General features: G+C 37.4%; 1 protein-coding gene across 1 annotated transcript; it reads left to right on the plus strand.

The window, feature by feature from the left end:
• The first annotated feature begins 22887 nt into the window (after positions 1–22887).
• Positions 22888–26219, plus strand: LOC149233683 (G-type lectin S-receptor-like serine/threonine-protein kinase At2g19130). Its single transcript, XM_089379829.1, has 2 exons — positions 22888–23119; positions 23313–26219. Exons 1-2 carry the CDS (start codon positions 22999–23001, stop codon positions 25670–25672), a joined length of 2481 nt encoding a protein of 826 aa, XP_089235955.1. The 5' UTR covers positions 22888–22998; the 3' UTR covers positions 25673–26219.
• The last annotated feature ends 45870 nt before the right edge of the window (positions 26220–72089 follow it).

The following is a 72089-nucleotide window of genomic DNA, read 5'->3' on the forward strand; positions in this document are numbered from 1 at the left end:
TTTGGCAGGCTTCGTAAGCCTCCTTAAAATCCTCATCTGTCTGATACAAGTCCGTCAGGTGCTCGACACCCAACACTTGTATCGTACTCTCTTGTAAGAGTAAATCTCTTCTGCTCAATGCATCTGCTACCTTGTTGGCCTGTCCACTGATATGCTTCAAGACAAACGTGAAACTCTGCAAGTACTCAACCCACTTTGCATGCTTGTGGTTCAGCTTATGCTACTGCATAACGTACTGTAATGCAGAATTATTAGAAAACAGAACAAATTCTTTACCCAGCAAATAGTGTCTCCAATGCTTCAATGCTTAGACGACATCATAGAACTCCTTGTCGTAAGATGAGTACTTCTGCCTGCTTTCATTCAATTTTTTTCTGAAATAAGCAACAGTTTTGTCTTCCTAGCTGAGTACGGCCCCAATGGATATACCACTGGCATCACAACGAACCTAGAAAACCTTGTTAAATTTTGGCAATCTCAGGATTGGTCTTTCAGTGATCTTCTTCTTCAGCATTTGAAAGCTTTTCTCTGCTACCTCAATCCAGCGGAAAGGCTAACTTGCCTTTTTTATAGTATCCAACATAGGTGCACAGATCTCACTAAAATTTCTTATAAACTTACGATAAAAACTTTCCCACCCATGGAAACTACGTACCTCAACTTTTTGGGAATGGCACTCTAATGGTAGCTGCAATTTTCTCTGGGTCCATCTTCAGCTTATTTTCTACAATCACAAAACCCAAATAAACTAATTCCTTCAGAAGAAAAGAACATTTTTTCAGATTTATCAGCAACTTGTTTTCCTGTAACTTCTCCGACACACTTTGAACGTGTCGAAAATGTTCTCTTCTAGTATTACTAAAAATCAGTATATCATCAAGATATACGATCACGAAATTTCCAATGAATTATTTTAACATCTCATTCATTAAGAGCATAAAGGTACTAGGGGCATTGCTTAAACCGAATGGCATCACCATCCACTCATATAAACATTCATTAGTTTTAAAGGTTGTCTTCCATTCGTCTCCTTCCTTGATTCGAATCTGGTGGTATCCACTCTTTAGATCAATTTTCGAGAAATATGCTGCCCCGCTCAAACAGTCCATCACGTCATCAATCCATGGTAATGGGAACCTGTACCTGATGGTAATCTTATTGATGCCTCTCGAATCGGTGCACATTCTCGACTCCCCTCCGTTTTTTGGAGCTAAAACTGTTGGAACTGCACAGGGACTTAAACTCTCCCTTATCAACACTTTATCCTGCAATTCTTGTAACTATTTCCTAATCTCCTCATTGTCATTAGGACTCATTCGGTATGTTGCCTTGTTTGGTAGACTAGCTCCAGGTATAAAGTCTATGTGATGACTGATACTTCTCTTAGGAGGCAATTTATCCGGAAAATCGTCCACTACAATGTCACTGAACTCTTGCAACATGTTTTGAATTTCTTCAGGCAAATCTACAATTTCAGTGTGCAACAGCACTATTTTTGGCCTCCTCACAACAACATATTTTATCTCATTGTCCTCGACCTGTTTCAAAAATTCCCTTCCTCCCACCAGCAACACTTTGGTTCCACTAGTTTTTGCTGCTTCCTCCTCCTTGATGGGTACAAGCATGTGCTTAATCCCATCCTTGACAAACTTGTAACAGTTTGTCTCTCCATCATGAACTATCTCTCCATCATGAACTATCTTCCTGTCATACTGCCATGGCCTTCCTAGCAGTATATGGCATACGTCCATAGGAATAATATCACAAATAACCTTGTCCTTATACCTGCCAATATGGAACTCAACTTCACACTATTCATCAACCAACAGCTGATGGCCTTTCTGCAACCACGACACCTTATAGGGACTCGGGTGCTTCGGCCACTTCAAACCCAACTTCTCCACCATCTCTGTGGCAACCAGATTATCCGTACTCCCATTGTGGATAATCAGCTTGCAGCATTTTCCGTGTGACTTACAAACTATCCGAAATAATGCCTTCCTTTGAGTTTGTTCAACTGTCTCCTCAGCTAGCTTCAGTATTACTTTATTCAAAATTAAGGCTTCTCCTGTTTCCGACACATTCTCCAGGACCTGGGGTGGTGGCTCTGCTTCCTCAAGCTAGGAAACATACGCTCGTCTTGGACCAGCTTGTTCTCCTTCAGGACACTCAAAAGACCTGTGCCCCCACTTGTGGCACTTGTAGCATTGGTAGGAAACTCCTCTGCCTCTGCCATTTCCCCTTCCTCTCTGATATGGCCTTCCTCCTCTAGTGTTGTCTCCTTTTTCTATTGTCCCTGAAGTCTTGGAACTGCTACCCTCTTCACTATTGCTGGCAGTTCGTCCTCTGCCATAGGATTGTCCTTTTCCCCTGCCAGTTCCTCATCCTCTCCTGGTATTTTATTTTTTTGTGATATTCTCTTCTGCCTTTATCATGGCACTCTAGTATGCTTCTTCTATGCTCTTTGGAGAGAGAATACCTATCTCATCCAATATCTCCAGCCTTAGGTTGTTCACAAACCTAGCTGTTTTTTCCGGGGTGTCCTCCGTGTAACCAGCTCTCAAATTCACCTGGTAGAATTCTTCAGTATATTCTTTCACCGTCATTCCTCTCTACTTCAAATTTTGCACTTGTCGATGCAGGGCAATCTGGTAATCTTTGGGCAAAAATCTACCCTTCATCTTGGCTACCGTTCTTGGCCATTTCTTAATTGGCAACTTATTCATCCTCCTTCTTTCTGCTTGGACACTGTCCCACCACAAGGCCGCATGTCCTTTTAGCTTGGTTGCAGCGAATTTAACTCTCCAATCTTCGTTGACCTCCTCACATTCGAAATATTTGTCCAACTTGCTAATCCAATCCAACAGTACTTCTGTGGACAAGTTGCCATCGTAATTTGGAATCTCTGGCTTTGGCTTACTGCTATCCAATAATACTGACCTCAATAACTTGATTTCAGGTCCTTTCTCATCCGATCCATCTGTCAAAACTACAGCTTCTTCATCACTGTCATCTCCTACCTCCGGATCCCTTCTCCTTCCTGCTTATATTACCGCCAAACGGGCATTAAGGATCCTAATCTCTTCCCGCAGTCCTTCCTCTGCTACTCTCCGAACACCTCTCCCATGACCTCATCTTCCAACTTCCATTTCTTAAGAAAGCTCAAAACCTGCTCTGATACCACAATATGATGGGACCAGCCCCTTTTAGCTTGTGGATTAACAATAAATAAATGGTGATTAACAATCGGATAAAGTCAATGCAATTATGATTAACACTAAACAAATGATTAACACAGATATTTTGTTTTGGCTTGATGGCATGGTTAATTGCTGGGTATGGTGGTAGGTGTGAGGGGACACTAGTCCTTGCCCTTGGTCTTCACCCTCCCGTGCTTCGACTATGCTCCTCCACCCCACATTTACTTGTCACTTTAGCACTTGGCCTTACTCTGCTTGCGGTGAGGGTTTGTTGATGATTTGTCTACGACTCTGTTGAGGGTTAACGATGGTGTTCGGTCCGCAGCTAGGTATGGGTTCTTCTGCCGGTGACTTGGCAGCTCCACCGGCCCTTTCTACTATGTTGTCCAGTTGGTCTCACCTAGGCACTGTGTTAATGGCTCTGTCAGTTCCGTTAGAGGGTTTTCTCTATCTTGAAACTCAATGGTTCTCTGTGTTCCTTCACTGTATAATTGTTTGTTTACATGCTTATTCATTCCTCTGGTTAACTGGTTCTTTCTCTGTGTTGTTCTCTTGCAGGTTGTGGTCACAAGGGACCAATTCCTTGGCTCTACTTGGCAAGGTAAGCTCTCTGTCCTTGCTACATTCCTTTTTCACAATTTTATGTTTTTACTGAGGGTGGTTATGACCTGCTTGTGGGTTCTTCATGCCAGCACCGTCCACGCCTCTGGTGAGTTTACAAAACCCTCTCCCTTACGGTTGCTCACTGTTTTATCTTCAGTTTCGTGTACTCAATTTCTAACGCACTTCCGTTGGCTGTAACTGCAGGTGTGTGGTGGCTTGGGACATCTGCTTCCACGACTGTCACTATCTAGTGACCCCGGTAGGGTTGCTCCTCATCACTGATATATGTTTCGTTTTTATTCTGGTTGTGGTTCCAGCACTTTGGTTTCTAGTAGTTGTTTGGTTCTAAGGGCCTCAGATCTTTGGTTGTTCTTGGCCGCCCTTGGCTAGGCCCTTTTTGTATATTACTTATGTTATCTCGGTAGCCTTGAATATTTTAAGGGTCTTCAAACCCTAGGTCTATCGTGGGATGTCTCTAACGAGACTCGTCCCACCTTGGCAATGGCTATTCTAGTGTTTTTGTTTGTAACTTATCTTCCTACACGTCTATTATTTGAAAGAAAGAAAGACTTTTGTTTGTATGGCTATGGGTTACCTGAATATGCAATGCAGTCATTTTTAAGCTGAGTCTGTCGATTCTGTAGAGGCTTCTCCATGTCGTTTTTCTGCTCTTCGTGCGCTTGGAATTTATTGCTAGCTAGAACTATAATTTCGCTCTTTAATTTTCAAATGCCTTCAATTGTTGTTATTTCTGTCTTTGAGACTCTCTGTTGCTAGAGAGCTAGTAGAGCTAGTTGTTTTGGAAAAGAAAAAGAAAATACATAGCTCGGTTCCTTGTCAATGCATACAGTATTTGTATGGAAGGGATTCATAGTTAGTTGTTAATGAATTCATTACTCTCCCTTGGTCAATACATAGTATTTAAAAGGAGGAGATTAATAGAGGGCTGTAAATGGATACAGATGTTCTACACAAAAATGAAATTCTTATTTTATTTTCTTCTGTTCTGTCTCTCATAATCGAACCTCTACAACATATGATATGCTTTCTTTTGTACTATTTCGAGACAGTTTCTCACAACGCTCGCAGTTACATCGGTAGTTACATAGTTGTGAAAACTATTTTTTTGTTTTCTTGCTCTGTTGGAAAATATATATTTTGTACGAAAGATAACTGTTTAATTTAAAAAGAAAAAGGTGGTTGTAACAACCTTCCTCTAATCATGATGTTCCTAAGTGCCATTTACCTAATAAAGTAAAATAGAAAACAAACAAGTCCCTAATTGTTGTTTTAACCAACAAATGAAAATGAAACTAAATGATGAGTATGAACCTGTTCTTCCTAGCTAAGACCAAACACCCCAGCCATGATACCCTCAGCTACATGCTCTTGCATCACTTTGACATAAATTGGCTCAATGCACTGACTGCATAAGCCAAATCTAGCCTAGTTGTAGTCAAGTAGATTAGGCTCCCAACCAGATATCTATACGAATCTGCATATGCCTCCTTAGATCCATCATCATTTTGAAGTTTTATATTCTGATGTAAAGGTACTGCTACAACTTTGCACTAATCCATTCTGAAATTTTCTAGTAAGCTCCTGACATACTTACTCTGTGACACGAAAGTTTGTCCATAATCCCTCCAGACTTCCAGACCCAAACAATAATGTAGCTCTCCAAGGTCTTTCATCTCAAATACTTGTGACATCTCCTCCTTGATTTCTTTAATGAGATTATCAACATTCCCGGTAATGATTAGATCATATACATATAAAGAAATCAAAACAATCCTTCCCTCTTTATCAAACACGATATAAAGATTAGGGTCATTCTTACTTCTTTTATAACCATGTTGCAGGAAAAATGAATAAATTTTGTCATACCATGACCTGGGTGCCTGTTTTAGTCCGTACAACGCTTTCTTCAACATGCAGACTAAATGTTCTTTAACTAAATGTTCTTTAACCTTTTTGACAAACCCGTCAGGTTGCACTAAGTAGACTTCTTCTTCATGCAATATTTGGCTATATGGCCGGTTCTACCACAATAAAAACATTTGGTCGCAAAGTCATTTCTATTGAAATATGTACCTTGAGGTGGAGGCATATTTTTATGTGGGGTTGCACTGCTCTTCTGTGTTGCATTTAGCTTTCCTCTGAAGGGCTTCTTCTTTGCCATTTTACAACAACTTTAACATTGAAAGATGAAGATTAAAAGGGATGATAAATATAAAATGCATACACACCATTAAATTTGAAACCTCCCTTCCAATTCCAAAATATACATACTTAATTACAATGTTTCTATCTTCTGCAGCGCCAAAACTATTGCCTAAACTACATATATATACGTTGACGAGGTAGAGCTGTTTATTTTTTTTTTTTGAAAAATATTAAATGATCTTTTACAATCACAATATATCATCGAAATAAGGAAAGGTCTGAACATACTACTGAAAGGAAATGAATTTTTCATTGTTCAAATTCTAGAAGCGAAAATAAGTTATAGTCTTCTACATCTTTTTTTACACTTCAAAAACCAAATGATCAGTAAGCCAGACCATGTATGTCTAATTTATTTTCAATATATTTCCTATCCTGGGCAACAAGAGAGGCTTGTTAGAAAGAATTTCATTATTCAAATTCTTACTGCGAGAAAAAGTTAAAGCATGTGTTACACGATTTGAATTGTCAGACTTGAACCAGATAATCCATTACACCCCCTTTCTCATGCAAATGCATGTGAGAGTTATCACTACTCTAGAGACTAAGTAAATTGACTGCTAAGTTACTATGTCTATCTCATCTTCCAAATAGTAACCTTAATCATCTTTGAAGTGGTGTAATTACAACATCCAAAATTAGCACCCTGAAATAGATCTTCCTATTCTAACATAGGCATATTACATCTAATTCATTCTCTATGCTCGAATATAGGAGACTTGGTAGAAGGTATTTTCTATTCCATCCAAACTTACCAACTAAAAATGCATTCGTTTAAACCCTGACCACATTTTTATATCCAGGTTATGGGCTTTAGAATCAAAGGCTCCAGTCATAGATAAACACTAAGCAGTGGTTCGCTATAAAATATTGTATTTTGAAATAAAAAATATGGGTACACTTATAGGACAAAGCTTACCAGAGTACAAAGTATAGAATTGCAAATGCCTGTGAGAACATTGGATATTGAAGTGCAGGGAGCATGTGTCGACTCTTCCAATGCTCTCATAGCTTGAAACGGCCCCCCTTAATCATCTCCGAGGTTGGACAAATATTTCCATACCCAATAGCCACAATAACCCTGCATAAAAAGTATAAATTTTAAGTTATGGTTTGCACGATAGAGTGGGGTTTAACATAAAAGCCCTCAATTTTGCTTAAAGACTCTAAAAATACCAATTTTCTTGCTCTGCCATTGAGGATTAAGTTTCCTTGGTCCACCAAATTTAGGTTCAGCCATCAGCTGGTTCAGAGTTTTATTGAGGGCGAGCATGGCTTTCACATCGTAGAGTAGGTCACATCAAAATGAAGTCCACTATTGGTGAAAGAGGCGAGCAATCATCCCCATTTCAAGGCCTTCATTGTGGCTCGTTGTTGTATCTAGCTTCATCACTATTTCTTGCAGCACCTATTTGCCATCAAGCTGAGGGGGTCCAGTGGCTGTTAATCCTGTTAATCTCAAAATAAGTGGTGCCTTGGCCAGAGAACAAGGGCTTGAATCAAAGTTGACCATTGCAAGCCATGCATCAAATTCAATTCTATGACATGGATGCTACAGTGCCCTTCAAAGGCTTCAACAATGGCCTGCTTTGCGGTAAATGAGCGTAACAAGGGCAAACCTCTTAGAAAATATGGTTAGGAATTGTAACGGACTAACTATTTTCAATCCGATGGCAGACACTCTTTCAATCGTCTAACACTAAAATCAATGGCTCGTGACGGTATAGATGACTTCGGAGGGGAGTTCTTCTCATAGGGAAATGCTTTACAACTTAATAAATTAAATGTTAATCTCATAGTAATCTCTATGTGACACATATATTTCATAATAATGATAATGAAATTTTTTTAGTGAAGCTAGGCTTAAATCTCTTTAAAATCTTATTTTTGTTATATTAAAAATAAATATTATAAAATTATTATAATTTTAATAATTTAAAAATCAGAAAGATTAATATTGCAACACATTTTAAAATTGAAATTTCATCAAAAGACCTTTTAAATATCCAAAAAGTTCCTTTCGCCATGAGAGGGTGAGGTTGTGGATGTTTTGAGCTACAAGTTCGTGGGCATTTAGGTGAGTAGGGCTACGATGTTTTGGGCTAGAGGTTAGTGAGGATTTAGGGTTAGAAAATAGATTGATGAACGGATGAGTAGTTAGAGCTTACGAGGGATTAAGTTTTAGAAAATAGATCGACGAACGGACGAGTAGTTCAAATGTCGAGCTTATCATGTAAAATTAAAAGAAATCGATCTAACAAACATGGGTGGATAGTACGTCAACGAACGAACACGTGTTTAGTCAATCTGACTAATGGCACAGTTACGTTGAGTTGATTGGAAATTTTTACGTTGATCACATCGACGTAAGAACAACTACCAACAACTAGGTTTGAAGATGCATAACATAATGGCGAAGATTTTGGAATATTTTGAAAATTTGATGGATAAAAGAGACTTAAAAGAAATTGAGTTCATAACAATTTACAAATATATATAGTCAATTTACAAGTACATATAGTCTTGCTCTATATTAGACCACAAAAGTGTGAAAAAATTAGGTTAGTAACAATTTACAAAATATATAAATACATAGTCTTGCTGGAAATTAGACTTTGAAACTTGTAAACATCCAAGCTCCACAAAACCATTAAACTATAATCTCATGATTTCTTTTTTATTTATTAGATTTTCCTAAGCTCTACTTTATCTAAGCTCTACTTTACAGATAACAGTGAGCTCAGTTTGCTAAGAGTTTGAATTCAGATTGATTGTGCAAACCCTAAACTGCAACATTTTCAGAACTGATGAGCTTAAGTTGATTGCAGATTCCTCAAACATTTAAGAATCCTATGGTATGGACATTGGGGGCGCTGCAATCAACTTAAGAATGGCCTTTCAGAACCCATATGTTGCCGATGGATGTCGGATGAATCGAGAGGGTTGGCAGAGATAATGAGTACGTATTTCTGCGTAAGAAAATAGGACGGAGACAATATGTAACAACAACGTCTAATGAGAAATGAAAGGTCGGCTGCTGAAATTTGTACACTCTGGAATCTTCTTTCTTCTTTTTTCTCTATTCCATTATGTTTATTTTCATTTCCATCTCCACCCGTGTACAATTGCCCATATTCGACAGGATGTTTTTGCTATTGATAATAAAATCCATTTTTCTACTTTTTGAGAAGATGCGTTATCTGCTTCTGAAATAATTTTGAGGTTGTGATTTATTTTTGTTTTTATATTTTATAATAATTAGGTTTTAGAAGTCAGTGTGCATATCCATTTATGTTGGTAGATTTTCCTACACGTGTGACCTTATGGTATTGTGAAGTTTTGTGTACCTTTGTTTTGGTGCATTTCAATAAAAATATAATATTTTGTGTATTGAGATGACCTTATATATAATATTTTGTGTATTGATATGACATTATATATAATATTTTGTGTATTGATATGACCTTATAGTATTGTGAAGTTTTTGTGTACCTTTGTTTTGGTGCATTTCAATAAAAATATAATATTTTGTGTATTGATATTTGTTCACGGGCATGAGCCCTGTTTGGATATATTTTTCTAAAATGATTATTTTTTAATAAATGAGATGTTTAATAAGAAAAATTATATAATTTTTTTTTAATTTTGGTTTATTAATATTTAATTTATAATGTTAGAGTAAATTTTGATATGGTAATTAATGAGTTTACATTGTTTAAGTTTATGTGGTTCAAGTCATTAATTGAGGAAGAAGATCTTAATGGTTGCTCTCTATGTTTTGGGAGCCACTAATAGGGTCTATGGTTGACATTTATGGACTAAGCTTTTTGGAACCCATTGTTATGTAATTAATGAGTTTGTTGTTAGTGGTTTATAGAGTCAAGGTTTTGGTAGTTCATGATATTTGATGGCAAGACTAATAGATTTGTTAAGAGGTGGTTTTCCAAATTAGATTTCATAATTATGGTGTTTTGTTGCTATGTGTTTTATTAATTATTAATAATTTTCTTTTGGACACACTAGGTTGATCCATTATTGCTAAGGACTAATACATTATTGTGAAGGACTCTCGGTATGTGAACAACCACAACTCAAGATCTAAGTGTAGTTGGAGATCTAAGTTTATTGTAACATCCATTATTCAAGTATACACTTTTTTTTACTTTTGGCTTAGATGGAGATCAACTGGTAGGTTGAATTCTCCATGTTTGTTGTAACACTTATAATTCAACCATACATTTTTTTTAGGTTAGGCTTAGGCATACCTTTTTTTCCATTAGAGGGGTGGAACTACCTATGGATTTTCAACCAATGACCTTAACATCATTGAGTTCCTTAAAGGTATACCCAATGGCAGTGTCTATTCAAATCTCTTTGGGTTATTCAAGCATACATGTTGTAGCATGGTAGCACATTGAGTTATTCATTTGAAACATAGAGAGGGTGTAGGATCAAGCTATAGAATGAACCACTTAGGATAGGTATCACAGTGGTAGGTGCGCTCTAATGCTAACTTGATGTTGTGATAAATGTTGAATCTTCATATTTGAAAAGTCATTATAGGAACATAGTACAAGAGAAATAGCAAAAACTAGGTGAGAGGATAGGAGCATTTGTAGGTGAAGGTAAAAGAAACAATGTATTCATTGAATAAAAATTGAAAAATAATATAATGGATAAGATGCTTGACCATCTTTGTAACAGTGGTAGTTATAAGAAGCTTTCGAAGAATCCCCTCAAAAAGGTTTCCAGAGCGGTCGCTCTTGCGATCAAGGCGTGCAATTCCACGATTCCTCTAGCTCAGAAACTTATTGAGGGTAACCCCATCACTACTAGAATTTATGGTCTTCCTAAAATCCATAAGGATGGGGTCCCCCTGAGACCAATTGTCAATACCATCGGTGGTCCGACTTACCTCCTCGCCAAGTTCCTCGCTGCAAAGTTGAGACCCTTGGTTGGGAAGACTGAGTCCTTTGTCAAAGACTCAGCTTCGTTTATTGAGGATCTTAAGAAGATCACTCTTGAGCCCGAGGACATTTTGGTAAGTTTCGACGTGGTCTCTCTTTATACTTGCATTCCTATCAATGAGGCCATAAAGGTAATTAATAAGCTAACTGACCCTGATACGGCTAAGTTAGTTGAACTTTGCCTTACCTCTACCTTTTTCAGCTTCGAGGGAGAATTCTATGAGCAGACTTGCGGTGTTGCCATGGGCTCCCCTTTGTCCCCTGTCGTGGCTAATCTCTTCATGGAAGATTTTGAGTCTAAGGCTTTGGCCTCCTCTCGCCTCTTACCAAAGCTCTGGAGAAGATTCGTTGATGACACTGGTGTGGTCTGGTCTCATGGGCCTGAAGAGCTGGATCGTTTCTTCAGTCACCTCAATAGCCAGTCCGCCGCCATTAAATTCACGATGGAAAAAGAAGATAATGGTTGTCTCCCGTTCTTGGATGTTCTCATCTCTAAGAAGGTGGGTGGTTCCTTTTCTCATCAGGTGTATAGAAAGAAGACGCATACTGAGCAATACTTGCATGCTTCTTCGCATCATTTCCCCGCTCAGAAGATAGGGGTTCTTAGCACGCTTGCCACCCGTGCTGTTAGAATTTCGGATGAAGAGAGCTTGGAGTCGGAGAAGGCTCACCTCCTAGAAGTCTTTGAGAAGAATGGTTACAAGAGGCACCTCGGTCAAAAAGCCTTCCTCAGGGCCAAGAAGGAGCCTTCAATCCGAAAGGCTCCTAGTGATCATTTCTTGGGTGTGAATCTTCCTTACATCCAAGGAACCACGGACAGGATTGCGAGGATTCTGAAGAAGTATAATGTTCCCGCAACTTTCAGACCTCTCAATACTATCCGTGGCTCCCTCAGGTCTGTGAAAGACCCGATTGACCCTAAGGATATGAAGGGCGTCTATGTCATTCCTTGTTCATGTGGGACCCCTTATATTGGTGAGACTGGTCGCTCTATCAATCAACGGATCAGCGAGCATTCGGCGGATTTAAGACATGGTAGGACCAAGTCCTCGGCCCTGGCTGAGCATGCTGGGAAGACTATGCATCATGTATGCATAGAGGAGGCTCAAGTCATTGCCAAAGTTACGCAGTTTCACCATCGAAAATTCAGAGAGGCCCTGGAGATCGAGAAAAGGCCAATTAATCTTAATAGGGATGATGGATGGAAGATCAGCAGTTGCTGGGTCCCAGCCTTATCTTCCTAGCCGCCTCATTCCCCTGTCTTTTGGTTTTAGGTTTCTATCTTCCCCTTCCTTTTATTTTCTTTTAGCAAATTTGGTTCGATCATTTTGGAGTTTCATTAGAGTTAGGAATCAGTCTCGGGCTTGTCAGTGTATTAACCTTATCCTAATTATGAAGGCATTTATTATTATTATGTTCATAGATTTATTAATTATACCTTGATAATTATCTCTATGATTAATTGAGTTTCCCTTTAACTAGTGTCTAAAACGACCCCCTGTTTTAGTATAGTATTATAACAGAATTAACTTTAATATTTTTGAATAAATAAAATTTAAATATTGACTATTAATAATCTTTCCTTAGATTTTAAGGTTAAATTATGATTGACGAATGATTTTTGTTATATTCTTAAGAATAATCATTCAACCCTATAAGTAATTATTTATTTTTGAATAGAAAATATTGAACTAATATGGATTATTTGGCCATTAAAGGAATAATACTCTTGGACCTTATCCTTAATTTTGGCTGTTACTTAGGATAAGAAACTGTTTAGTTAGTGAGTAGTTATAGATTATTCAATAAGCATTTATTATAGGTTTAATTACCATTATATTTAAATAATAAAAAACTAACCTACTAAGGGCCATTAAGAAATTATTACCAATTATCCATTGTAACTAAATTATAAATAGTAGCGCATTATTACATAATAATTAGATAGAAATTGAATAATAATAAATCAATATTATATAATGACCATGTAGATAATTGAAATCATATTAAACTAACAAATGAATTCAATTATATATCTTTTATTATTAATAAATATATTATTAATAATAATTATTTAGTAATATAATAGTAATAAAGCAATTAAATAATATATATAATGACCATTATAATTAAAATATTCTCTTAGTAATGTTATTAATATATCTAATTTTAAATTAATTTATTTATATAATAATTGAATAATATTGAATATATATTATATAATGACCATTAGTATTAAAATATTAATATTATCCTTGAATTAACAAATAAAATCCTTCATTTACCTATTTTAACTATTTCTTGAAATATTAATTGTTATTTGAGTAGTTTGACCAGGTTCATTAGGTCAAACTAGCCGTTATCCTATGGCCGTTGGAGTCTCTGCACACCCTATTTAATCGAGCTAAGCCTGATTCGATCTTCATCTTGTCCTGACGATGAACCACACTTGTTGGTTCGAAACGCGTCGACAAACGATTGATTATGTGATTTTGCCGAAGATTATTTAAACATAATATAATGGACTCGAAAATTTCAATTACATTTAAAATGGATAAAACTTGAATAAGTATGAGTATGCCTAGTAAGTTAAACATAATTAGATCATAGAATCATTTTCATATGATAATTAATAGATTTACTATTGGTATTTTAAGTACCCGAATTTGAACAAACCATGGCCTTACCCATAAATTATGATGTTAATATAGTTTATGTTGGACACCTAATCCTCTATGGGTTGGTGTGGAATGTGAACAACCACAAGAGTCCAAGAGACGACTTGGAATATGAATCCAAGGGTCACATCAGTGTACTATAAATGTGTATCATGTCAATAATATATGCAATCTAATACTTATTTTTCATATGTGTTATTTACATTCCATGTATGTTTAACATGGTATCAGAGCGAGCGATCTCATGCCCTGCTCATATTTGAGCCACTTGTTTTGTTTTGTGGCCTTTCTGCATGTTAGTTCTGACATTTCTGGTCCCTGTCAGAAGTGTTTCCTTGCTCACCAAAACTACTTACAAAACTCTATTGTTTGCGTTTAATCCCCTGAAATTCTGCTCCTAAACTCTGCGTTGAAGCAATTGCATATTTTCTGTGCATTGAGAGGGATATTCCTTTTATTAAATGATGGTTGTTGCTCTTGATATGTGGGGTGTTGTTGAAGCCCCAAAAATCAGGTCTACAACAAGGGGGATACCCACCCGGTCCGGACCTTGGTTAGCATCTCATTTTCCATTTGGTATAGTGGGTCCGACTGGGGATATGGGACCAGTTTCCCAATCTATGTGTGTGTGTGTTGAGAATTGATATGTCTTTCCTAATAACTTCTAAGTAAAATGCTTTTATTCTAAGTCTAATTTAACAACATGCAATTGTATTCTAATGAACAGAAATATCTAATTCTAAAACTAACCCGGGATCAATCTTTTAGTTATGCGATCTAAAATGATTTCAAATGGAAATTGGTAATAAAGATCAGTCAATTGCTATGAGAAAAGAATTCAATAAAGATAAACCATTTCGTATAAAAAGTTAGACAAAACAATTGTGAAAAACATATCGCATAATAAGTTACTCTTATATTACAGCATAAATAATTAACTATCACCGTACAGAAGTGCCAAATGATAGCTCAAGCATTCAAGCATTCATATATAAATAACTGAACATGAATATCACCTTAACACATAAGCAGAAATAGTTAAGAGATAAAAGTACCATTTATAACTAGTTCTACTCATGAGCTTCAGCAATAATGATCTATCTCTTCTTAATCCAACATCTACTAAGAGTACAAAAGTGCAACATTAATAGTAGATATTAAATGCAGATATCAATAAATCCTATTCCATTCATTCATCAAAACCTCCTCGGAGGGTGCAAAAGTGCATGTTCTGAGGACAAGTTTTTGACAAATTTCAGGACCCTTCTCTAAATGCATGAGAAGGGTTTAAATACTACTAGCTAAATCTAAAAATAATTTATTACAAAAATGTAGGATACGGTTTAAATGACCGTCCTCATTTTAGGCAAAAATAAAGCAAAACTAAAACTAAAACTGAATCTAAAACTAAAACTAATAACTAACTATCTATGTATCTGTTCCTTGTAGTTGCAAGCATTCAACATTTGCTTAAGGAGAGTTCGTTAGCTGACTTCCGAATTTAGCTATCCTGCGAAAATGGAATCGGCAAGTGTTGGCTCCATCTTCTTGGCAGAATTAATGATACATTTGAGAGTCATGCACTGGCTGTGTGGTTTTACCAAGTACGTCCAGTAAGAATCCCAATTCAACTTGGTTAACCTTTTGATGGACTCTGCTTTTTCTTGAGCCTTCTGTCTCTAGCTTGTCTGTAGATGTTGTATATTTGGTAGATATTTACATGCCACTTGAGGATATCCCTGATAAATACCACTGATTTTTGAGTTCAAGTTTTTCCTTTCGCCTTTAGTACTTTTTCCTACAAATTTATGGGCTTACAGGCGACTGAGCAATTAGAGGCTTTCCTTCTCGAGGGGTTTTTCCTGGTGATGCACATCGGAAACTGCCTCCGTTCTTTGATATGGGCTTCCCTGGTGCTATTTTTCGCCTCTTGCGCGTTTTTTGTTAGAGGATATAAACCTTAAATTTTGTGGAAAGATCGACTTCGTAAGTTCTTGGCTTTGAGTCTTAAACTGTCTATTCGCGATATCAGCACTATCCAGTACCCATTTGACCATGTCTGTGTATGGAAGAATTTTGGGCCTTGCCTTTATTCGGTGCAAGAAAGAACATGCTAGTTCTGTAATAGATGCCTCAGATGACCCGTGTGAGCCAGCAGTAGTTGTAACCTCCATTATTCTAGGGTTTTCTTCCTCAAGTAGACTGTACATGCCTTCCCAAGTAGTAATACCAACATCTTTGTTACAGGTGGTGTCTGTGTATAAGGGCGTCATCTCTTTATCTTCAGAACACAGAGCTTTACCCTTCTTTCCCATAATATTCTGAACACTACTATGTACACTTCTCTGCTCTTCACTCCTACAGTTTAGAAATGAGGCAAGAGTAATGATAATAAAAAGGTGACAGGAAAGCTTTAAATGCCGAAAACATATAAAATATATCACCTTACGTGAAATGGCTCTTCGATGAGATCAAAACCATATTTCATTAATGATTGCCAACTAACTCATTAATTAACATTAACGCGCATAATTGGGCATCGGTTTATGGAAAAATATTTTTCGAACAATGAGCCCTGTAGATTTGCGATAAGGCGATTTTGTGATTTGCTTCGCAATATCGCAAATTCGTTGCGTGTGACAATCATCCGTTACAATGTGTTTTCTGCGAAATGCGATTTACAAGATGCGTCATCGCATATCAGCAGTTTGAGGTATTTCAGCTTAAGTGATATTTGAGGCATGTAATGCGATGAGGGTCCTTTGATGCGTGATTTCGCATCGTGATTTCGCAATCTTAGGATTCTGCTTGTAGGAAGGCATCCATTACCTTTTTTTCGATGCGCCGCTTTTTATTAAGGGAACGGTTTTATTCGAACTTATCATAAAACTCAAGTCTTTTTAGATTTTTCGGGTATTCTCCTAAGTTTATGATAGTAGGTTTTATTCAAAAAGGGAATACAAGCACTAATTTATTTTTTAAAATTTTTGAATAAAGGTCCCCACTTATTTAGTATTAGTAATAAAACTAAATAAGAAGGGGGGTTGTTGCTGGCCACAACAGGTGTATACATTGAATTGTGTTGGACACTATGAATTTGGTTGAAAACATTGAAAACTTAAACAATACATTCATTCCGGCCAGTTGCATTGAGTTCCGTATGTTGGCGTTGAAGCATTACTCAGAATAGAGTAATGAAATAGTTTTATGTACTATGAAGTTTTATATGCCAATTGTTTTCAATTAAAACCTTGTATATCTTGTGCCCTTTTTATGCGTATTTGTTGCAGGACCTGGGTTTTTTCAGATGATTGATGCCATACCCTTTCTACTACTCATAATTGTTGTCAATGACAGTTTCTATTTTAGATTTTTCCTTAAACAACGATTTGTTTGACCTTCTTCTCATTGCCCTGACATGGTAAAAAAAAGAAAACTCTCATGAAATTCTAATGGTCTGCCCCTCTCTCCTCTCTGTCAGTTATGATTACTACATGCCATGTATGTTTAACATGGTATCAAAGTGGTGCAACAGAAGTGTGTTGGGCCCGAACACTTGGAGAAATAAAAGACCATCCAACAAACTCGTGATTGCTTCTAATTTGAGGACCTTCTTCTTTGCCTAGTGACTACCAAGGTTGCACCACCTTACTTCGAAAAACAAGATATAAATTTTGTGGCCTATGTTGTAATACATTGTTTGTGAAGGATAATAGCGCACTATTATCCAGGTTTGGTATTATAGTTACATTTGGTAGTATTACTTCCCTTTTTGCAAGTTTTTTTTTATATTCTAATTCTTCATTTGGCCTTGGTATAACATTTGGAAAAGTGAGCACCCCTTTATTTGGTTTTGGGAGTACATTTGAATCCACAAAATTAAACTCTTCAAAAATGGCCAAACTTGATAATATATTAAAGCTGTTAAGTACTCTAATACATTCCACTATAGATGAGATGGTAAACATCAACAAGGGAACGCTCTTTGACATTCAGACATGTCTGCATAATGCACAAGAAAACATGGAATTTTTGTAGCTGGAGTCTCAGCTTTAGCAAGATGAGTTACACCAGAAAAGGCATCATTATGAACTTGTTTTTGTTCAGAACAGTTCCCTACTTGACTTTGAAACAGGATCCTATCAACAACCGGCAAGCCATCAAGTCAGTAAAGTTGAGGTTAATTCAGATCAAGTGTTCATTTCAAAAGCATATTTGAATACAGGTGTGGAAATCCAACCTCCACTTCCCAAGCTAATCATCAGACCTTGGGAAGATCTTTTCCATAACAAACACAAAACCGGTCTTAGATATGACAAGGATGTGTCCTTTCATATTCCAGATTACTCAAAGCCCATCGAGTTTCAGAGTGTTGGATTCCTTCATGACAATTTACCTTTAGTTGTTTCAGATTGTGTTCCTCTTCCACAGCAGCAAGAACAGAATGTTAAATTCCAACATTGTGACCCAATTGACCATATGAAATATCATTGTTTTGATCTTCATCCATGTGAGAACTATCATAAAACCAATGATTCTTCAAACAGATGCTTCAAAAACAAGCCTCCTACAAGAAAAAGGATTCCTCTTGGATGGGTCACTTCTTGGCAATGGGCTTCAACAGCCAAGAAGATATTTTAGTCATATGTCAGAACTTGTTCTAGAGTATTGAATAGTCTTGCAGTTGAGTTTTCTCCATCATCTCACCTTATATCTGCTAGGGGGGAAGTGATGGTCATCTACAAGCTTCAAAGCCACATCAAGCGAACCTGAGCCACAACCTACCATACCCAATTTAGAGTTGTAGCCAAAGGCAAAGATGCCCTTCAGCATGCCTTCAATTGATGATCAACCTTAAACCATCTATGTGGGGTTGAGACATCTCTTCAAAGAATTGGAGACACTTCCTCTAGTAGAATACTTCATCTTCTTGTGAGTTTTGGAAGAGTTCCAAGAATTGCATTAAGCATTCCAAATTTGGTGGTCATCCTCAAACCATCATAGGTTGAGACCTCCTTTTTCAGGTTGAGGTTCTCCCTTTTTATGTGGGGTGAGACCTCCCTTTCAAGGTTGAAGGTTTCCCTCTTCAAAACATGAGGAGCACTTCCTCTAGCAGAAGACCTCAGCTTCATGCCAGATTTGGAAGAGTTCCGGGAACTACACTAAGTGTTCCAGTGTTGGTGGTCATCCTTAAACCACCCCCCTTATACCAACATTTCATAGAGCACATTCAGCCTAGTGCTGCCATGCATTTTTTCACATTTGTATTACAACTCTCTTCTTGGATTCATACATACCCCTTTGGATTAAGGGGGGAATGTTGGATACCTAATCCTCTATGGGTTGGTGTGGAATGTGAATAGCCACCAAAGTTCAAGAGACCACTTGGAATATGAATCCAAGAGTCACATCAATGTACTATAATTGTATATCATGTCAATAATATATGCAATCTAATACTTATCTTTCATATGCGTTGTTTACATTCCATGTATGTTTAATAGTTTATTTAATGGCTTGATGACTCTATCGTAAAATACCTTTTAACCTAAACTTGTAAATTTATTAAAAATTGGCCTTCTAAATTTAAATATTTTAAAATAATTATGATATTTTATTACTTTGTATTTCATTATTATTAATTATTTACTTCCATATTTTAATTCTAACTTATAGAAATTATAAATTTATTATTAAAATCATCATATTGGATTGAATTTCACATATAAAGATTATAATCTATTTTTTAATTCTTAAATATTTTTTGTTTTATTATTAAACTAAATTAATTATATTAAATTTAAGTTATTTATTTAAAAAATACAAATTTATAATGATAAAAAAATTAAAATGATCAATCATTAAATCAATTATTTAACTTATTAATTATTATTATTATCGGGGTGAAGCAAGGGGTATCATTTTATTATTTCTACACAAAAATATGTATTGAAACTAGTGGCATAGTTTATTTATCATATAAATCACTCTAAATTCATAGAAAGTTGAAAACAAAAAAAATATTAAAAACGTATCACTTCATTATTTCTACACAAAAATATGCATTGAAACTAGTGCCATAGTTTATTTATCATATAAATCACTTTAAATTCATAGAAATTTGAAAACAAAAAAATATTTTCATATGACTTTATGCTAGCCAAAAACAACTATAGACTTAAAACTAGAAAACTAGATAGGCATAGTAGCAAAAAGAGAGTGTATAGAAAACTAGATAGGAATAGTAGCAAAAAGAGAGAGTATTGATTGCATCATCTAATCTTGAGAGAGTTTGACTCTTTAAGCACAATCGATTCTTTTCTTCTCCCACCATGGAATCTCAAGTGGGACTAAGTCCATTCCTATAGTAATAAGCTAAATCTCGTCCAATATGAGCAGCATATCCTCCCTTGTTGAGTAGTGAAAAGAGAGAGTATTAACTACATCATTTAGTCTTGGGAGAGTCTAGCTCTTTAAGCATAATAAATTCTTTTCTTCTCCCACCATGAATTCTCAAGTGGGACTAAGTCCATTCCTTTAGTAATAAGCTAAATCTCGCCCAATATGAGTAGCATCTCCTCCCTTGTTGTGCTTATGTTCACCGGACTTTTCCTATGAGCATCTTCCTGTCTTCATTCAACTTTGAGGCCCAACTCTTCTCGTCTTCATTCAAATTTGAGGTGATGGCCAATTGACTGCAAAACCTTTGGCTTGAGAAACCATGACCCAGGGGCATCTAAGCAATAAATTTCAGCTTTGAGATGATGGCTAGTCTTCATTCAACTTTGAGGTTCAACTCTTCCCGTCTTCATTCAATTTTGAGGTGATGGCCAATTGACTGCAAAACCTTTGGCTTGAGAAACCATGACCCGGGGGCATCTACGCAACCAAAATCACACAGGGATTACACCCAGTCTGGGCCACGCCAGCCTTTAACATGATTGGATTTTTTCCCAGAGAGTTTTGAACTCGTGAAATTCACATCACGGAATGACTTAAACTACACCTCATCACCATCTATTCTACGCCTGTGAGCCCAATCAATTGCATATTAAACATCATTTCAATTCATAAATTTCCATAGACATATAAACCAATGTAGCTATGATGGTAATGGTAATTGGTATTGTGTAAGGCTGCATGCCACAGGCGTCGACCATAATGCTTGGTTGGGGAGTGGCCACACACCCCAACCCGATTCTAGGAGTTATTAAACTTATTCTAAAATTATATATACTAAATTAATTTATTATTAATTTATATTAGGTAAATAAAAATTGAAATATTTATAAATTATTAATTTAAATACAACTACAAAATCAATTAATTATTTTGTAATTATTATTTTTATCATCATTTTAGTGAATAGTTTCCCAATAGGTGCTCTAAATTAGGATGATAGAGATGTAAGGTTGTCAAGATAAAATAAAATGGAAAATAATAATTATAATTATCAATAGATCATTTTAACTAAGTTAAATTACATAAAACTAAATTAAAAATAAAATTAAAAAAGTAATAATTATATTAAGAATTACAATTATAATTAATTTTAATAAAATCAATCTAGATCAATTTGAACTTTGAATCTATCAAGTATCTAGAGAGATCAAATTTCTTTTCACTCTAAAAGAAGTTTGCATCCCAACAAATTTGATTTCTGTAGGCACTTAGTAGATTAGAATAAATCTAGACTAATTATTATACAATGTTTTTATTTATAAAAAATATGTCTAATAAATAATGAGATAAATACATATCCCTACACACATATTTCTATATAACAAAGTATTTTAAAATAGGATAAAGTAAAATACTCTTTAAGTGGAAGTGATTACAACATTATATTATTTATGAGGTTAACATATTATTGATAAGAATTGAACTTAAATAGAAGGAATAATATTATTATCCCAACCACTTGAAATAAATCTAATTAGCATTCAACAAATATAATATATTTCACAAAATAAAATGATACTCTACAAGACAATTTTGATTCTTCTTGGTCTTTGATAAATCCAAAATTGAGATAGATCTAAACTAATTATTTTACAAAATTTATAAATATAAGCAAAGTTTTTACCCTAAGTAAATTACAACAAATATATCATTTATGAGTTTCACATATTATTAATAAAAATTAAACTTAAATAAAAATAATAATTTCAGTATCCCCATCACTTAAAATAAATCTAATTAACATCCCACAAATATAATATATTTCACAAAATGAAATGATAATCTACAAATACAAAAGATTTGATCCAAAATTAAAATACATCTAGACTCATTATTATATAATGTTTGCATATATATATATATATATATATATATATATATATATATATATATATATATAAAACAAGCAAAGTATTTTACCTTAGGTAAAAGTAAAATATTCCTTAAGATGGAAGTCATTACAATAATATATTATTTATGAGTTTAACGTATCACTAATCTAAATTGAAGTTAAATGAAAATAATAACATCATTATCCCAACCACTTGAATAAATCTAATTAACACCCAATAAATATAATATATTTCACAAAATAAAATGATAATCTACCTCCAACAATTATAATATATTTTACAAAATAAAATAATAATCTACCCATACAAAAAATTTGATCCTTCTCCAACCTTCCATAAAAATAAAATATTCTTTAAAATAAAAACCATTACAACAATACATTATTTATGATTTTAATATATTATTAATATAACTTTAACTTAAATAAACAATAACATCATTATCTCAATTACTTTAAATACATTTTATTAACATCCCATAAATATAATATATTTCACATAATACAATGATAATTTATAACGTGTACGTTTGATTGAGCCATAATATTAAATATAAAACATATAATATCAATCATATATTTTCAACAAAATATTCATAAATATTTATTTAATTTTTTTTATAAACCAATAATAATATAATATAATATATTTTTGTTATTTATATATATATATTGAATTTAATAACTCAAATTTATAATTTTAAATTCAACAAATTTGAAAAAACTCATTGAAAAGTAAAGATTGTATAATGGTTGTCCCTGTCGATTGTTTTTCCACCAATGCACATACTTTGAGAGCGACGAGTGAAGATATATTCAATGAACCAGTTTCTTAAATTGGTGAAACTTGTAGATCCTAGCTTCCGGCGGCAATATAATAAGGCGTACGGGTGGAAAACAATCCACGATCCTCCTACACACTGTCATCTTATTTTGACCCAAACCTAGAACCTAGAACCAGTAGAACTCTTAGGTTTCATAGGACGAGACGTTTCAACTTTCATGGTGACATGATATTTCTGGAAACGCTCAGAGTTTCCCACATAGGAATCTGGGATTACGTTGTTTTATTTGTTACTCCTGTCGGCTCTTTCTTTCAGCTTCCCCGTTGCCAGACTCCAAAGTCAAAAGGTGTCCAAGTCCCTTCTTTTTCTTTATAAGGAACACAGCCAAACCAATCATTTACAGGATTTAGAAGTTGTTTTTGATTACTTGCAGTTATCTATGGCACTGGCTGGAGAATTGCTTAGAGCCATGGATAAGCACCAAATTACTTTTTTACTAGGGCTACTGGTCACATTCATGGTTTTTGCTTCCCATGCAGCTGAAGATATTGGGGACACTATATCCTTAGGAAACTACCTCACTGCAAATCAAACCAGAAGATCACGAAATGGGACATTCGAGATCGGATTCTTTCAACCCAAGGGAACAACGAAATGGTATGTTGGGATCTGGTATGCCCAGATTGCAGAGCAGACGGTTGTATGGGTGGCTAACAGAGAGCAGCCATTAGAAAGAATGGATGGTGTAGCCTTGAAGCTAGCAGAAGATGGTAGTCAGCTGGTTTTGTCTGATGGGAATGGAACCTCTACTTGGTCTGGGATGGCAAGCAGGAAAGCAACTAAGGCTGTTATACTGGACTCTGGCAATTTCGTTATGTTTGGGGAAAATCAGAGTAGTGTTTGGGAGAGCTTTCATTATCCCGGTGATACGTTTTTGCCAGGGATGAAAATTGGGATGGGGCAAAAGCTGAATTCTTGGAAAAATTCATTTGATCCGGCCCCTGGATCTTTTACTCTCGAGCTGGATCCATCTGGGGCTAGCCAGTTTGTTCTGCTATGGAACAGATCTGTTCGCTATTGGGAAAGTGGACTCTGGAATGGTGATATTTTCAGCGGACTTCCAGAAATGGCCACCAAATTTATCTATGTTTTCAGCGTTGCTGAATACAATAACAAAATTTTGTATTTCACTTATTCTCTCAAAGCTCAAGTCAGCATAGTTACAAGGTTCGTGCTGGATAAAGATGGAGAAGCTCGGCTCTACATTTGGCGGGACGAAGGCGACATGTGGAGCATGATCTGGTCGCAGCCCACGGATCAATGCCAGGTTTATGATTTCTGCGGGCCTTATGGAGTTTGCAGCCAGAACAATGTGCAGTTCTGTAACTGCATCCAAGGTTTCGAGCCTACAGACGGGAAGGAGTGGAATTCGCAAGACTGGTCGCGCGGTTGCTCGCGGCGTGCGCGGTTGCAGTGCGGTGGCGCAAATGGTAGCACCGACGGATTTCTGGAATTGAAAGGCCGATCTTTGCGCGACAAAGCGGATTTGATATTATCAAACGAAGCGACGAGCCTTCAAGACTGCTGGACGGCTTGTCAAAGAAACTGCTCCTGCACTGCTTTTTCTTTCATACCAGCTAATCCCAGGCTCTCTTCTTGCAAGATTTGGGCTGGCGATTTGCTGACTGTGCACGAAACCAGTGATGTCGACGTGTCTCTTTTCGTCCGGGTTGCCGCCTCTGAAACTGCAGATCAGTCGCAATCGCCTGTGAGGCACGGCAACGGTGTAGGCGTGATGCGCACATTGTTCACCATCGGTTTAGCTGTTCTTGCCGTTGGTCTTATTCTTGCAGTGCTGTTCTGGTGGAGATGGCAGAGCTCGCGCGAAAAGTTTTCAGATTATTCGCTCAGAATGTTCAGCTACAAAGAGCTTCAGATTGCAACAAAGAATTTTTCAGAGAGGTTGGGCAGTGGCGGATTCGGTTCTGTCTACAAAGGCACTCTTGCAGACCAGACGCTGGTGGCCGTAAAAGCCTTGGAAAGTTCAGGTTCCAATCAAGGTGAGAAGCAATTTCGCATGGAGGTGAGCACAATTGGAACCATACAGCATGTGAATTTAGTGCCCCTGAGAGGATTTTGTACCCAGGGATCCCGGAGAATGCTTGTTTATGAATACATGCCCAACGGGTCACTGAATTCCTTTCTCTTTTCCCGGCCAAAGGGCCAGCCGGAAAACCAGATTCTCGACTGGAAAACCCGCTACGGCATCGCCTTGGGTACGGCGCGGGGAATTCTTTACCTCCACGATAAATGCAGAGATTGCATCATTCACTGTGATATCAAGCCTGAGAACATTCTCCTGGACGCCAATTTTTGCCCCAAGGTCTCCGATTTCGGACTGGCCAAACTGGTTGGCCGAGATTTTAACCACGTCTTGACTACCATGAGAGGAACCAGAGGGTACTTGGCGCCGGAGTGGATTTCCGGTATGCCCATTACTGCCAAGGCCGATGTCTATAGCTTCGGCATGACGTTGCTGGAAATCATAGCCGGGCGCCGGAATTTGGACTTCAGCGTGCCGTCGAGTAGACTGTTCTTCCCGACGTGGGCGGGGACTCAAATGAAGCTGGGAAACGTGATCGACCTGCTGGACGCTAAGCTGAGAAAAAACATGGAGTGTGCAGATATCGACGTGGAGCAGGTGAGGCGAGCCGCCATGATAGGTGGGTGGTGCATTCAGGATGACGTAGATGCGAGGCCATCCATGGCCCATGTTGTCAACGTGCTGGAAGGTATCGCAGATGTTAGTACGCCGCCCATTCCTAAGTCTCTGCTCAGGTTCATGGAGCAGACAGAAGCAGACGATGGGTCTCCTCGCCATGACCTTAAAAATGCTTGAGTCTAATATTAAATATTTGGATACTGCCTAGATCCTTCCTTTAGATAATGATTGTAGAACTTTTAGGTCATAATTTCAGGCCAGTCGATAAATGTATCTTCGTTTTCAGCTATTTCAGAGTATGTGGGAACCCTTTTTGGATTCCGTGAAATCGTTTTTAATATTTGTTTTTTGCTAGAGTTTGATGTGGGATAGGTTTCAGTGATGTATCGTGTTTAGGTTGATTTGATTCAAATGACCTTTCTCCAGATCACAGTGAAATGTGATTTGATTACGGCCAAGACACTGGATCGCATCGAAAGAAAATATATAATCGTATTTATATGTGACAATTGGTGGTCTAAATTAATATATGGAAGTAGGTATTTGTATTACATCAGTGTGATCTTCATTGTTAATAGAACATGATATATATTGATGTTCAGTGTTAATAGAACATGATATATATTGAATAAGAATTTTACAACTTATTGTGGAATATGTAATGGAGGCCTATGCCTAAATATGGTTATGCATGCTTATGAATAAAACTCCGTTTTTAAATGTTTATAGATTTTTTTATTTTTTTTCCATCATTCTTTGAAATTTTTTTATGCTTAAATTTTTTTATTATAATTGAGAATGATGAATTTTTTTGGATTACAAACTATTTCTAGAATGCAAAATTTAAATAAATATTTGTATATTAAAAAATTTAAAATAAATCTTTGGGTTAGGGTCCAACATAAGGACTCTAGTCTCTCTCCTTTGTACATTTTTACTATTCATCTTTCTTGTATGTACTTAGGTTAGTTGATTTCCTTTCTTGCAAGTTTTGTTTATATCAAAAGTTTCCTTTGCATACTTGTCAATCATCTCCCTTGGAAAGTATGGTTGTAGGCCTTGTATTAGCATGCACAAAAATATAGGTTTCCTTTTAATGCAGTACTTAGATCTAGAATAAAATTCAACTCATCATTTCTTTTCTAGTTTAATTTTCTGCAATTAATATTGTTATCATGCTTTAGATGTTTTGCAAGATTGAAAATCTTTGTGGTGTATAGGTCATACTATTAGTTTGTAGGGTAGAGCACTACCATTTTCACTTTAAACCCTACCGTCATTGCCTTGTTTCCATCCTCACCAACTTCTTCAAGCGGTTTGCACATAGAAAGTTCAAGACAAATTTGTTAGAGGTCGTTGTTTAATTTTCTTTCTTATGCAAGATGGCCTCTTGAGGAGCACTAGGTTTGGAAAGGACTTCCATAACCTTATCACACCTTCCATTACCCTTCCTCACCTTCAGATCACCTTTTAATCCCTCATAATGCTCTTGAATTCAATCTTGTAGCAAAACAAGGCAATCTTGTAGCATCCTATAGCAATCCTATAACATCTTGTAGCACCATGTAGAAGCCCTCAAAACTTGACCATAATTGTTATTTAATCTTCATTTTTTCCTTTTAGCCCTTCATAATGTCTCTTAGACCCAAAACCAAGCTTGAGGCGGTTGAAATACCACTTAGGATCTTTCTTTTCATCTATGCAATTTGTTTCGCAATTAGGTTTAGTGATTGAGTTCATGAATTTAATAACACAAAGATAGTTTACTTTGTCACTTTTTGAAGTTGTCATTTGTAGGAATTTACAAGGTAACTCCCTCAGATAAAACACCAAAGGACACCGCTCACAAACAGATCACAGATCAATACACTAGTATTCTTGACGTGGTTAAAACCCTCAAAGAGGGAAATAGTCCACGAACGCGGCCACTTCAGACAATCTATTAATAAAAGAATGAAAATTTACATAAGATTCTCTCATGAATGGTTACCCTACAACTGACCCTCCATTCTCTTTAAATAGAGATCATGGACCAATCGGGTGTTAAGCCACGGATCAAGTGTCTGTAATACCAAGGAGAGAATGAACCGTCAGATCACTTCATGTCTAGAACATTTCGTGACCGTTGGATTGTAAGTTACAAATGTACATAGTAAAGAAACACACTTTATCTAAATCTACACTAGACCAAGCTATACTTAACTATTTCCTATGTGTTGGAATATCCTAACATCCCCCCTTAAGAACAACTTGGGATAGGATTGAAGGATTTACAAATATGAAACAATAGGAGAAGGAAGGAGGCATTAGAGCTTATCCCCCCTTAGTGACAACTTACTGAACTCCAACCATAAATCGAAGTTTAGTAAACTTTGCCTCTGTGAGAGCCTTTGTAAAGATGTATGCGACTTGATCATCAGTTGAACAATATTGCACTTCAAGAACATGGTCGTGAATGAGCTTTCTGATGAAGTGCATGTGTATTTCAATGTGTTTGTTGCGCTTATGTTGGATTGGATCTTTGCATAGTTGAATGGAACTTTGGTTATCACACCAAAGTGTAGTCAGATGTTGCTGCTGAAATCCAAACTCTGACAGGATCTGACGAAGCCATAGGGCTTCCTTACTAGCTTCTAGGACGCCATGATACTCTGCTTCTGCTGAAGAAAGAGAAATGGCACTTTGTTTCTTACAAACTCATGTAATAGGTCCAGAACCAAGAGTGAAGACATAACCTGCAATAGACTTCCGATCGTCAGGGTCACCAGCCCAATCGGAATCAGTGAAACCAACCAATAGAGGAGATTCTTATGCACTGTAATGAATCCCAAACTGAACTGTACCTCGAGCATAACGAAGTATTCTTTTAGCTGCTTTACAATGACTTTCATGTGGGTTTTTCATAAACCGAGTAATAAGGCCAACAACAAGGGAAGGTTAGGATGAATATGGGTCAAATACAAAAGTTTTCCTACAAGCTGACGGTATAAGGTAGCATCAACTTTAGGGGAAGTAAAAGTGACTAAAAGTTTAGCTTCAAACTGAAAGGGAGAAGGGGTTGGCTTACAGTCTTCCATGTGAAAGTGGCGTAGAAGATCACGGGCATACTTGGACTGGGAAAGGGAAATACCTTCCTTGGTTTACAAGACTTGAAGACCAAGAAAATAATGTAAGTGTCCTAAGTCTGTCATTTCAAACTTCTTTTTAAGGTTGGACTTCACATGGTTTATAAGGTTGGGATCACTACCAGTAAGGATAAGATCATCAAAATAAAGAACAAGAATGATAAGGGACTTACCCACTTTCTTGGTGTAGACAGTATTTTCAGAATGACACCTAGAAAATCCAGTATCTAAAAGAAAGCTATCCATTTTGGCATACCAAGCCCGAGGGGCTTGCTTGAGACCATAAAGGGATTTCTTAAGCCGGCATACAAGGCTGGAGTCTGTTTTTATAAATCCAGTAGGTTGTTCCATATATATTTCTTCATGTAAGTCCCCATGCAAGAAGGCAGATTTAACATCCATCTGATGGACTTCCCATTTGAAAGAAGTAGCAAGGGAAAGAACAAGGCAGATAGAGTTCATTTTGGAAATAAGGGAGAAGGTTTCAATATAGTCAATTCCTTCAACTTGTGAAAATCCCTTAGCAACAAGACGAGCTTTATGTTTATCAACTTTTCCATCTTGTCCAAACTTGGTTCTATAAACCCATTTGCATCTAACAAGTTTTCATCCCTTTGGAAGATGAACAAGATCCCATGTATCATTTTCCAATAATGAACAATATTCTTCATTCATAGCTGCGTCCCAATCTAGATGACCTGAAGCTTCTACAAAGGTGTCAGGATCATAATTCGTTGGAGCTTGAGCCAGTAAAGAAGAGGCTTTATCGAACTGAGAACGTGTAAGTCGCTGATCTGTAGGATCACCTGCAAGAGCACCTGTTGCATCTCGAGTAGCACGAGCCCATTTTGGAAGCTAAGAAGTTGAAGGAGGATCTTGAGAAGGTGGGGGAGGATTGTCATCCTCACTATCATCATCTGAAGAAGAAATATTTTTAGAAGTAGAAGGGATAGAGAGAGGTGGCACATCCACCAAAATAGGCTTGTAGGCCAATATATTTTCAGCAAACTTTACATCTCTTCTAATGATAACATTTTTAGACTTAAGTGGAATAAGTCTATATCCTTTAACATCTTCAGAATATCCAACAAAAGTACATTTTTCACTCTTAGGTTCTAAAGCTTTATGTTTCTCATTTTGAATATGGGCCCATGCTTCACTTCCAAAAACACGAAAGTCACTTACATCTGGTTTAATTGAGCTAGATGCTTCTTCTGGAGTCACTTCTTTAAAACCTTAGTAGGAGTGCAATTTACTATGTAATTTGCACAGTTAATTGCTTCTATCCAAAAATTAAGACTAATTCCTTTAGATTTAAGCATATAATTAGCCATTTCCTTTAAGGTGCGATTCTTCCTTTCAGCTACACTATTTCGTTGTGGAGTATATGGAACAGTATGTTGCATTTGAATTCCATTCTCAGTGCAAAAGTTGATGAATTTGTTGTTAACATATTCTCCGCCATTATCAGATCTTATCTTAAGAATTTGATGTCCAGATTGTTTCTCAACAAAGGCTTTAAAGGCCAGGAACAAGTTAAAGACTTCACTCTTGAGTTTTAAGAAGTATACCCAAGTGCGTCTTGAGAAATCATCATGAAAGCTAAGAAATACTTGTAGCCAGAGAATGAAACAACTGGAAGTGGACCACATAAATCACTATGCACAAGCTGTAAAGGGCCTGAGGCATGCCAAGAGACATGTTTTTCAAAACTATCCCGATGATGTTTTCTGAGTACACATCCGGAACAAACACCATCTCTGCAAGATACCATAGGAAGACCTGTCACCATATTTTCTTTAAATAGATTTTGAAGGGAGCGATAGTTTAAGTGACCAAATCACTCATCTCAAAGTTTGTTCACTTCATCATTATGAGCAACAAATACCAAGGGAAGTGTTGATGGCCCAAAGTTGTTAAACTTATACAACCTTGTAGAATCATCAGTAATGCTAGTATCTAAGATTTGTCTAGGATCTCTTAGGTCCTCAATTACAACATCGTGAGGTAAAAATTCAACGATTTTACCTTCACCTGAATGAGTTATCTAATATACAGATAGAAGGTTGCAAGATAAGGTTGGAACAAATAATACATCATTAAATTGACCATTGGCTAGATGAATAGTTCCAGTCCCTACAACACTAAGAGATCTATCATCACCAACATATATATATATATATATATATTTGGTGTTACAATCATTTAAAGAAGAAAACATGGCTTTGTTTTTGGCCATGTGATAAGAAGCTCCAGAATCAATGAGCCACTCATGAGAATGAGAAGAAGAAGATACATTTAGTGCATAACCATACTGAGATGCTTGGCACCCACATGCAGAAAGTGTTATTCCTAAAGATGAAGTTGAAGTGAATGTGCGGAAATGAATGATAATGTTATATTTAAAAAAAATCCCCCGCCCCCCTTTCCAAACTTAATCTAATTAGCTCACTTTAAAAAAAGATTTTATGAATGGCACTTTATGAGCTACCCACTAAATTGTAACTTAAATAAAAGATAAAGAGACTTTAGAATTATAAGTGACTCACTTTTTATAATAGGTGAGAACACTTTTACATAAAGTAATTTTAAAACATAAGCTACATGTGCTTTTTGAAAAAGTAACTCAACAAAAAGAAAGACTTGAACCCAAGACTTCTATTCTCATAAAGTAACTTTGGACCAAGTGAGCTAGTTTAAAAGGTCAATAATTTTTGGAAAAGAGGAAGGTAACTTTGGACCAAGTGAGCTAGTTTAAAAGGTCAATAATTTTTGGAAAAGAGGAAGGTAACTTTGGACCAAGTGAGCTAGTTTAAAAGGTCAATAATTTTTGCAAAAGAGGAAGGTAACTTTGGACCAAGTGAGCTAGTTTAAAAGGTCAATAATTTTTGCAAAAGAGGAAGGGTTTTGTTTTTTTTTTTTTGTAAGTCACTGAAGCTTTGGGGTGCGTGCTTACTTGGAGAAGCTCTTTTTGCCTACAAAACAAAATACCACACAACCCAACACGGACATGCAAAAAAAACCAACCCTTATGGCTTGAAGTTAGCTTTCGCCAGAAACTAAATATTTTCCTCAATGTTTCTGATTTTCCGAGATCACACTAAGGCGCGCAGAAAAGGGCATACATATGAGAAAAATCCTTCTTTTCTATTTCTGATTTGCCCAGATCACATAGAGTCGCGGGACAAAGAGCATACGCAGAAATGAAAGGTATAGATCCGGTAATAAAAAAATTAGAGAGCTAAATAAACCAAAATAAATAGAGAGATGAATAACTCAAACTGCAAACAGAGACTATATACCTCCAGATCTTAAAAATGACGTAGCTAGGGCTACCAGAAACCTTTTCGCGTGAAACAAAAGGGATTTCTCAGTGGAACAGATGCTCCTAACAAAATAGAGTAGTCCTCTCGGCGTGAAAGAAGTCAGAAACAATATATCTAGGAAACGACAGCCAGATGCAATTGTACCAGCTTCCGATTTGGATCACAAACGGATGCGGCCCTCAAATAGCTCTGATACCATGTAGGAATTTACAGGGTAAGTTCCTTAGATAGAACACTAAAGGACACCACTTACAAACAGATCACAGATCAATACACCAGTATTATTGACATTGTTAAAACTCTCAAAGAGGGAAACGGTCCACGGCCACTTGAGGCAATTTATTAATAAAAAAATGGAAATTTAGATAAGCTTCTCTCATGAACAGTTACCCTACAAATGACCCTCCATGCTCTTTAAACAGAGATCATGGACCAATCGGGTGTTAAGCCACGGATCAAGTGTTGGTAATACCAAGGAGAGAATGAATCGTCGAATCACTTCATGTCTAGAACATATCCTGACCGTCGGATTATAAGTTACAAATGTACATAGTAAAGAAACACACTTTACCTAACTCTACACTAGACCAAGTTATACTTAACTATTTCCTATGTGTCGAAATATCCTAACATCATTGAATTTTTTCATTAGCATAGAATCTCCTTCGAATGCAATAGTTTAGAATTGATGTCATGCTACTTACTTTTTGAATGCTAGATTAGATTTATTTTTTGCAATAGATTAGGGTATTCATTTCAAGCATTTTAATTTCTTGTAATTAGAATAACATTTCCTTCTTATGCAACATTTACATTTCCTACAAGTAGATTGAAATTTCCTTCTTATGCAACATTTACATTTCCTACAAGTAGATTATAATTTCCTTTTATGCAACATTTATGTTTCTTGTAAATAGATTAGAATTACCTTTCTTGTAGAAAGTAGATTTAATTTGCAAAATGGTCTTTGTATGGCTTGCTTTGATCCATTGTCCTAGAGAAGATTAGATAGAATTTAGCTTATTATGCATACAACATTGTCACCTTTTAAGTTTGTACGAATCTCGAATTGATAAATTAAAGTTGGTAGCCTTGGGATTTGCAACATTCTTGTTGCAATACCAGAGCTCATCAGAGTCATAGCTTGGCAAGGGGGTGGAGTTCTATAGGAACACCCTGTGGTTAAATGTAAGTCGTTTAGTCAGCTAAGATTTGTTAATTATATTCATTGCAATTATATAATATTTCTATCTCAACTATTAATAATTCTTTACATTATTATGGCTGGAGATTCTAAATGTGGAATGGGTAAATAGATAAGAATTTATACTCCACCTTTTGAATTGTTGGAGTTGTAAAATTAATACATTTTTTTGGAAATAATGTATAATATGTGATTACATATTTCCTTCTTTGTATCCTTTTTGCGGTAATAGAAATAAAACCAAGGTTTCTAGTACATTGTTACATGTCTCTTTCCATGTGAGTTGATGATAACATTATTTGAAAGTTGGATTTGAACTGCCATTTTGTTTAAATTGCATCATTTTATTCCATGCTCCCATCATTGCTATGAAATTTATGCTTGATATGGTTATTGTAATATTTTAGCTCTGTTTATTTAGGTTTGAAGTTTTGGCCCTAGTCCCTAATTATAAAGGTTAGTAGTGGCCATGCCCGAGGGTTAGTATTTGAAAGGGGATAAAGGTTGGAAGACCAATAGGAAGTGAATGTTCTCGTAAACTAGATTTTTTGTTGTTGTAGCACTTAGAATGTTCCAAATATCTAGATGTTCAAAGGTTCAAATATATCAAAATAGGTATTTGTATTACATCAATGTGATGTTTAGTATTAATACAATAGAGCACGATATCCATTGAATAAGAATTTTACAATTATTGCCATATATTCAATGGATCTCTCTGCCTAAATATGGTTGTGCACATTTGTGAATAAAATTGTTCACAACAAGTTTATCATTTGCTTAAAAGTGTTTTTAAAATGTTTTTAAATTTTAATTTTTTAATATTACTGTAAATTTATTTTATTTATTATTCATTTAAAGGAATTGATTTTTTAATGTGTAAATTTTTTTATCATTAGTGGAAAGTGATACATTTTTTTATATAATTTTTGTTTTTTTAAATATAAACTTAAATAATATTTACACAAAATAAATTGATCTACAACACTTAAACTTATAAAGTTTAAATAGATTTAAATTGATTATATATATATAAACTTTATGATTCTCTCTCACACACACACACACACACATATATATATATATAAAACTTTATGCTTGACATTGAGAGATATAAATATATAAAAAGTTGATATTGAAATACATTATTAATATTTATTTAAATATTTTATTTAAGTTTTATATTACACGTTTATAAAAAGTAGTAGAATTTCATATCTTTCTATATAAGATTTTTTAAATTTCAATTACTTTATCTTTATATAAAGTTGATATAAAATTAGGTTACTTAACAAAAACATTGAAATATTTTATTTATGTTAAAAAGTGAATTATCATTTTCTATTATTAATTTTTATTTTTAATATAATTTGTCAACTCTTTGTTAAGCATCGAAGGAATTACATATTTTCTTTAATTTAGGTTATAATATCATAGAAATAGAGCAAATACATTTTGAAAGATATTAATGTTCTATAATATTTTTAATTAAAATTTACCATCCATATATATATATATTCATTTGTTTATTATAATTTATGTTACTTTTCTATTTAGTGAATATTTTATTTTTATTATAACAAAAACACATTGAAGATAAAAGAAATTACATATCTTTTTAAAATATAAAATGTAAATTAAAATAAATAAATAAATATATAATTTATTATTTTAAAAATTAATTTAACTTTTAAAGAAAATTAAATTAAAACATAAGCTTTATATAGCTTTATATATGGATTACGCATATTTACCAATACCCAAGTAGAAGTTTGTTAGCTTCAATTAGGATAAATGAGAATGAGTCTCATTCCAAAGATGTAACAAATTGAGTGCGAATTATTGGTTATACTCCTCTATGCAAACTCACGTCATAAATCGTAAGTGTAGGTCTAGACACGAAGCAAAGCAATAAATGTTACAATTTCTTCGGGAAGGAAGCAACTTTATTGTGTAACTGTAGGTCTAGACACGAAGCAAAGCAATGAATGTTACAATTACATGTCATTGTAACATGACGGTGTGATGATGGAAAACATTCATGAGCACCTTGATAGATGTGCCATTTGTGAAAACTATGAAAACTTGAGAAGGAATGAGAACGTCGAAATGTCGAAATGTATGTGAGGAAATGGAAGGGCTATGAAAAAGGAGGGTTATGGGAAGGAATGAGAGCATCGAAATGTTATAGCTATGTAGATAATGTAGATTCAAATGATAGTTATAAAGGATCAATTAGAAAAGATTCAAGGGAAGCAAGTGTAAATGTAATCAACGTGGAAAACAACATAAGTGAAGAAAAAAAAAGCAATTTTAGGATAGAATTTTGAGACTAGAGTTGGAACAAAGATTAGGGTTTGACGAGTTGATGAACGCAGTTTGTGTTGTAAGGTTAGGGTTTGAAGAGTTGATGAAAGCAGTTTGTGTTGTTTTCTGTAAGATATATTCAAATGGAATAGGTGGTTAATTATGGAAGAATATATGATTTAATAAGTCATTGTGAAAACAAGAAAGCAACTTTTAATGAGTTTTTCATGAAACGTTAAGGGTAAGAATAATGGTTCCTATCAGCATGGTCCAAATTATTTTTGAATTCTATGATTTATTGCAAGATAGATTTTTTGGTATGTAGATATGTACAGTTATATACAAGTTAGATGGTTAGCTTTAACTCGAGAGCTTGTAGAATAGTATAGTTATTAACAATTTTGTTTGAATTCTAAGGAACTTGGAAACTTTTTAGCCAATTTTTCTCTCCATATTTTGCATTATGAAGGTGAAGAATGGTTCCGTATGGTCCCCTTTTAATATAAAAGTAATTTTATATTGTAACATCTCAAAAAATTTCCTTGGAAAAGTTGTAATTAAAATTGTTATAAAATTTGCATGAATAGTTTTATTTTCCACTCTATTAATCACCATTAGGTAGATATGTCATGCTATTGTAGAAATTGTAAATATTTTTACTTTTAAAACTAATAAAATGATTATGATGATGACCAATAGACATGAGCACCTACTAGGGCTATTATACTACCAATGGGGAAAGGTAAGAGGGTCTAAGGAATCTTATTATTGTTCCTTCCAACTATCCTAGCTTATCATCACTTTATATAAACTATAAATAGTGGAGAAAACCAATTCCTTGCATTAAGCCATCACTCGTACACTTTAGCAAGGTGTCTCCCATACATTCTAGGAATAAGAAGAAGTAGTATAGGGAACTTCTTCTTAGGGTACGGGAAATTTGAAAGGATAAATTTTTTTGAAATCAACGGGACCTTTCTATGTCCTTACCAAAAAGAACTAAAAGGAGAGACATTTGAAGGATTGAGAAGAAGTGTAGGGAATCATATTGTCTTGTGAGAGACAAGTAATGTGGGTGCTTATAGTTGCTTGGTATTTTACAAAACTTGGTAGTGGAAGTTATGCTGGTTGAATTCTTTGTAGACTAAACTCAAAAACTTTGTTCTTGCTTCTCCCTTGTAATATCATAGCCTAGCTTGGTGGTGTTCTATAGTAAACTACTTATGGTTCGATGGAAATTGCTCGATCTACTTGGTTTGGTGGGTTATCTTGATTGTAATTACATAAGTTTTCTATCTCATATCCTATTAATTATTTACATTATTCTAAAGTTGTTAAATTTAACACATTTTTTTGGAAATAATGCATACCATGTAATTCTACATATCCTTCTCTATATGCTCTTTAGAATAGTAGAAATAGAAAAATGGTTTCCAATAAATTTTTCTAGGTATCTTTCTGTGTGGTTTGATGGTAAACATTGTTTAAAGGCTGGTGTTGAACCCTCATGTTATTTAAATTGCATAATTTCATGCCTGCTCCTATCACTACTATGAATTTTATGCCTAAATATGGTTATTATAATACAACAAAACTATTTATTTAGCCTTGGCCTTAGCCCCTAATTATATAAGTTGGTGGTGGTTGGGACCAAGGACTAGCAGATGAAAGGGGATAAAGGGTCGAAGACTAGCGGGAAGAAAATTTTCTTGTGAATCAAATTTTATTTTGTTTTAAGATTTACGATGTTGTTAATATCTAAATATTTAGACATCTAGGCATTTGGAAATTTGATTAAAGGCACTAAAAAAAAACTCTCGATGACAAACCCCTGCAACATTGGAACTTAGCTCTAAGGATCCTAATGGAAGAGTTACATGATTGTGGAAGTATGGGGGCATCTAGAGGTTTGTTATCCAACATTGATTGGATGTTTAGAATATTTAGATATCTAGTTATCTAGGCATCCAAGAAAAAAATTAAATTTCAAAGTTTTTTAAAAACCATATACATATGTCAACTAGATAAACCATGTAGTGGTTACATGGAACCTACATGGAATGAAGCCCAAGCTGTGTAGGTGGATGGTTGAATTGATGGAGAAGGGAAAATTGGCATAGTTGGTTGAACTAAGTCCTTTGGGGTCTGTAAAGGATGGGTTACTTCACCCTACTTTTCAAAGATGGATTATAGGGGGAACCATCCATGACTTAGTAGGTAAGCACCACTACAAATAAGAGTATTGCATCGAATGGATAGACCATCATAAATTATAGCATTGTGATTGATCTAGAACCATACCTTGAGGTTTATATTTCCATGGATGTTTATGGGAGAAAAAAACATAATTTGTCTCATTTCTAAGCTTCTTGGTATACAACTTTCAGCCTAGGTAGAGATGGGAGTTTTCTTGTGGCATGTTCCTCACTGCAAATTACACAAGCCTCAATGTGGTCCATTGGACAGTCTTCCAATTGGTGCTTTCTCTTGCTCTTTGGAAAAAAAAAAAATCAAAGCTAATTATGTCCCTTACTTCTTTTTGTTAATTTGTAGGGTGTCCAATTAAGAACTCAATGAGCTAAGTGTGTTAGTTTTGAATTCTTCTAACATGTTCCTAATTTTTTCTTTGGCGACTCCATTTCCTATATTCTCATTAAATTTTTCCAATGGGTCTCTCGGTCCTCTGCTAGTCTCAATGTTCCTTGGGAATACCTTCAACATAAATTAGTAATGTCATCATAATATCATTGTTATAAATGAATCTCGTTGTTATAAAGCAAACACTCAAGTAGGAAATGAATCTCTTTGTTACAAAGCAAACACTCAAGCATGAAAATAAATAGATGACTTGATCAAGCTAACTGGTCAATTTTAAGCTCTACAAATGAAATACTCTTGAATTGATAAAATATTGTAACATAAGAGATATACTCAATAGGCTAAGTCAATAATCTAAAAAATAAAATGAACTTCTAGTTGAATCAATCAACATATACAACATTAAGATACATGGTAAATAACATAATGCATTGAAACATAATTGTTAATCAGATAATAGAGTAAATTCTAGCGAGTTGCAATAAAATAGAGAAATGATTAAACAAGTTGCAATAGCATGAATAATTAGGAAACAAGGTAAAAAACAAAATTACTAATCTATAAATGAAATTGTAACCTACCCTAGCTAAAATGCAAGCAATACCTAAGGAGGGTTTCGTACCTCCTTAGGCGAGGCATCAATTAGACTTACAATAGCACACTTATATTATCAAGGCATCACACACATAGGAAATGAAATAGGAATTAGAACATCAGACTCTATTAACATATCAAAGTAGAATTCCAATAATATCCTCTCCTCTATGATCCTTTATCTTGAGTAGAGTATGGGGAGTTTATACAATGTCTTGATTTCTTAGTTGATTTCTTAGCTGGTATTTAAATTATAATTACAATTATTCTAGGTCTTTTTACACTTATATTTACATTCCCAAATAAGGATCAAAAACATAATTAATTACAATTACAATGTCAACGGGCTTAAGTAATGGGGATGTTACTCTCCCACCCCCCTTAAAGGAACATTTTCCTCAGTGTTCACACCCTTTTAGGTGTCATATTTAGCAACATTGCACTATTTCATCTATTCGTTTTCTCGTTCGTTGCAATGGTTTATGGAATTATACCTTTGATATGTATCATAATGTTTGATCCTTCATATAAGCATCATTCTTCATGTTCTTTTTCCTTTCTACTACTTCAACAATGGTATTTTCTTCATGGTCTCGTCACTCTTTGACCTAATATTCACCCTATGAGTGACATCAGTTAAAGATTTATTAAACTAGGGTATTACAGACTCATGTGCTGGTGTGTGTTCTATGTTATTGAAACAACGGATCGATCAAATTGTCGATCGGTGTATGGAATTGCTCCGCTCTTGTCCAAAACCTCTTACCATTTAAGGGCACCCCGATCAAAGCCATTGGCTTCCAAAGTGCGGGTCCCTACTTGTACGTTCAGTGCTTTTTCCCTTTTCCACCCACAATCCTCTAGTTCCCCCACATGACCAAGTGCTCAGGCTCCTCTGTTATGGCCCTGTTCGCCCAACGATGCACGATAAGCGCTAATTGCGCATCAAAAACCACCCCTGTTTCCCGATCCGGGGCTCCCAGGGTCTACTTTGGCCTCCTGCATGGTCTCCATGGACCTCGGCCAGTGCGCTTGATCGAGGTCCTCGTTGTTCCATGTTGGCTGCCATTGCTACTGGTTCAGGGTGTCTTTGATCACAGTTTCAGATTTCTTTAGAGATTTGTTCCCACCTGATACAGTCATGGTTCTTTGACAGTCTTCTATGGATCCAATTCAGATCACAACCTTCCCATTGAAAAAGCTTTTGGACCACCAAAAGTTGGTTTTCAAGCATCGACTAAGTGAGGATACAGTTTCTTCACTTGTCCAATCTCAATCCACTTTGCGCTGCTTGGATTTGAACCTTTGAGCCCAATTCTGAGGTACTCAACATCTCCCCTGCGCATTTTCATCACTTTCTTGTCAAGCATTGTGTCTTCCTGCAACTCATTGACGTATTCAGGTAGTAGGTCATCAATAGAAGTCAATTGACTTTGCTCTTTAGGGTCCTCAATCGTTGAAGGTTCAAACAATCTCAAGCAATCTGCATTTACGATTGAGTAGATGTGCATGTAAGCTGGTAAATCAAGGCAAAAAGCATTTTCACCAATCTTCTCAAGTATCCTAAAAGGTCCATACTTGATAGGCTTTAGCTTTTTACCTTCACCTTGCATTCTGTCCTTGCTTATATACATCCAGACTTGGTCTCCAACTTGAAAACTATGCTCCATCCAATGCTTATCATGCCTAGCCTTGTACTTGGCCTGGCTCTTTTCCAACTGTTCCTGTACTGCCTGATGGATCTCATGGATATTTTTAATGAACCTAGTTTCCTTGTCCACATCACTGTGTCCATCAACCATGGTATCTTTACCAAAGACAAAATCCAAAGGAGACCTTGGTGTGAAACCAAAATAGGTCTCAAAAGGAGATCTCTGTGTAGAAGAGTGTTTGGTTCTGTTGTAAGCATGTTGCACATAACACAAGTGTTCATCCCAAAGCTTAGGATGTTTGCTGCAATAACCTCTCAGTAACTGGATCACCGTCCTGTTTACTACTTCTGTCTGGCCATCTGTTTGTGGATGAAAAGTTGTGATTTTCTTCAACTTGGTGTCTATCAGTTCCCATAGACTCGACCAAAACTTCCCCACAAATTAGGTGTCTCGATCAGATAAAATGGAAGTAGGTAATTCAAAATGAACCCATACATGTTCAAAGAATAATTTTGCAGTTTGTTCAGCTATGATATGTTTATTACAAGGTTACAAAATACACATTTTGTTGAACCTATCCACAACAACATATACATAGTCATGACCTTTCCTAGATTTAGGCAGTCCTCCAACAAAATCCATGGAAACACTTTCCCAAGGGTGATAAGGAACTGGAAATGGAGTGTACAAGCCTAGTTTTCTATTACTGGGCTTGCTTTTAGCACACATGGCACACCCTCTTACATATCTAGAAACTGTCTCATTCATTTTCGGCCAATAGCAGAATCTTTGCGGCTGTGCAACTGTTTTACTTACCCCAAAGTGACCCGATATCAGAGAAGTGTGTGCTTCCCTAATTATCTTTATCCTCTCAGTTTGTGGAATGCAGAGTTTCCCACAATGGTATAAGAGTCAGTCCTTTATATGATAGTCCAATTCTTCTACTCTTTTTCCTTGACTCAAAGTTGCATATACATCTTTAAAGTCCACATCCTAAGCATACTATTCTATGTAGCTTTCATGTAGCACAGACTTATGCTTAAGTATGGTAGATGCATTTATAATGGGTCTAGATAACATGTCTGCAACCTTGTTATGTGTGCCCTTTTTATATATGATGACTAAATGAAACTGTTGTAGAAAATCCATCCATCTATAATGTCTTGATTGCTGCAACTTAGTTTGGGAGTGTAGATATTGAAGTGGCTGATGATCAGTATGTATTACTGTCTCTTTACCCATTAAGTAATGTTTCCACTTTTTCACACTCTGAACTAATGTATACAATTCTTTATCATATGTAGGATAGTTAACTATTGCAGGATTAAAAGTCTCATAATGATAACATATGGGTTTACCATGTTGTGTCAACACTGCTCCCATGGCATAGTCACTGGCATCAATTTGGATCCCAAATGTTCTTTGTAAATCTGGCTGCGCTAGTACAGGTGCTATACTAATTTTCTCTTTCAAGGTGTCGAAGGCTTTCTAATGTTTGCCTCCCCACTGAAACACCTTATTTAATCCTGTTAAAGCATGTAAGGGAGCACAATCGAGGATAAGTTAGAAATGAACTTCCTCCAATATTGTGCTGCTCCTAAGAAGCTTCTTACTTCTGTAGCAAACTTGGGTTTAGGCCAGTTCACAATGACTACCACTTTAGAGGGATCTATTTTCAATTCACCTCCCCCTAGTATATGACCCAAGTAGTTTAGAGATGTTTTGCCAAATTCACATTTTGAGAATTTAACATAAAGTTTTTCTCTTTTTGAAACATCTAATGTCTGCTTAACATGCTTTAAATGTTATTCCCACGTTTTACTAAAAATCAGAATGGCATCCAGATACACAATAACAAAATCATCAAGAAAAGGTCTGAGTACATCATTCATTAATCTCATGAAAGTAGCAGGAGCATTAGTTAAGCCAAAAGGCATAACCAGCCATTCATACAATCCTTGCTTTGTTTTGAAAGTAGTTTTCCATGCATCTTTCTCTGCAACTCTGACCTGATGGTATCCATTGTGCAAATCCAGCTTGGTGAAATAAACAGCTTCTTTCAATTGATCTAAAATATCATCTATGCGAGGAAGGGGATAATGATTTTTTATTGTTATCTTATTCAGTACTCGGTAATCAATGCACATTCTCCAAGAGCCATCTTTCTTTCTCACCAAAGCGATTGGTGACCCACATGGTGATGTGCTAGGCTTGATGAACCATTTCTCAAGCAAATTCTGTACCTGCTTCTTGATTTCAGCATTCTCTAAAGCAGACAACCTGTACATCCCAATCTTAGGCAAATGAACATCTTGCTGCAAAATAATATCATGTACTATTCCCTTTTTGGGTGGCATACCTTTAGGTTCTTGAAACAAGACATCATACTTTGAAACAACCTTTTCTATATCAGCTTGCTGTTCAGCATTACAACCCTCAAATACATTGGTTTTATTAGGTTTCTTTTCCTTTACAACCATCAGTAAGAATTGTTTGCATGAATTTATCATTCTTTTCATCTGTCCTAAGTTTATGAGAGTATAATTATTCTTGAGCTTATGAGCTCTTACAAAGTATTTGATTCCCTCTTTAATGAGTAGATACTTATTCTCAGCTCTATAGAAAATAGCCTTTCTATCATACAAGTAAGGACTTCCTAAAACAATTCCACATATATTCAAAGGAATTATGTCTAACTCAACCTCATCTACAAATGCTGACCCAAAAGAAAACTTGAGTTTGCACTGTCTAGTCACTTGTAGTTGTGCTTTATCATTCAACCATCCTAATGGGTATCGTTTCTTGTGAGGTGTAGTTGCTAATCCCAATTTCTTTACAATTGCTTCAGAAATCAAATTTACTTGTGAGCCACTATCAAATAAAGTATCAATATTTTGATTCTTGGAAATAACTCGAATATGGAAAAGCTCATGTCTTTTTCTCTCATTTTCTTCATCAATAACAAATTGAGCAGAATTACTAGTAGAATCTTTAGAATTCTCACCTTTTATACCTGTGACTGCTATAGTTGTTTCATCTCCCGATTCTGACCCCAAATCTTTCTGAATCGCTGCAGCTGCCTTCTTCTTCTTGCCCTCGGACTTCTTAGGTCTCAGCTCTAGATGCAGAATCCAACAATGCTCATCATCATGCCCCTCCTTTTTACAGTGAGTGCATGAAGCTTTGGCTTTCTGTGTAGTGTTAGCCTTCCTTGCCTTCCATTTCTGTTTTTTTTTCTCCTTTCTCTTGCTTATAGTGGGTTGGGATGGTCCCCCAACTTCTGGATTGCCATTCTTTCCTCTAGCCTCTAGATGAGTAGCTTGTACATATACCTCATCTATACTAGTGGGATTAAACATGAGGATGGTATGCCTCATGTAGCTTTGTAGACCACCAATGTACTTCAGAAGAGTCTCTGGTGAATCTAGTGAGATACCCAACATCAATGCTCTCTTTCTGAACTCTTGACTATACCCTTGCACACTTTTCCCTTTCAACTGTCGAAGAGTTTGCTAACTCATCATGGCTCGTTGCATGTAGGCCAATGGATAGAACTGCTTTTTGATTGCAGCAACAAATTCACTCCAGATAGAGATGGTCTTACCATGTCTTTTCATATCAGCTTGGGTTCTGCCTTCCCACCAAACCAAGGCAATGCTTCCTAGGCATAGGCTTGCCAGCGGAATCTTACTCTTGCCTGAGTTTATGTTCGGTACCCTACAATACACATCAATTTGTCTAATCCAATTGTCCAATTTTTCAACATTTAGCTCTCCATCATATATAGGAAAATCAAATTTAACATCTAGCTTAATCAAATATGCTTTCTTATTATGCACAGGGCTATTAGGTGGTGTGAGAAAGCTTTCCTCTTTCCCCTTTCCTTTGGAGTGGTCTTGGTAGTGAGACTCATCTTCTTCTTTATCTTGCTTAGAGCCTAATGAATCTTCCACCTTTTGCTTTCTAAAGTCTCTGTACATTTCTTCAACCATAGACTTTATAGCTAGGAAACTCTCTATGAATTGAGGGTCTAGCCCTATAGAACCTTCTTCTAACATTGTCTTCCGAGAATAGACTCTCCCAATTTCAGGATTAGTTTCCACCAACTCTCCTTCTCCTAATTTGAGCTTTGATCTTGTGAGCATTCACAACTAAACCAACACAAGCTTGTCTAACCTTATAGCCTAGAGATCTGATACCACTTGATTTGATATTCACCCTAAGAGTGACATCAGTTAAAGATTTATTAAACTAAGGTATTACAGACTCATGTGCTGGTGTGTGTTCTGTGTTATTGAAACAACGGATCGATCAGATTGCCAATACAAAGACAATAAAATGGAGAGACAGTAGAGAAATACAGTAAGCAACACAAAGACACAAGCAACTTTAATAAGGAGTTCACCCTATCCTCTAGAGCTACGTCTCCGGTCCAACTTTCAGTGGTGGCCTTGTTTTATTGTGCCTTTGGGCAGAGAATTTACAATACGGGGACTCAATGTGAGTTCACCTGAAGCAGGTTTTGCTTGGCAGGGTGGTCCTTGGATTCCCCAAGCCACTGGAGTACACAAACTCTTCTTCTTCCTACCAACTCTGTGACCTTCTGGTCTACAGTGGAAAGAGCCAAATGTGATGCTTAGTCCGAACAGATTCCTCTATGGGATGGCTTGAGTCTTCAAGCTCTCTGGTGCTCGATGCTGCCTCTGGTCAGCTCGGCCCTCTGTCTCTTCTGCTTTGCTTTACTATTCTCTGTGTTCAGTCCTCCTCTTAGGGTTCACTGTTCCACTTCTTCGTCTCTCGACTCGACTAACTCAACTTGACTATCTTATTCCTCTGTTCATGGCTTTAGCCATTTGATCCTTATGCCTGTTTGGTTCTTGTTCTGCCTCTATCGATTCCCCTTCTGCAGCCGCGCTTGGAGTTCCCTGTTCGGCATCATCATGAACACTCAGGGAGTGGCCACTTGTCCTCCTCTAAATGGTGCCAGCATGCTTCATCAGTTCGTTTCTTCAGTTATGTCGTGGATGCATTCTTCCTCCACTGTGGCGGTCAAATGGATTCCAAATCCCCTCTAAAACGCGGCTTAATTCCCTGTCGATTCCACTTCCTCCATCGCGTGCATTCTTAGCCATCCGATTTGAGTCTCCCAGATCCAATGCCATACAAATGTTTTCGCGCGGTTGACTTGCTCGACTGATAGCGCACGATCAATAGCGGTTTTCTCTCACCTCCACCTACCGCGCATCAGTCGTTTTATGGAATCGCTCCGCTTTCGTCCAAAACCTCTTATCGTTTAAGGGCGCCCTAATCAAAACTACTGGTTTCTAGAGTGTGGGTCTCGCCTTGTACGTTCAGCGCTTTTTCCATTTTCCACTCGTAGTCCTCCGATTCCCCCACGCGACCGAGTGCTTGGGCTCTTCCATTATGGCCCTGTTCGCCCAACGATCGCGCATAAAAAACCACCCCTATTTCCCGATCCGAGGCTCCCAAGGGCTACTTTGGCCTCCTGCGTGGTCTCCATGGGCCTCGGTCGGCGTGCTTTGACCGAGGTCCTCATCGTTCCACGTTGGCTGCCATTGCCACTGGTTCAGGGTGCCTTTGATCGCAGTTTTGGATTTCTTTAGAGATTTGTTCCCACCTGATACAATCATGGTTCTTTGACAGTCTTCTATGGATCCAATTCGGATCACTCTTAGAATTATGGAATTCCTACAATAGTTATTAATGAATATGTGTATTAAAATATTTTCCTAAGCATAAGTATTTGCCTATATTTTACAAATATGAATAAACTATCTATTTGACCACAATACTTGTAAATGTGGTTATCGTTTTCTTCATCAAGCTTCTACAAGTACCAATTTTGAGCTCATTGCTTGCAATTAGACGTACCCATTCACACTCCCAACTTGATGAGTGTTTGACAAGTCTCCCCTTATTGATAGTTACTCACCATTTTGGTGGCTAGGAAATACCCTTCCTTGTGTGACGTTGATTCACAAAATACCATAGATATTCCGCTAAATAGTTCATCACAACGTATCAGATAAATTATACTTTAAAAATATGAAATCCATAATATGAGGATTTATTTATCTTTACATTTATAGATATGTAAATTATTGTTTATTGCATATCCATGCAAATTATAATTATGCGTAAAAAAGATAAAAGAAGAATAAAAACTCACAAACCATGATTGACACAAGATATACCTTAGGAAACCATTTTGGGAGAAAAACTTGGCTAGAAGGTGAGGTTGCTCTACTCTCTTTCTCTAAATAGAAAATTGTTGCGAGTATAAATAAGGAAGGATTATGACCCATGGGCTACTACAATGCACAAATCATCTTTGTGTTCTCTCTCCCTCTCTCTCTTAGCTACTCTACTTATATGTGGAATAAGATACACTTGAAAAGAATGGAAACCATTTTCATCCTATTAGATTAGTTATAACACAACTCGATAACCTACTAGTGGTTAGGTTTGAATCCCTCAACTCTTAACCAAAGTTACAATATGGACTATTCTAGATTGCTCTTCATCATGATCACATGGCTAACCCCTTTTCCATGAATAATTAGGTCTAATGTGACATCCTCTCAAATTATGTTGGCAAAAACAGGAAGGTCAACTTCTGAGTGGCATAACTTTTACATATGGACTTCAATTGAGAAAATTATTATGTTTTTGGAAAGTTATTCATGTTTAGAATATGAAAAAATCGTGTGATGATAAAGAAAAAAAGTTTTAACCCCCAAACATGCCATTTTATGCCTCAAAATTCTCCCAAAAGATTTCAAACTTGAATTTTCCAAATTTGGCCTTGCTAGTAAAAATGGTCCTGTGAGTTGATTCCACCACTTTTTCCACTTTGAAAGCATCAAGATAGATGAGAAACGATAAAATTTTCCTCCATGTTCTCTTGGATGTACTATTTAGCTTTTCCTAGAAGTTGTCCCTTCATCCCAATTTGACAAAGGTCACATTGCCCCTACCTTGTAGTTCTAGATAGATTCTATGAAATTATATCCTTTGTCAACTATGCCTTATAATATGGTTCCAAATCCTCTACAGAAGGTAGGACTTGTTCCTCTTCCTCATATAGCATGGAAGGCTCATAGAGTTTCAAATTCTCTATATTCACAACTAAGTAAATATACATGTATGGGGGTATACTGAGTATATAAGAATTTTATCCCACTTTTCCTAGTATCTCAAAGGGACCATCAACAGAGATTTTATTTTCTTACCAGGACCTTATAGCCTCTCCTTGTTCAATTGTAACCATACTCTATCTCCCACCTTGAACGAATTCTCGATTTTGTGCTTATCATGCCTAGCCTTAAATTTTTGTTATGACTTCTGTAGGGTCTCATGTACCTGTATTTGGATTTTATTAATATTCTCAATATTATTTTTATCCCTCCAGGCATCCTTTGTAATATCCTCCCTCACTCCTCCTTGCTACCCATATGCAATATCCAAATGTGAAGGTGGAATGTAACCAAAACAAGTTTCAAATGGGGACTTACTAGTAGAAGTGTGGACTAATATGTTATAAGAGTGTTGTATATGTTATCACTCCTCCGGATCTCCAAGGCCGAGGAAGAGTCCAGCTGAGGTAACCACAGACCAACCTTTTAGCTTGCTAGCTAGCCCTACCAGGCCAGAGAGGGCTCTCTCCACAAAATCACAACCAAGAGGGTTGGATGAATTAGGGTTTTAGGCTAGTTATGATGTGGAGAAGGGTTTGATTGTTTGAAATTGGGTTGCTGGATGAGGATTAGGTCAAAGAGACTAGGTCAAGGAAAATAAGGGTATGATTGCATACATATGATGTAGCAAGGTAGGTAGAAACTCAAACACTTTAAGGTTCTTGAGTGAGATGGATTAGACTGGTGAGGTTCTAGAAAGAGCAAGACAAGCATGTATTCTTTCTAAATTGAAGAAAATGGACAAATTATGAAGATTTCCCCAAAACAGAGCAGGTAAGATGTATTCTTCTCATCAACTTGAAAATCAACATATCATAGAAGTGAAATGAAACATGGGAGTACAAAACTTTCAAACATATGCAAGATAAGAAGAAACTATGTAAAAATTCCATACCACAGGTATTCCATCAAAATAGTTGCAACTCATTCATTAAATTCTGCCAAATATTGATTACACTAGTGTCTCTAATCAATAATATAACATCCAACTGAGTCCAACCTTTGAAAAGACTAAAAAATACAAGATATAGGCCTCAAAACAAACTCCTCCCAGCCTCAGGGGTCGAATCCATGAGAGGAGGAGTATTTCCACCACAATCGGAACTGATAGCTAGAGTATAGGGTGGTCAAAGTGACTCATCCCTAATTACAATGAAACAGATTCATTACACCTCATTGAGTCCATTTACCTAATATATTTACCCTAGGTAACAATAAAAACACCATAATTACATTTACATCATCAATTACATAAGTAAAAACTTGATTTCCCAAGATGAAAATCAAATTTGCAGAAAAATAGTGAAAAATCAGAAAACTGTCAAACACGCCATCTTTGTGTCAAATGCGCCATCCATATTGCAGCCAAGTTTTGAATGCCTTCCCGGTGTCCAAATTGAGCCTAGGATAGCTCATTGGAAAGCTTGTTCTGTCTAGTTTCCAAATCTACCTTTAGTTTGCAAAATGGACTTGATTTGACCCTCCAAAAGTTGATTCTCCCAAGACTTCTCAGCGCACAATGCCAAGGTGAAAAAGGAGGCAGAACATTGATTTTTTGTGTGTTTTTCACCTTTTCACCTACCATTTGTGCAAACCAAGCCTAGAAAAGTTGTTTTCTGGAATGTATTCATCATTTTTCATCTACTGGTGGTCTTCATTTGGTCAAAAAGTGCCTCAAACAAAAGCGCAGCGCCTAGGGTGCAGCGCGCCTGGCATTCTGACTGTCACAAACTGTCTAGGATTGCTGAAAAACACAAAAACTTCAAAAATTACCCCAAAATTTTTCAAAATTGGTGAAATGATTGTTGATCATGTGTTTTATGCATGGAGTGAGGCTTCAGCAAGGATATCAAACCTTCCTTCCTCTTCTTGCTTGTTTAGGGCTTCAATCTTTGCATTAGCTCTTCTAAGCTTTGCCCTTGCAATTTTGTCTCTTTTGGCATAATGCTTTGCCATCTTTCTCTAAATGTCATTGTCTTTGTTGGCCTTGTCCAGGAGCTTCTCCAAATGCTCGTTTTCTTTCTCAAGCCAATGCTCTCGGTTCTCATTAATCATGATGGAAAACTGTTCATTCCATGTGAACTGATTTGCAAGCTCAGCCTCCTTTTGTCTCTCTAGTTCTAGAGCTCTTTTCATCCCTCTAGTCCTAGGTCTAATTTTTTGTTCTTGTTCTTTTTCATTTCACCATACCTTTCATAGGCCTCATCAAGTAAGGCTTTAGCTTTTTCTGCCTCTCTTTGAGCTTTGATGAATTTCACTTCATCAATGAAGTGCTTTGTCTTTAGCTGCTAGTTCTCGTGCTCAAGAAAGTTAATGCCAAATTTAGACCTATCAAGATTAGTTTGTAGCTCCTCAATCTTGGCTTCTTTCTCCTTAATGACTATGCTAATGTCCTCATTATCATCATGCTCATCTAGGTCAACAAGGTCAAATTCATGTTCTGTCTCATGGAGGTCTTTCAATCGTTGAAGGTTCAAACAATCTCAAGCAATCTGCATTTACGATTGAGTAGATGTGCATGTAAGCTGGTAAATCAAGGCAAAAAGCATTTTCACCAATCTTCTCAAGTATCCTAAAAGGTCCATACTTGATAGGCTTTAGCTTTTTACCTTCACCTTGCATTCTGTCCTTGCTTATATACATCCAGACTTGGTCTCCAACTTGAAAACTATGCTCCATCCAATGCTTATCATGCCTAGCCTTGTACTTGGCCTGGCTCTTTTCCAACTGTTCCTGTACTGCCTGATGGATCTCATGGATATTTTCAATGAACCTAGTTTCCTTGTCCACATCACTGTGTCCATCAACCATGGTATCTTTACCAAAGACAAAATCCAAAGGAGACCTTGGTGTGAAACCAAAATAGGTCTCAAAAGGAGATCTCTGTGTAGAAGAGTGTTTGGTTCTGTTGTAAGCATGTTGCACATAACACAAGTGTTCATCCCAAAGCTTAGGATGTTTGCTGCAATAACCTCTCAGTAACTGGATCACCGTCCTGTTTACTACTTCTGTCTGGCCATCTGTTTGTGGATGAAAAGTTGTGATTTTCTTCAACTTGGTGTCTATCAGTTCCCATAGACTCGACCAAAACTTCCCCACAAATTAGGTGTCTCGATCAGATAAAATGGAAGTAGGTAATTCAAAATGAACCCATACATGTTCAAAGAATAATTTTGCAGTTTGTTCAGCTATGATATGTTTATTACAAGGTTACAAAATACACATTTTGTTGAACCTATCCACAACAACATATACATAGTCATGACCTTTCCTAGATTTAGGCAGTCCTCCAACAAAATCCATGGAAACACTTTCCCAAGGGTGATAAGGAACTGGAAATGGAGTGTACAAGCCTAGTTTTCTATTACTGGGCTTGCTTTTAGCACACATGGCACACCCTCTTACATATCTAGAAACTGTCTCATTCATTTTCGGCCAATAGCAGAATCTTTGCGGCTGTGCAACTGTTTTACTTACCCCAAAGTGACCCGATATCAGAGAAGTGTGTGCTTCCCTAATTATCTTTATCCTCTCAGTTTGTGGAATGCAGAGTTTCCCACAATGGTATAAGAGTCAGTCCTTTATATGATAGTCCAATTCTTCTACTCTTTTTCCTTGACTCAAAGTTGCATATACATCTTTAAAGTCCACATCCTAAGCATACTATTCTATGTAGCTTTCATGTAGCACAGACTTATGCTTAAGTATGGTAGATGCATTTATAATGGGTCTAGATAACATGTCTGCAACCTTGTTATGTGTGCCCTTTTTATATATGATGACTAAATGAAACTGTTGTAGAAAATCCATCCATCTATAATGTCTTGATTGCTGCAACTTAGTTTGGGAGTGTAGATATTGAAGTGGCTGATGATCAGTATGTATTACTGTCTCTTTACCCATTAAGTAATGTTTCCACTTTTTCACACTCTGAACTAATGTATACAATTCTTTATCATATGTAGGATAGTTAACTATTGCAGGATTAAAAGTCTCATAATGATAACATATGGGTTTACCATGTTGTGTCAACACTGCTCCCATGGCATAGTCACTGGCATCAATTTGGATCCCAAATGTTCTTTGTAAATCTGGCTGCGCTAGTACAGGTGCTATACTAATTTTCTCTTTCAAGGTGTCGAAGGCTTTCTAATGTTTGCCTCCCCACTGAAACACCTTATTTAATCCTGTTAAAGCATGTAAGGGAGCACAATCGAGGATAAGTTAGAAATGAACTTCCTCCAATATTGTGCTGCTCCTAAGAAGCTTCTTACTTCTGTAGCAAACTTGGGTTTAGGCCAGTTCACAATGACTACCACTTTAGAGGGATCTATTTTCAATTCACCTCCCCCTAGTATATGACCCAAGTAGTTTAGAGATGTTTTGCCAAATTCACATTTTGAGAATTTAACATAAAGTTTTTCTCTTTTTGAAACATCTAATGTCTGCTTAACATGCTTTAAATGTTATTCCCACGTTTTACTAAAAATCAGAATGGCATCCAGATACACAATAACAAAATCATCAAGAAAAGGTCTGAGTACATCATTCATTAATCTCATGAAAGTAGCAGGAGCATTAGTTAAGCCAAAAGGCATAACCAGCCATTCATACAATCCTTGCTTTGTTTTGAAAGTAGTTTTCCATGCATCTTTCTCTGCAACTCTGACCTGATGGTATCCATTGTGCAAATCCAGCTTGGTGAAATAAACAGCTTCTTTCAATTGATCTAAAATATCATCTATGTGAGGAAGGGGATAATGATTTTTTATTGTTATCTTATTCAGTACTCGGTAATCAATGCACATTCTCCAAGAGCCATCTTTCTTTCTCACCAAAGCGATTGGTGACCCACATGGTGATGTGCTAGGCTTGATGAACCATTTCTCAAGCAACTTCTGTACCTGCTTCTTGATTTCAGCATTCTCTAAAGCAGACAACCTGTACATCCCAATCTTAGGCAAATGAACATCTTGCTGCAAAATAATATCATGTACTATTCCCTTTTTGGGTGGCATACCTTTAGGTTCTTGAAACAAGACATCATACTTTGAAACAACCTTTTCTATATCAGCTTGCTGTTCAGCATTACAACCCTCAAATACATTGGTTTTATTAGGTTTCTTTTCCTTTACAACCATCAGTAAGAATTGTTTGCATGAATTTATCATTCTTTTCATCTGTCCTAAGTTTATGAGAGTATAATTATTCTTGAGCTTATGAGCTCTTACAAAGTATTTGATTCCCTCTTTAATGAGTAGATACTTATTCTCAGCTCTATAGAAAATAGCCTTTCTATCATACAAGTAAGGACTTCCTAAAACAATTCCACATATATTCAAAGGAATTATGTCTAACTCAACCTCATCTACAAATGCTGACCCAAAAGAAAACTTGAGTTTGCACTGTCTAGTCACTTGTAGTTGTGCTTTATCATTCAACCATCCTAATGGGTATCGTTTCTTGTGAGGTGTAGTTGCTAATCCCAATTTCTTTACAATTGCTTCAGAAATCAAATTTACTTGTGAGCCACTATCAAATAAAGTATCAATATTTTGATTCTTGGAAATAACTCGAATATGGAAAAGCTCGTGTCTTTTTCTCTCATTTTCTTCATCAATAACAAATTGAGCAGAATTACTAGTAGAATCTTTAGAATTCTCACCTTTTATACCTGTGACTGCTATAGTTGTTTCATCTCCCGAGTCTGACCCCAAATCTTTCTGAATCGCTGCAGCTGCCTTCTTCTTCTTGCCCTCGGACTTCTTAGGTCTCAGCTCTAGATGCAGAATCCAACAATGCTCATCATCATGCCCCTCCTTTTTACAGTGAGTGCATGAAGCTTTGGCTTTCTGTGTAGTGTTAGCCTTCCTTGCCTTCCATTTCTGTTTTTTTTTCTCCTTTCTCTTGCTTATAGTGGGTTGGGATGGTCCCCCAACTTCTGGATTGCCATTCTTTCCTCTAGCCTCTAGATGAGTAGCTTGTACATATACCTCATCTATACTAGTGGGATTAAACATGAGGATGGTATGCCTCATGTAGCTTTGTAGACCACCAATGTACTTCAGAAGAGTCTCTGGTGAATCTAGTGAGATACCCAACATCAATGCTCTCTTTCTGAACTCTTGACTATACCCTTGCACACTTTTCCCTTTCAACTGTCGAAGAGTTTGCTAACTCATCATGGCTTGTTGCATGTAGGCCAATGGATAGAACTGCTTTTTGATTGCAGCAACAAATTCACTCCAGATAGAGATGGTCTTACCATGTCTTTTCATATCAGCTTGGGTTCTGCCTTCCCACCAAACCAAGGCAATGCTTCCTAGGCATAGGCTTGCCAGCGGAATCTTACTCTTGCCTGAGTTTATGTTCGGTACCCTACAATACACATCAATTTGTCTAATCCAATTGTCCAATTTTTCAACATTTAGCTCTCCATCATATATAGGAAAATCAAATTTAACATCTAGCTTAATCAAATATGCTTTCTTATTATGCACAGGGCTATTAGGTGGTGTGAGAAAGCTTTCCTCTTTCCCCTTTCCTTTGGAGTGGTCTTGGTAGTGAGACTCATCTTCTTCTTTATCTTGCTTAGAGCCTAATGAATCTTCCACCTTTTGCTTTCTAAAGTCTCTGTACATTTCTTCAACCATAAACTTTATAGCTAGGAAACTCTCTATGAATTGAGGGTCTAGCCCTATAGAACCTTCTTCTAACATTGTCTTCCGAGAATAGACTCTCCCAATTTCAGGATTAGTTTCCACCAACTCTCCTTCTCCTAATTTGAGCTTTGATCTTGTGAGCATTCACAACTAAACCAACACAAGCTTGTCTAACCTTATAGCCTAGAGATCTGATACCACTTGATTTGATATTCACCCTATGAGTGACATCAGTTAAAGATTTATTAAACTAAGGTATTACAGACTCATGTGCTGGTGTGTGTTCTGTGTTATTGAAACAACGGATCGATCAGATTGCCAATACAAAGACAATAAAATGGAGAGACAGTAGAGAAATACAGTAAGCAACACAAAGACACAAGCAATTTTAATAAGGAGTTCACCCTATTCTCTAGGGCTACGTCTCCGGTCCAACTTTCAGTGGTGGCCTTGTTTTATTGTGCCTTTGGGCAGAGAATTTACAATACAGGGACTCAATGTGAGTTCACCTGAAGCAGGTTTTGCTTGGCAGGGTGGTCCTTGGATTCCCCAAGCCACTGGAGTACACAAACTCTTCTTCTTCCTACCAACTCTGTGACCTTCTCGTCTACAGTGGAAAGAGCTAAATGTGATGCTTAGTCCGAACAGATTCCTCTATGGGATGGCTTGAGTCTTCAAGCTCTCTGGTGCTCGATGCTGCCACTGGTCAGCTCGGCCCTCTGTCTCTTCTTCTTTGCTTTACTATTCTCTGTGTTCAGTCCTCCTCTTAGGGTTCACTGTTCCACTTCTTCGTCTCTCGACTCGACTAACTCAACTTGACTATCTTATTCCTCTGTTCATGGCTTTAGCCATTTGATCCTTATGCCTGTTTGGTTCTTGTTCTGCCTCTATCGATTCCCCTTCTGCAGCCGCGCTTGGAGTTCCCTGTTCGGCATCATCATCAACACTCAGGGAGTGGCCACTTGTCCTCCTCTAAATGGTGCCAGCATGCTTCATCAGTTCGTTTCTTCAGTTATGTCGTGGATGCGTTCTTCCTCCACTGTGGCGGTCAAATGGATTCCAAATCCCCTCTAAAACGCGGCTTAATTCCCTGTCGATTCCACTTCCTCCATCGCGTGCATTCTTAGCCATCCGATTTGAGTCTCCCAGATCCAATGCCATACAAATGTTTTCGCGCGGTTGACTTGCTCGACTGATAGCGCACGATCAATAGCGGTTTTCTCTCACCTCCACCTACAGCGCATCAGTCGTTTTATGGAATCGCTCCGCTTTCGTCCAAAACCTCTTATCGTTTAAGGGCGCCCTAATCAAAACTACTGGTTTCTAGAGTGCGGGTCTCGCCTTGTACGTTCAGCGCTTTTTCCATTTTCCACTCGTAGTCCTCCGATTCCCCCACGCGACCGAGTGCTTGGGCTCTTCCATTATGGCCCTGTTCGCCCAACGATCGCGCATAAAAAACCACCCCTATTTCCCGATCCGAGGCTCCCAAGGGCTACTTTGGCCTCCTGCGTGGTCTCCATGGGCCTCGGTCGGCGTGCTTTGACCGAGGTCCTCATCGTTCCACGTTGGCTGCCATTGCCACTGGTTCAGGGTGCCTTTGATCGCAGTTTTGGATTTCTTTAGAGATTTGTTCCCACCTGATACAATCATGGTTCTTTGACAGTCTTCTATGGATCCAATTCGGATCACTCTTAGAATTATGGAATTCCTACAATAGTTATTAATGAATATGTGTATTAAAATATTTTCCTAAGCATAAGTATTTGCCTATATTTTACAAATATGAATAAACTATCTATTTGACCACAATACTTGTAAATGTGGTTATTGTTTTCTTCATCAAGCTTCTACAAGTACCAATTTTGAGCTCATTGCTTGCAATTAGACGTACCCATTCACACTCCCAACTTGATGAGTGTTTGACAAGTCTCCCCTTATTGATAGTTACTCACCATTTTGGTGGCTAGGAAATACCCTTCCTTGTGTGACGTTGATTCACAAAATACCATAGATATTCCGCTAAATAGTTCATCACAACGTATCAGATAAATTATACTTTAAAAATATGAAATCCATAATATGAGGATTTATTTATCTTTACATTTATAGATATGTAAATTATTGTTTATTGCATATCCATGCAAATTATAATTATGCGTAAAAAAGATAAAAGAAGAATAAAAACTCACAAACCATGATTGACACAAGATATACCTTAGGAAACCATTTTGGGAGAAAAACTTGGCTAGAAGGTGAGGTTGCTCTACTCTCTTTCTCTAAATAGAAAATTGTTGCGAGTATAAATAAGGAAGGATTATGACCCATGGGCTACTACAATGCACAAATCATCTTTGTGTTCTCTCTCCCTCTCTCTCTTAGCTACTCTACTTATATGTGGAATAAGATACACTTGAAAAGAATGGAAACCATTTTCATCCTATTAGATTAGTTATAACACAACTCGATAACCTACTAGTGGTTAGGTTTGAATCCCTCAACTCTTAACCAAAGTTACAATATGGACTATTCTAGATTGCTCTTCATCATGATCACATGGCTAACCCCTTTTCCATGAATAATTAGGTCTAATGTGACATCCTCTCAAATTATGTTGGCAAAAACAGGAAGGTCAACTTCTGAGTGGCATAACTTTTACATATGGACTTCAATTGAGAAAATTATTATGTTTTTGGAAAGTTATTCATGTTTAGAATATGAAAAAATCGTGTGATGATAAAGAAAAAAAGTTTTAACCCCCAAACATGCCATTTTATGCCTCAAAATTCTCCCAAAAGATTTCAAACTTGAATTTTCCAAATTTGGCCTTGCTAGTAAAAATGGTCCTGTGAGTTGATTCCACCACTTTTTCCACTTTGAAAGCATCAAGATAGATGAGAAACGATAAAATTTTCCTCCATGTTCTCTTGGATGTACTATTTAGCTTTTCCTAGAAGTTGTCCCTTCATCCCAATTTGACAAAGGTCACATTGCCCCTACCTTGTAGTTCTAGATAGATTCTATGAAATTATATCCTTTGTCAACTATGCCTTATAATATGGTTCCAAATCCTCTACAGAAGGTAGGACTTGTTCCTCTTCCTCATATAGCATGGAAGGCTCATAGAGTTTCAAATTCTCTATATTCACAACTAAGTAAATATACATGTATGGGGGTATACTGAGTATATAAGAATTTTATCCCACTTTTCCTAGTATCTCAAAGGGACCATCAACAGAGATTTTATTTTCTTACCAGGACCTTATAGCCTCTCCTTGTTCAATTGTAACCATACTCTATCTCCCACCTTGAACGAATTCTCGATTTTGTGCTTATCATGCCTAGCCTTAAATTTTTGTTATGACTTCTGTAGGGTCTCATGTACCTGTATTTGGATTTTATTAATATTCTCAATATTATTTTTATCCCTCCAGGCATCCTTTGTAATATCCTCCCTCACTCCTCCTTGCTACCCATATGCAATATCCAAATGTGAAGGTGGAATGTAACCAAAACAAGTTTCAAATGGGGACTTACTAGTAGAAGTGTGGACTAATATGTTATAAGAGTGTTGTATATGTTATCACTCCTCCGGATCTCCAAGGCCGAGGAAGAGTCCAGCTGAGGTAACCACAGACCAACCTTTTAGCTTGGTAGCTAGCCCTACCAGGCCAGAGAGGGCTCTCTCCACAAAATCACAACCAAGAGGGTTGGATGAATTAGGGTTTTAGGCTAGTTATGATGTGCAGAAGGGTTTGATTGTTTGAAATTGGGTTGCTGGATGAGGATTAGGTCAAAGAGACTAGGTCAAGGAAAATAAGGGTATGATTGCATACATATGATGGAGCAAGGTAGGTAGAAACTCAAACACTTTAAGGTTCTTGAGTGAGATGGATTAGACTGGTGAGGTGCTAGAAAGAGCAAGACAAGCATGTATTCTTTCTAAATTGAAGAAAATGGACAAATTATGAAGATTTCCCCAAAACAGAGCATGTAAGATGTATTCTTCTCATCAACTTGAAAATCAACATATCATAGAAGTGAAATGAAACATGGGAGTACAAAACATTCAAACATATGCAACATAAGAAGAAACTATGTAAAAATTCCATACCACAGGTATTCCATCAAAATAGTTGCAACTCATTCATTAAATTCTGCCAAATATTGATTACACTAGTGTCTCTAATCAATACTATAACATCCAACTGAGTCCAACCTTTGAAAAGACTAAAAAATACAAGATATAGGCCTCAAAACAAACTCCTCCCAGCCTCAGGGGTCGAATCCATGAGAGGAGGAGTATTTCCACCAAAATCTGAACTGATAGCTAGAGTATAGGGTGGTCAAAGTGACTCATCCCTAATTACAATGAAACAGATTCATTACACCTCATTGAGTCCATTTACCTAATATATTTACCCTAGGAAACAGTAAAAACACCATAGTTACATTTACATCATCAATTACATAAGTAAAAACTTGATTTCCCAAGATGAAAGTCAAATTTGCAGAAAAATAGTGAAAAATCAGAAAACTGTCAAACACGCCATCTTTGTGTCAATGCGCCATCCATCTTGCAGCCGAGTTTTGAATGCCTTACCGGTGTCCAAATTGAGCCTAGGATAGCTCATTGGAAAGCTTGTACTGTCTAGTTTCAAATCTACCTTTAGTTTGAAAAATGGACTTGATTTGACCCTCCAAAAGTGGATTCTCCCAAGGCTACTCAACACACAATGGCAAGGTGAAAAAGGAGGCAGAACATTGATTTTTTGTGTGTTTTTCACCTTTTCACCTACCATTTGCACAAACCAAGCCTAGAAAAGTTGTTTTCTAGAATGTATTCATCATTTTTCATCTACTAGTGGTATTCATTTGGTCAAAAAGTGCCTCAAACAAAAGCGCAGCGCCTAGGGTGCAGCGCGCCTGGCATTCTGACTGTCATAAACTATGTAGGATTGCTGAAAAACACAAAAACTTCAAAAATTACCCCAAAGTTTTCCAAAATTGGTTAAATGATTGTTGATCATGTGTTTTATGTATGGAGTGAGGCTTCAGCAAGGATATCAAACCTTCCTTCCTCTTCTTGCTTGTTTAGGGCTTTAATCTTTGCATTAGCTCTTCTAAGCTTTTCCCTTGCAATTTTGTCTCTTTTGGCATAATGCTTTGCCATCTTTCTCAAATGTCATTGTCTTTGTTGGCCTTGTCCAGGAGATTCTACAAATGCTCGTTTACTTTCTCAAGCCAATGCTCTCGGTTCTCATTAATCATGATGGAAAACTGTTCATTCCATGTGAACTGATTTGCAAGCTCAGCCTCCTTTTGTCTCTCTAGTTCTAGAGCTCTTTTCATCCCTCTAGTCCTAGGTCTAATTTTTTGTTCTTGTTCTTTTTCATTTCACCATACCTTTCATAGGCCTCATCAAGTAAGGCTTTAGCTTTTTCTGCCTCTCTTTGAGCTTTGATGAATTTCACTTCATCAATGAAGTGCTTTGTCTTTAGCTGCTAGTTCTCGTGCTCAAGAAAGTTAATGCCAAATTTAGACCTATCAAGATTAGTTTGTAGCTCCTCAATCTTGGCTTCTTTCTCCTTAATGACTATGCTAATGTCCTCATTATCATCATGCTCATCTAGGTCAACAAGGTCAAATTCATGTTCTGTCTCATGGAGGTCTTTCAATCGTTGAAGGTTCAAACAATCTCAAGCAATCTGCATTTACGATTGAGTAGATGTGCATGTAAGCTGGTAAATCAAGGCAAAAAGCATTTTCACCAATCTTCTCAAGTATCCTAAAAGGTCCATACTTGATAGGCTTTAGCTTTTTACCTTCACCTTGCATTCTGTCCTTGCTGATATACAGCCAGACTTGGTCTCCAACTTGAAAACTATGCTCCATCCAATGCTTATCATGCCTAGCCTTGTACTTGGCCTGGCTCTTTTCCAACTGTTCCTGTACTGCCTGATGGATCTCATGGATCTGTTCAATGAACCTAGTTTCCTTGTCCACATCACTGTGTCCATCAACCATGGTATCTTTACCAAAGACAAAATCCAAAGGAGACCTTGGTGTGAAACCAAAATAGGTCTCAAAAGGAGATCTCTGTGTAGAAGAGTGTTTGGCTCTGTTGTAAGCATGTTGCACATAACACAAGTGTTCATCCCAAAGCTTAGGATGTTTGCTGCAATAACCTCTCAGTAACTGGATCACCGTCCTGTTTACTACTTCTGTCTGGCCATCTGTTTGTGGATGAAAAGTTGTGATTTTCTTCAACTTGGTGTCTATCAGTTCCCATAGACTCGACCAAAACTTCCCCACAAATTAGGTGTCTCGATCAGATAAAATGGAAGTAGGTAATTCAAAATGAACCCATACATGTTCAAAGAATAATTTTGCAGTTTGTTCAGCTATGATATGTTTATTACAAGGTTACAAAATACACATTTTGTTGAACCTATCCACAACAACATATACATAGTCATGACCTTTCCTAGATTTAGGCAGTCCTCCAACAAAATCCATGGAAACACTTTCCCAAGGGTGATAAGGAACTGGAAATGGAGTGTACAAGCCTAGTTTTCTATTACTGGGCTTGCTTTTAGCACACATGGCACACCCTCTTACATATCTAGAAACTGTCTCATTCATTTTCGGCCAATAGCAGAATCTTTGCGGCTGTGCAACTGTTTTACTTACCCCAAAGTGACCCGATATCAGAGAAGTGTGTGCTTCCCTAATTATCTTTATCCTCTCAGTTTGTGGAATGCAGAGTTTCCCACAATGGTATAAGAGTCAGTCCTTTATATGATAGTCCAATTCTTCTACTCTTTTTCCTTGACTCAAAGTTGCATATACATCTTTAAAGTCCACATCCTAAGCATACTATTCTATGTAGCTTTCATGTAGCACAGACTTATGCTTAAGTATGGTAGATGCATTTATAATGGGTCTAGATAACATGTCTGCAACCTTGTTATGTGTGCCCTTTTTATATATGATGACTAAATGAAACTGTTGTAGAAAATCCATCCATCTATAATGTCTTGATTGCTGCAACTTAGTTTGGGAGTGTAGATATTGAAGTGGCTGATGATCAGTATGTATTACTGTCTCTTTACCCATTAAGTAATGTTTCCACTTTTTCACACTCTGAACTAATGTATACAATTCTTTATCATATGTAGGATAGTTAACTATTGCAGGATTAAAAGTCTCATAATGATAACATATGGGTTTACCATGTTGTGTCAACACTGCTCCCATGGCATAGTCACTGGCATCAATTTGGATCCCAAATGTTCTTTGTAAATCTGGCTGCGCTAGTACAGGTGCTATACTAATTTTCTCTTTCAAGGTGTCGAAGGCTTTCTAATGTTTGCCTCCCCACTGAAACACCTTATTTAATCCTGTTAAAGCATGTAAGGGAGCACAATCGAGGATAAGTTAGAAATGAACTTCCTCCAATATTGTGCTGCTCCTAAGAAGCTTCTTACTTCTGTAGCAAACTTGGGTTTAGGCCAGTTCACAATGACTACCACTTTAGAGGGATCTATTTTCAATTCACCTCCCCCTAGTATATGACCCAAGTAGTTTAGAGATGTTTTGCCAAATTCATATTTTGAGAATTTAACATAAAGTTTTTCTCTTTTTGAAACATCTAATGTCTGCTTAACATGCTTTAAATGTTATTCCCACGTTTTACTAAAAATCAGAATGGCATCCAGATACACAATAACAAAATCATCAAGAAAAGGTCTGAGTACATCATTCATTAATCTCATGAAAGTAGCAGGAGCATTAGTTAAGCCAAAAGGCATAACCAGCCATTCATACAATCCTTGCTTTGTTTTGAAAGTAGTTTTCCATGCATCTTTCTCTGCAACTCTGACCTGATGGTATCCATTGTGCAAATCCAGCTTGGTGAAATAAACAGCTTCTTTCAATTGATCTAAAATATCATCTATGCGAGGAAGGGGATAATGATTTTTTATTGTTATCTTATTCAGTACTCGGTAATCAATGCACATTCTCCAAGAGCCATCTTTCTTTCTCACCAAAGCGATTGGTGACCCACATGGTGATGTGTCGACATGACTGACCGAATATCCAAATTTCCCCCCACCATTTCTGGTAGGTGCCCCATTTATTTTTTATCACAAGCTTGAAGGGGATAGCATATGCTTGCATTGTAAGTTCATTCTTCAGACGAATCCGACCTAGTAAGTTTAATGAGCCCTAGGAAGGAGAACCTCATGTTAATCATGGCAATGAATCCAATGTTGCTTAATGTTTTAACGAGTCCAAAAGAAGGGTAACTCGATATCTTTTTCATGTTTAGAGAGTTTGAAAAAGACTTGGAAAAGAAAACTCCACATGGTCCCTTTTTGTACATTTGTGTCTCTCGAGCCCAAAAAGGTAGAAAATGATACTTGAGAGAACCGCTTGACCATTTCAGTCAAGGAGTACCTTTTTCATAAATAGTGCATCCCAACCTGAAAAAGGGGTAAATGTATACTGGATGTATGACGTTTCGTAGCCTTTAACGAGTTCAAAATGACAAGATCTTGACAATCTTTTCATGTTTAAAGAGTCAGAAAAGAGCTAAAAGCGGACCTCCTATTTTCTTTTAACGAGTCAAAAAGGAAAAATACTTGATGATCTTTTCATTTTTTATGAGTCATAAAAGAGCTTAAAGGTGACTTGTCCTGGAGGAACGAGTGGTGTAAAGGGTAGCAACTAGTTCCATCAATGGTGGAATTATTCAAAACATGTAATGGTCAAGAAGTTGGCTAATAAAACCACTCATCATTGCGGTCCCTTAGGAAAGGAAGAAATACCAAGTGAAAGCATACGATTGACCAAAGAGATGGTGGCAATGGAATGAAACAACCAAGGCTCATCTAGCAAAAATTAGCTGATAAAAATGGCAATCAAGAGATGTAAATTGGACATAGGTTCATTTTTACATAAGCTTGAACCATGGAGAACTCTGCTTAGATTCAGTTTCATGTTTACACAAGCTTGAAATGAAAAACTATGCTTGTTATAAGTTTGCATGCCCCCAACATAATGACTTAATCGAGGTACATACCCCCCAAGCTTCATTTCAGTCAACTAGGTGGATGGAATGAAGGTTCACTTTCGAGATCTTGGAAAGGCTCAACTTGGATTTTACGAGATCTTAATCAAAGACGCAATTTGGAAAAGGGAGTCGCTTCATTTTTTAATTAGGTTGACACAATAAAAGAACTATCCTCGAAAATATGTTTCATTTTTTAATGAGGTTGATACAGGAACAAACTATCCTCAGACATCTTTTTAATTTTTTAACGAGGTTGGTACAAGAACAAACTATCCTCGGTCTCATTGATTCATTTTTTAACGAGCTTGACAGAAGACAAGAAACTATGCTCACATTCCTTGTTTTATTTTTTAATGAGGTTGACACAAGACAAGGAACTATGCTCACGACTCCTTGTTTCATTTTTTAAGGAGCTTGACACAAGACCAAGAACCATGCTCCAAGGTCCTTGTTTCATTTTTCAAGGAGCTTGACACAAGAAAGGAACTATGCTCTGACCCCTGTTCATGGACCATACAAGAACATGGCTCCCAAGAGGTCCTCACTAGATGGGAGAACTATGCTCTGGGAGGAATACATGTCATTTGGTACCAAATACAGATCGGGTTCCAATGCCCCCAGTACATAATGTACAATGCCATCTGTGTGATCATCAACAGATGTGGAGATGGAATGGGTAGCCACATAATTGACCTGTGGCAGGGAAGGTACTACTTGCAAACAAGAGCTGATAGGCGATAATGGCTACAAATGAGGCACCTGGTGACCAATGAACAATAATTGATCAATGGTCACTATTCTCCCTTCATGCAAAAAGAAAACCACACGGAAAAGCGAAGAAACAAGAGCTCCCATGACATAAACACAGTTGTGTCCAAGGTGAAGATTGAAATCTAATGGACCTTGGACTACCATCACATCTATATAGACAGTTTTCCCTCCCAAAGTAATAGGGAACTTTGGAATGAACCTTAAGGGTTGACTGGTTACTCTGTTAAAATCCAACAGATTCTAAGTGATAGGCACAAGCTATGGGGAACCCAAAGCTTGCCAAGTAGAAGAAAACATGATGCTGACATACGCACCTTCATCCAATATAGTGATATGTACTACCATATTATAGGCTTGTACTGTGATCTAGAAAGGCACATAATATGGGAAGCGGAAAGAATTTGGATGACTCCAATCAAAAGAGACAACAAAACTACTTGGTGGGGGTATCATTTGATTTCCCCCATGCTCTGCAGGAATATAAGAAAGACTCTCCTGAACAACCCGGACGGGAGGGTCACTCTTTGATTCATGAGAATCTGAGGAGACAAGAAGAACATGAGCAATATGATCACTACTCTCTTCGGGAACAGAGTGAACAACCGAAGGCGAAGCCAAGTCGACACTCTTTCCAACCAATGGTTGGTCGGAAATAGACACAAGAGAGCCATGCTCAAGAAGAGTAGGACAAGCAAGAGATGAATCCAAGTCGATCTCTTTACCAATCGGGAGAGAGTTAGAAGAAAGCCTCTGATAACCAACAAGAAGTTGGGGTTGAGGAGCTGCAAGGTTTCCAAAACTTTGGAAGCTTTATCCATAGGAGGACAAAGGTGAATAAAATGCTCTCCTTCACATAACCTACAGGGGAATCTAATCTTTCCCTTCTTCTTATCATCACTAGCCAAAGGTGTAGCATCGAAATTATCTCTAGAGGTCGATGGGGATGATCGATTCAGGTCTTAAGACCATATCTCTAAGACTCTGGGAATTCCAAGATAGTATTGAAGGACATGTTCACTCTTACACAGCTTGCAAGGGAATCTGACCTCCTGTGGAGGATCAGAAGGTTTTTCAACAGGAAGTACATTTAGAGCAATAGCTGCACGGTTGGCCTCTCTGTTATAGCTCCAAATCTCACTCTTATGGTTTGTGATGTTGTACTCATGGCCTAGGGAAACCCCTCCTTCCAGACCTGGTCCTAAAATTAAAAAAAAAATGTTTTATCCCTTATACGCGACATTGCCCTGAGTTAAACGTGTGTATACGTGGGTCTGTGTATATCCAACCCGCGTGTATGTAGTAAAACACTTAAAAAAATATAAAACTCCTTATTTTCGGGCGGAGATCGTGGGTTTTACCTGCTGATCACCTGTTAGTGCCTGTGGCCCAACTGTTCCCAACCAACTCCTAACTAAAAAACTACTTTGGGAGTGGTATAAAAAGACCTCAAAGGGAAGGCCTAAAGGAGGAGAGAGGAGAGAGAAAGGTTATTATGCTGAGATTTTTCCCTTGATCAGGTCTGAAGTCCCTTGTGCCTTCTGCACTTCCCCCATTTTGTACAGGAAACCTTTGTTTCCTTGTGTGTTGATGTTCATCCACCATTTATGACATCATGGAGAGAGTCATGGAAGGAGTTTGTTAGAGGCTTGAGGCTGGAATGGATCCGGAAGGAAGCTTTGCTTGGAGCCTGCTGAAGGTGACTCAGGTGAAAATATTCCCTTTTTATGTACTTTATTTGTCTATAATAAAAGAAACACATGTCTTGGTTCCCGAAATGAATCTTCTTTATGTTAATGATATTCATGTTTAGAATTCATATGTAAATGGTTGTTTGGATTTCATAACTAACTACCTTTCTTTATAACATGAAGATGGTTTCTTTATAAGTTTTTGTCCATGTACTGCTGTGTTCTTTGAATTGGTTGTTTTGTAGGACAAAAGAGAAGAAGGGAACTCCAAGAAGGGTTTGGACCCTAAGGGCCTTCTCAGACATAGGACCAAAGGTACGTACCCTTATCATAGAATTTGCTTACGATAGCATAATGGCTGTGTGAATGCATGTTTCTTTGAATAGATAACTTTTAGTCTGCTAGGGTTTCAACCCAAAAAGCCCTAGGGGATCTTTTCCCTCCATCAGAATTGGCGACTCCACTGGGGAAAGCACTCTTGTTGTTCCTAGTTTGGGTGTTTTTCAAGCCAATCAAGGCTCAGCTACCTTGTCTGCTTGTTGTTACTGTCTGGTCTGTTATTGAACTTTAAGCTTTGCCAGTTTCTTCAGTTTGTTTTTTTATTTTTCTTGAAGCTTTTCATATACGCTGTTTTTCTTAGATACATAGGCGTATATACGCTTGTTTCTTTGAGTGAACCCGCGTATACACAGGTTTCCTCAGATACAGTCGCATGTACACGCAATCTGTAATTCAGTACAGTCGCGTATATATTGCAATTTTCAAGATTTATAAATCTTTTTAGTCTCTGAAGGTTTGTCTAGTGGTTTGAGTCAGTCTGAAACAGTCATTTTCCAGTATCAGTTATTTGTTTTACAGCGAGCATCTTGTTATGAATTCTCTCTAATTATAAGGAGTATTGGTCTTGTTTTTTGTTGATTGCAAGCGTCATCGTTTTTGCTAAAGCACGCAAGATTTCTTGCTAGGAGTCTTGGTTGCTCTGATTCATCAGAGTAGGGAGATTGATCACAATCTTTGTGTTAATCTCACTTTTGGTGACTTTTTGTTTGCTTGACAAAATCGCTTTTTGTGACCATCCACTTCTTTGTTTCATGAAAGTTATTGATTCACACTTTCTTTGAATTTGTCTTTTTGATCTTTTTGGTTTTCATTGCCAAAGCTTTCATTGCTGCTTTTGATTGTTAAGAGCGATTTTAAACACATTTATTTTTTTTGGGTTTTCATCCATTTGAGTGGTGTCGAATCGCAAAAGTGTTTAATTGCTTATTCTTCAATCACAAGTTTCAGTGTTGTTGAGAGCATTTTTTGAAAAGACTTTTTTGCTTGTTACTTTTGAAGAAAATCTTTTGAAAATCTTAGTTTTGCTTTCTTGAACTTGCTTTTCATTTGGTTTCCTTTTAGTGAGTGAAAGTGCTTTATGTTTGTCTTAGAACTTGTTTTTAGTGTTTAGACGAAATGAATGGTAGCATCTCATATTCCATCTAGACATTGTAAGTGGCAAGATAAAGTTTGATAAGCAAGAAACTTTCATTTTTTGGTTTTTAGAGTAGTTTTAAATCTTGCATCCACATATAGTTGTTGCATTAGGATAGATTTGCATCCCCTTTTAGGCATACATAGCTTTGTTAGCTTTTGTGAGTGTGAAGTGTGAATTAACGAAAAGAAAAGAAAAATTTGTTTTATTAGAAGTACCTCTGAACCCTATAGAAATTGCTCTTCATCGAAAAATGAAAAAGTGCATGTGCATGTAGTTAAGTTTTTATTAATTTCTTTTGCGTCCAAAAACACCACTAGTTTCACTTCCGTTACATTGTGACTTAAAGAACAGCCTAATTTAAAATCAAGCGCTAACTAAAATTCACTAGAACTTTTTGTTTTAGTCAGTTACACCAAGTTTAGGATTTTAGGGCCTTGGATTAGGCGAGTGGAGAGTTAACTCTCCAAGGCCATATAAACGTCAAACGTAGGAGTCTGAATAACGAGAGAAAATCCAATAGCGTTAGGAAGACCAGGAAAGCTCCGGATCTGGGAGTTAAGCACGAGGGTCTGTGAAGACAGGGAAGAGAGATACCCCCTCTCCTACTTGTCCGAACTTACCTCACGACTGTTCCGCCTGGCTTCTGCGACGAGTTGGTATCCATAGTTGCTACTCCTAGGGATCTACATAGGTGGCTGCGGAGGGGAATCCCGTGGCACCTGAGGTTGACGTTGCATCACTCTCGACAGTACTACTGGAGGGCACCCTTGCGAAGCTTGGGGGCTTGCATCGGCGCAGGCTGTTGTTAGGAGGTCAGCGTAACTTCCTCTGATACCTTCGCTGATAGGATTGGGCCCTCATCATCCCAGACTATCTTCGGAAGGTCCCTTAATTCACTTTCTCGTATTTTGGTGTCCGGCCTTAATCACCCGGAGCAGAAATACTTGGAAGTTGTTTGATTGGCTGTATCTTTAGGGACTTTATAGTGTGTGCTCTGTGCTCTTAGTTGGCCTAGCTTTCAATTTTTTGAGTCTTTAGTTAGATCATAACAAAAAATTCAAAGTGGCTGACCGATCTCCTAGACGGTCTCGAAGACTTCGTGGTCTTTCGCCACCAAATTTAGAGCCTTCTCCTAGAAGGCGCAGAGGCAATACTACCGGTGGGTTCCGTCCCACGCCGGTTGATGCATCGGGGATTGATCCTCCTCTCGGGGGCATTAGTGGCCAAGCAAGGCCTGGCACTTCTGAACAAGAGAGGGACACTCTAGTCCTTTCTCGAGTTCTCTTTCAAGCAGAAAATAACATAGAGGTAGAAGAACTCTCAGAGTCGTTAGCGGCTCCGAATTCTCCCCTACCATCTAGTCATCTAGACGTATTGCAATACGTTGGGACTCCGACGCATAGACCGTCAAGTCCAGGTTACGCTACGCGATTACCATCGATGACCACTACTGGAAGCATGGCTTCTACAAGTGCTACGACTATGCAAACCCCAACATCGGTGCAAGGGGGAGGAACCATTTCCATCTCCTCTGCTTCCTTGTTTGGATCTTTTGATAGCACATCTTTAGTTGGGTCTACCTCCATTCCGTCCACGAGTGGAAATGCCCAAACCAATGCTTTTGGTACTGGATTCTTCCCATTTGGCACCCACTCACAGGGTATTCCATCGGTTCCGTTTAGTGCCGCTATGTCCATGATGGGCGGATCGGCTTAATTCCAGGGTTTTCCTTTCGGAAGTGGTCATATACCACATTCCAACCCGACGGTAGGATCCATGCCTTTTTCTTCTATAGGACAAAGCAATAATCATTTCCAAGGCTGGACTAACCCTAGGGTTAGTAGCGCAGGAACTGGGAATCCGTTTATCAGCCAACAAGGGAATAGGCCGTACTCCACGGTTAGTTCATTTCAAAGTATTCCTCCCCTTGCTTTGGCTTGGAATCTGTATCAGGGGTTATCAACTCCTTACAATCCTTTAGGAGGAAACTTTGCTGGTTATGGAGGCTATACGGCCGGAGTTGGTCAAACTCCAAATTTTGCTGGATCACAAGGCTTGCCTTTTGGTTCAGCCGGTTCTACTGGTTACTTCGGGCAGCCTGGTGCCTCCCAAATTCCAGGACAATCTTTTCAGAACTTTGGGAGTTCTGCCCAGTCTGGGTGGAATCCCCAAGGTCCTCCTAGGCTTCCGTTTCTGGCAACGTTGAACTTGCCAGATCTCACTAAGTTAACAAATGACCCAATCAAGTACAATCCGGCCTAGCCTCCGGTCCCAACCAAACTCCCTTCGGACATTCCAAAATTCGAAGGGAAGAGTGGTGAAGACCCAAGCGACCATGTAACCACATTCCATTTGTGGTGCTCATCTAACTCCCTTATCGATGACTCGATTAGGTTGAGACTCTTTCAGCGCACCTTGACTGGTAATGCGGCCAAATGGTATATAGAGTTGCCAGGGGGCATCTTTACATCTTTCGCTGTCTTAGCGAATATTTTCTTAAATCATTTCCAGTTGCCTGTCCGCTATGATGCCGGAACTGAACTTCTGGCCACCTTTCGTCAGGATAAGGCAACCCACATTTCTGACCATATTAAGGAATGGAGACGGAGAAAGAGGCTCATTAAAGCCGAAATCCCTCCGAAGTACTGTCTCGAGTGGTTTTTGAAATCTTTACAACCCGAGATCTCCAAGGATGTCTCCATGTCTGGGGTCTATTATGAGGAGCAAGCCATTTTTAGGGCCCAACAATTAGAATTGATCTACTCTCAGTCTGGGATCCTACAAAAATACTTGCCAGATGCTCCTGGGTCTAAGGTTGACGTAGCTAAGTCGAAGCCAAGTCCGCACGCAGATGGTATCGTCGGGTCAGTCGACACAACTACCATGAACTTGTTGAATCAATTGCAGCATTTGTCCTTACAAACTGCTTCTAACAACCAAGTCACATCGTCTAATCCCCCGACTTCCCAAAATTCTTCAATTAATGTCGTCCAATCTGATAACCCCAAAGGAAATCAAAATTCCAATGGAAAAAAGAAAGGACAAGGTAAGAAAAAGAACCAGGATTGGAAGCCTGATGCAAATAAATCTGGCAACAACGCTGGTGGTGGTAGAAATGAGTCGAGAAAGAAAGTCAAGTTTCCATGCAAGTTGTGCAGTGGAGACCATCTAACTCATCTCTTCCCTAGGATTGAAGACGCTCAGCGCTTGTTAGGACAGCAAGGGACTTCTAGTTCTCAAGCTGTGTTAACTAACCCTTTTCCCCAAGGGCAGCAACTTCTTGCTGGCGCGAGTTCAAACCCTGGAACCTCCGCAGGGGGCAACCAGGAAGGGGACAAGTCATCAAATGTTTTCATGATGGGTTCTCACGCTAATGTGGCCACACGGTCACGCGATTATGGTGAAGGTGAAACTTCCAAGGGTAAATCAATTCCCGAAACTAACAACCCACTTCATATTGAGCGACCTTCTGTCAAGACTATACCTCGGGTACTGAAAGGTTCCGCAAAACGCACGACTATCAACCCTAATATTAGGGCAGCCCATAATTACTCCATTGTCGAGGATCTGGCTCAGAGTCCATGTGCTATGTCCGCTTTAGAGGTTCTCCAGTCGTGTCCTACTCAACGAAGTACCTTGCTATCGGCAATGGGGGCAGTGGATCCAAGTAATTCTTTAGCTCTCACTTTTGATATGAATAATGTCAAAAGGAGACTTCCTCATCACATGGCTTTCCAGATAAAATCTGCCTACCAGAAAACGAATAATTTTTGGACGGTTGTAGATGAGGGAGCTTCCACGTGTGTCATGTCTATGTCATGCTGGAAGGCCATTGGATCATCGTCGGTCGTTCCTTCACCCACCCTATTGACAACATTTGATGGTCATTCTCATAGGCCATACGGGATTATCCCGGCCTTTCCTATATGTGTTGGAGGAAAGGTCGTTAATATTGAAGTAGAGGTCATAGATGCTAACCTAGACTATAATCTCCTATTAGGAAGGAACTGGGTATACGAAATGGATGCCGTTGTTTCGACTCTGTTTCATGTCATTTTCTTTCCTCATGAGGGGAAAATTCTTAAGGTTGATCAATTGGACTATTGTCTAGTCGATCCTCAAGCAAGCTCTGACTCTATTGTTCCTTTAGTGGGTAACCCCCGTCCGCCTACTGAGAGTCTAGGAGTCGGGATGTACTCTTCATTGATGGGTACGTTTAATCTTCCCCCTCCTACAGTTGGGATAGATACAATTTCATCCTCCAGGGACCCTTTACGAAGAGATTTTGTTCAAACTCCTTATTCTTCGAAACCTGGAACCTTAGCTTCATCTGTGACCACATCAAGTGACGACAAGGTGGGTGGAATATAATCTCTTATATCTGCAGTAGAGCTTAGATGTGAATCTATCGATAACTCTGCAGATAACCATTCTACTTCTTCCTCTGGGAAGGAGATAGATGGTGATGTGGCTCATTTTTGGACCCTTGATTCCACCTCTGCATCGGATTGCTCGGATATTGTTTTTCCATCGGACGAAGCGATATTCGAAGCAATGACGGCTGTAGATCGACCTTTGGAAGATTTACATCGTCGGCTACACTTTCATTCCCCTGTGCATGAAGTCGAATCTCAGTCCTCCAGTTCAACTAGCGATGTTTGTACGGTCCCTTTGGCTCCAACACATTCATTTGCCGAAGGAAGTATATTGATTGGTTCGATCATCGTACCTATAAACATCCCTAGGAGTAAGTTGGCGGAGCCCCCTGACGGGCTCTACCTAAGGAAGTGCTTTGCTTAGCTTTGGCCAAGCAATGGCTTCTTTGTACTTTATGTATATTTGTACATATATCGTCGAGAGTTTTCTGATATCAGCACTTTTTGGTCTGCTGTGGCAG

Source organism: Pinus tabuliformis, chromosome J, assembly GCF_031772625.1.
Source record: "Pinus tabuliformis cultivar Carrire ecotype Pingquan chromosome J, CPIR1, whole genome shotgun sequence".
Classification (NCBI taxonomy): Eukaryota; Viridiplantae; Streptophyta; class Pinopsida; order Pinales; family Pinaceae; genus Pinus; species Pinus tabuliformis.

Excerpts from the sequence above, each read along its gene's own strand:
- LOC149233683 (XM_089379829.1), top strand. The coding sequence starts at position 22,999 with ATGATATTTCTGGAAACGCTCAGAGTTTCCCACATAGGAATCTGGGAT. Across the intron at positions 23,120-23,312 it reads CCAGACTCCAAAGTCAAAAG|CTGAAGATATTGGGGACACT; the intron begins GTGTCCAAGTCC and ends CTTCCCATGCAG.